This window comes from Schistocerca piceifrons, chromosome 6, assembly GCF_021461385.2.
Source record: "Schistocerca piceifrons isolate TAMUIC-IGC-003096 chromosome 6, iqSchPice1.1, whole genome shotgun sequence".
Lineage (NCBI taxonomy): Eukaryota > Metazoa > Arthropoda > Insecta > Orthoptera > Acrididae > Schistocerca > Schistocerca piceifrons.
In genome coordinates, this window is record NC_060143.1 from 395976264 (window position 1) to 396048352 (window position 72089).

Consider the following 72089-nt stretch of genomic DNA (forward strand, 5'->3'; position numbering starts at 1 on the left):
GAGGTGACACGTACGTAAGTATCCTGTCTGAGTACCTGCATCCATTCATGTCCCTTATGCATTCCGACGGATTTGGGCAATTCTAGCAGGACAATGCGAACCCCACACGTCCAGAATTGCTACAGAGTGACTCTATGAACAGTCTTCTGAGTTCAAACACTTCCGCTGGCCACCAAACTCCCCAGATTATTGAGCATAGCTGAGATGCCTTGCAGCGTGGTGTTTAGTAGAGATCTCTCCACCCCCTCGAACTTTTACGGAATTATGGACAGTCCTGTAGACTTCATGGTGTCATTTCCCTCCAGCGCTATTGCAGACGTTAGTCGAGTCCATGCTACGTCGTGTTGATGCACTTAACGAGGGCTCGCAGGGGCCCTAGACGATATTAGGCAGGTGTACCAGTATCTTTGGCTGTTTAGCGTATCTCCTAACTGGGTGTTGTACACTGATATGCTTCTGCAGGTACATCCAGTGGTACATGGTGATAGTGTCTGAAAAATGTATTCTAAATATAGAATTACTAGTTCGGAAGTAATAAATTAAAACGTCGTGCCCGCTACCGCGCGACCGCTACGGTCGCAGGTTCGAATACTGCCTCGGGCATGGATGTGTGTGATGTCCTTAGGTTAGTTAGGTTTAAGCAGTTCTAAGTTCTAGGGCACTGATGACCTCAGATGTTGAGTCCCATAGTGCTCAGAGCCATTTGAACCATTTTGAACCCGATGCTGAAATTTTACTACTTGAACGGGGAAAATGTGGTAAGAGATAAACTTCTTACCCTTCTTAATTTTGTGGGGCTAGCAGCAAGAAAAAGTTTGCTAATGGTTTGAAATTATGTGTAAAATTTTGTTGAAACTCACTGAATGCTTTCATTCCAAAATACTGGATTAGTATTGTCTGGGTAATTTGCGCGCCATGCGTAACGCTACCTCAAAACATAAACGCAGTTTTATCTTGGGGGCAGCGGCAGCGGCAGCGGCAACAAGTTACCATGTGCTAATGTGCTACATCATACTGCAAATACCACACTAAAAGTGTGCCATTTCTCTTCCAATGGAAGCTGAAAATTAACCTTAACTAATTACGTATAGAAACGCAACGTCACGATGTCTGCAGATACTTCTAAATTCCTCTAATTTTTGACTTTCTTCGGTACAATTTAGTCAAACTAATCTTTTTCTTGTTCAGAACTCTACGGAAAGTTTTTAAGACAAAAATTTTAAAAAATCGGTTTTTTGCACTTAGTCACATACTAGTCCCCTCAAGATAATGTATGATCTGTACGAAACTAGATGCCAATCTCACATTCAACCTTAACTAATTACATACAGAAACGCAATATCACCCAAACAACGAAGGATTCAATTAAAATTATATATTTCCTTGTTAAGATTTTAGTGTGTTAGAAGTGTGATGATCCCCTTTGATGTCAGTGATAGAGGAATGAGCACATAAAAACTTCAGCAAAGGGGATGTCATCGACATATTATTTCCTCAGAGTACTGTAATCGTCATACAACTAATTCCTCACGATTGCATGTTATTTTATGTACACTGAGTACGTAGTTATGGAATGGGTCTGGGGGATCAGTTATTCAAGATATGGACAAAAAAAAATCCAGGTTGTGTAAAAGAGCCATTGGGATGATAACTATAAACAATAATTAGACTAGTTGAGAATTATACAGTATATGGCTAGACTGCACGAATACTAGCTGAATCAGTTAAGTACATTCAGAAAAATATTCGTAACATCAGCACCAATAATTCTATCCATCATAATGGAGCAAGAGCTGTGTTTACATTTTTCAACAAAAATAAAGAAAATACGTAAAACGTTAATGAGTACAGTAATTCCCTAAGTACATTAAAGAGAGATTCGAAATCAAAACAATTCACACCAATTAATTAATACATACTATACAGCTGACGACTGTTTAAATAAGGAAAAGCAGGAGTTTGTAAAGCTGCAACATAAATTATTAATAGAAAGCTTTTTGTCAATGTATAATTTAACTTTATAATTGGACTCCCAAGGCCTTTGTTAAGTAATACTAACTTCATTTCACTTTCCTAGCGTTAACGTTTCCTTCGTTATGGAAGGACAATGATTCAGATTTTTGAAAAAATAGATGAACAAAGAGGATGTACTGGAAAGTCTAGGATATCAACGTGCTCATGATGCTATCTATGCTTGTGTACGTGCTGCTGTATCGAGTGTGTGTAGTGTGTACAGTGTGGAACGACTGTTAACGAGAGTCATTAGAATGGTGTAGTATTTGTTTTAGCGTTACAGTCTGTTTGTATGAATACGTAAAAAACTATTGCAAACAATACGCATGGTCTCTCATAATTAAAAGTGAAAAGCAACAAGAGTGTAAGTATACTATAATTTCAACACCACATATTATCCTTCTGTCTCCTTTTTCCTGGCCTTATTCCAGATAATCACGGGAGCGGCAAGTTATTCTCGATTTGGCAATGTTAATTGCAGATCGCAGCTAGAGGCCCATCCTGTCGCCACCCCATTGCACAGTGATGTGAAGATGAACAAACTTCTAACACACTAAACTTTTATCAAGAAAATATATAGTGTTAACTGAATCCTTCGTTGTTTGAGTGATATTGCGTTTCTGTATGTAATTAATTAAGGTTTAATGTGAGATTGCCACCTAGTTTCGTACAGATCATACAGTATCTTGAGGGGACTAGTATGTGACTAAGCGCCAAAACCGATTTTTTTAAATTTTTGTCTTAAAAACTTTCCTTAGAGTCCTGAACAAGGAAAAGATTAGTTTGACTAAATTGTACCGAAGAATGTCCAAAAATTAGAGGAATTGAGAAGTATCTGCAGACATCGTGACGTCCACATGTTACGAAGACAGCTCTGTTAAAAACAGAATTTTGTTCTCACTTTTATAACTTTTTAGTTTCTGAAGTCTCAATAACGCAAGATTATTAGAGAAGTAATTACGTGGCAGCACTTAAAACCCAAATTAGGGTTTTAACGACTGTATAGTGGAATGGATACCAAAATTTGTTCTATATATTTTCAACGCAGATGTGCGGGATGCTTCGCAATGTTTCATTGATAGTACAAGGTCAAGGTTTAAGGTTATGGAATTGCTGAGAGTCCCTGGGGACTATATGACCAAATATGCAAAGAACTATTGCCACTAACCACAGCAGATTCTTCGATGCATTGATATCAGTGTTGGAAGCTACCAAAGAAGCAAAAATGAGGAGAATGACAACAGGACCAATATGAATATGGATCTGGGATGTATTAGTTTTACTTAGGGTAGGTAATGAAACAAGCTTTAACTTTAACTAGAATTTCCTGGAAGTTTACTTTCTTGGTGTTATGGTACACGCAGGTTGAAAACTACTGAATGTAGAAGACTGAAAGTTTTTGTACTGTCTTAAAACATTCTTAACTAAAGGAGGAATATTCTTACGACTTAGACACTTTTTTAAAGAAAAACTATGAGTTAATTACTGAGACTTTCGTACACGTATTTTAAAAAAAATTTCAGCCATAATATATGACAGCAGAATCTCTTTAAAAGTCTATTTTAAATGCAATACTGTAAAGAACTTCCAGAAAAATAATCAAGCTTCTATTCTGTTTTTATTTCGAGAAATGTACATAAATAGTTAACTTGCTTTATTTCACTTACAATACAGCATACAATACAGAAAAAAGTGTAAGATCAAAAGCTGTGGTTCTTACAGCAAATTGTTCTCAAAAGATATTTTAAATTATGATAAGAATTGCATGGGCTAGCAACTCATATTCTTTGATCTCCACTACTCAGGACACTGACAAATGTTTCAAGGTTTTCATTTGTTTCATGAATCTGTCCTTTTCAAGATTTACCCTTATGTTTATGAATCATGTCCCTTAAGTAGACAAACTTGCCAAATACACACACCGCTATTATTCAGCGTGATCTAGGGAAATAAAAGAAAGGTCAAGATTAGATATCTGCTTGATTGTAATATGAGGACTATGTTTTAGTGTGACCACGTAATAGGTAACATCATTATCATAATAGGACAACTAAATACATTTACAAATAAAACTTTTATTCGAAAAGAAATACAGAGTGTCATCGAATAAGAATATTTATATATAAAATGCAATTGTGTATATTAAAAAACTTACAGAAAAAGTTATTCAGTTTCCTAGTGATTAAACACACAACATAATGTACAGCATGTTTTTGATCAACCCTTCAGCGTTTGCTATGATAATATTTTCAAACACTTATTTAGACCATGGAAACAACCGCAGACCCGTTGGACACCTGGAACACTACCAGCTGAGCGTTCCAGGCAGGTACTTGTCTACGAGGCTCTGATAGTACGGCTTGAGCGCGTCTATGTCTGGCGTCTCGTCGCTCTTCGTGTACAGATCGTACTTGCTGCAACAGACGACAAAGAAAAGTTGCTTAGTGAACACGGAGCATTGCCTACCACATAGTATCAGTCATTCATTCAAGCATGGCAAGAATTATTATGCTTAAATTCAAGTATTACTTTCTTGGATGGAACGCTGAAGAGGTTTTTTTCTCATTAAATGTCTGGATATCTGCTTGAATTTCGAAATGAAATGTCAGTACAAAGAGGACAATCCGTCCTACGTTAAACATCACATTTTTAACAATAATTGAGGTGGACAGGGCTCATTCGAGAAAATTTTTCACACAAGTAACACGTCATTTAACGTCACATCCCCCCAGCCCTCTCCTCCCCCTGCCAGTGTCATCTGAAGAAATCTAAATGAAATGATGGTGGAAATGGGTTGTTTTTTCCTTTGAACTAAGTATTACATTTACAATCCTGTATAATGCAAGTACATTTCTTAATATTTTTCCAGTGCTAAATACTATACTAGGAAACAATACATTTTCATTTAAGGTAATTCCTTTGAATGCTTCTAGTGAAAGCGGAATGAACTGTAGCAGTGATGTAGCTGTGTTATATGTTTCACTGAGTGTGAAGAATGAATAAATGAAATTCCTTTTCCTAGTTTAATAGTGGGCCCTGTCCACCTCAATTATTGTTAATAAATGTGATGTTTAAAGTAGGACGGATTGTCCTCTTCGTTAGACGAAGTGCTTGACGAATAGCACACTGAGGACACCTTATTGGGAGAAGGGAGATGTTATTGTGAAATTCATTAATGTATCTATAGAATAACTTACTCAAGATAATGCTACTTCAGTGCACAGAACACAGTATGGCGAATGAATTACGTGCAGGTCAGGAAGCGAAGTAATATAAAATTTAGTACGTGACATCACATTAATCAGTCGAAAACTGTTATCTCAAGCAATAATTTGCAGTTGTGAAAGGATTCTTATCAGAGCAAGAGCAGACACATGTTACTTACTTGAACACCTTAACCCACTTGAGGGTTTCCATATCCTCCTCGTTGCAGAGGTGCATGTATTCCCCGTTGGTGTACCACGGGTAGAAGGAGTGGAAGCGTATGATTCTGTGCGCTATTTCTGGCAGCTTGGAGCCGTTATGCCTGAGAGCATGGTAAAGGTACTCGTCATGGCCCCACGACATCAGCACGTTGTTCAGTCCACAGTGTGGTTTGTACATGCCGTACTTGGTGCTGTAAAAGACAACAAATGATAAGCAGATCAGATTGTGCTCAAAAGACAAGTTCACTGAAGATTTTAAGGTTTTCGTTGGTTTCTCTGGAAACAAAAAAAAAAAAACACATTTCTTAAATTACTCGGTAACTATGAACGTAAAATGACTCAACATTGAGGTTACGCAGTTTTACACTGCAGTGAACGATGAAACACCTGAATGTTTTCGCTATTCATGAGACCTTGTTATTCAGATCATGTACCTATCAGATAAATAATTCTAGAAAATTTAGCACATCTTTTTTCAATGACATATGCTTGAGGAGCACATGTCAGTCCGACATGTAGCATAGACCTTCATCAAAACGAATTCTGGAAATTGTGCATAAGAAACGTCTGCTATGAATAGGTCACATTTCATTGATGCACGGTACCCACTCGAGTAGAAGCTTCACCAATATGCGCCACTCAGGTCTGAGTATACAATACTCTATCTGATTGTGCTTTATATTCCAGCAACAGTCTAGTTTGCGAGCTAATCTACTTCAACAGATGGTCAGACAAATTAAATATGTTTTTCACTTGCTTTCGAAGAGAATCCTTTCATTGAAACGAACTTATTATTTTGTAATCCGGATGATTCCATATCTAATTTCTGTTCTTACACAGATATGAGACGTGCACTTGTGTTGTAATATTAGTAATGTGATCACACATTAACAGGATGATTAAATGGTTGAAATGGCTGTGAGCACTATGGGCTTAACATCTGAGGTCATCAGTCCCCTAGAACGTAGAACTACTTAAACCTAACTAACCTAAGGACATCACACACATCCATGCCCGAGGCACGATTCGAACCTGCGACCGAAGCGGTCGCGGGGTTTCAGACTGAAGCGCCTAGAACCGCTCGGCCACACCAGCCGGCCAACAGGATAATTCAGCTGCCCCAAACTACAATAAATTTCCTACAGAAACGTCCTGTTCAGTTTTCCCATTAGGTTAATAGTTTGTGTGTAACGAGCGAGAGAATATGAAAACCTTGTGCGTGGTTTTTTAAGGCGTTGCTGGTTGCATAAAACCCATAGTTAGGGCCAGCTGACTCTTACTTTATATAGTCAAGGGTGTGTCCTACTTGCGATAGTCATGACACTCATTTCAGTGTTCACACAAACATTTTTTCGTTATTTGTGATGTACACGTTAGTACACACACATACAGAAGTGTTTAACCCACGTATTTACACAGATGTGTACATTGGTAGTGCCGGCCGGAGTGGCCGTGCGGTTCTAGGCGCTACGGTCTGGAACCGAGCGACCGCTACGGTCGCAGGTTCGAATCCTGCCTCGGGCATAGACGTGTGTGATGTCCTTAGGTTAGTTAGATTTAATTAGTTCTAAGTTCTAGGCGACTGATGACCTCAGAAGTTAAGTCGCATAGTGCTCAGAGCCATTTGAACCATTTTTTAACATTGCTGGTGACAGCCTTGATGCTCATTTTGTGGGAATATTTCCCGTAAGTTCCAATGCCTCTTTACAAAAGGAGGCTGTGAAGACGGGAAAATCGCACGTCTCGTGAAATAATAACACCCCAAGCAAATCCATGAACACTGTTGGAGCGGTAGGTGTAATGCATATTTGTTTATCGAGGAGGCCATTAACCTTAACAGCTCTATGGCTCATAAAATTTTATGAGCGTGTAGGTTCTGAAAGCCATCAGAAATATAAATGTTATTCTCGAATGCTTATAGCAGGAAGAATTTTGGCATTCCCTCGTTTTTGGCGTTATTCAAGACCGACGAAAATTGCAGACTATTAGATTAATTGGCTAAAAACTTCAAGCCATGTAATCAAAAGAAAGTGTGTTCCTATAGTGAAATTGTGCAGGCCGCCAGCGGAGAGAAGACATGTCGATCCACTTCTGCTGTATGGCATCGTTGTTACGAAACCTGGTATGCGAAACTCCAAGTTCTGCTGTAAACCTACACATAGGTTGCATGTGCCATTTTCAGATGCTGTAATCTTAAATACCCAGCATGAGTGCCACACTTCGCCAACCTGTCAACGCGACATTCACCTAGTAATGGTATGCACTAAATCATAGCAGGAAGAGTCCATCCACTAGGAATTTGACGGAAGATAATTATTAATAGAAATGCAATATTAGAGTTCGTGAATATTTTGTAATGGAGAGGTGTTGTATTATTTTAAATACTTCCGCCCCATGAACGAAAAGTTTACTTTGGTGCGGAGAACTGTGCGTTTCAATGATCCAGTGTGCGGAGCTATGGTCCTGGTAGGGTAAACCAGATCAGACAAAGAAGACGCTTCCTTTTTGGGAGTCAATGGGCGGCAACCAGATGGGCCTTTAGCTAAGTCTGACATTGCTTCCACTTACTTGAGTCAAATTTACTCTGTTTTTTTTCTTTCGGACTCTCTGCGCCACTTCATGTTTCCTTTCGGTATAAGGTTCCGAGGGCAACCCAATAACGGTTATTCTACGAATTAACGTATCCACTTACCTGGGACCTTGATACGTCCGAAAAGAAATTCGTCCGTAAAGATCCTATTAAAAATACATTCACAAAATCACAGTCTTTTTACAGGATCAAAAAGTTTAAATTCTTGCACTGCGGTTGTTTTACATGGGTGTAGCCATCTGAACTGATTTCCTAGGAGACCTTTCCAGAGCATGCGAAATGTTACCCGGAGTTTGTTTTGTTTGCACTGTACGTCATTGTACATGCTTTCCGTCAAGAAAACTTCACGTTTCACGAAATTTTTTCATCGTTCGATGAATCATACTCCGATTAGGAACTTGAACATCAGGAAATTCCTTTTGAAATAATCTCCTTAATTCAGCGCGCTGATTCTATACGCGCGTGTGTGTGTGTGTGTGTGTGTGTATGTGTGTGTATCATACACCATTACTCTCTAGCGAATAGAATACTTGTATTTCATCATTCCACTTGAAACAGTTTCACACAATACATCGTATTGTCCTCTAACAAATACGTACTACCCGCGGAAGATTTCTGTACAAAGAAATGCCTCGCAGCGGAGGGGGAATATACTTCCCCCCCCCCCCCCCCCCAGCACTGCCGCCGGCTATCCTGTAGCAGTCATTACAGAAAGCATAAAGAATTTGAAAGGTACGAAAAGTCTAAAAAGATTGCCTGATGTTATACAGTAGAGCGGCATCTGAGCATGTAGTGAAGCGGCTGTTTTGATAGACAAAAAATGGGAAGATAAATGTGCTATTTGCGCTAGTAAACGAAAGGATCATCACAGTGAGACTGAAATTTGATATAGAACATCTAAGAGTTATACGATCCTACGCTCCAGAAGAAGTATAGAAGGAAGAAACAGATCTGTACTATGGAGACTTGCAGTAACATATGGGTAAAATAAACGATTGTCATGTCATCTTGGTGGGAGCTCTGAATGTGAAATAGGTAAAGAACCCAAACACCAGTTGATCGGCAGCAATGGAAAAGATACCATTAACAACAATGGAATAAAACTGAGAGAATTTGTTGCCTTTAATGTACCGAAAGTAACCAATATACTTTTTTTAAAAGAAACATGTATAAATACAAACGGTCTACACGAACACAAAATCCAGCTACAAGGGTGATGGAGACACAAGTAGTCAGGGGGATAATCGTGAGAGTTGACCAGTATCTTGTTAAATCAAAGAACCTGGTATGAGGAAGATGAAATATACAGAACAAGAGGAAAAATGAAAGGGACCCAAACTTTTTAAGTACATCTACACCAAATAAAGAGTTTAAGGAAATGTGTATATATATCATTGCAGGCTAAACAACTCTCCAAAAATTTTTTTCAAGTGATTAAAAATACCATAATACGGATCGCTAAACAAGAAATCTGGTGAAAAACCGAAAACGAATCGAAAAACGGGACTTAAGATTTGGAACGAAGAATTAGAACAAGTCATTTAAAGCATGCAGCCAGTTCTTACAGAAACAGACTGAGAAAGCTAAGAAAAATATAATGAAATCAGAAATGACGTCTAAAATGTAGTAGATCGTCATGGGATACGTTTGTTGCAACACTGATACTTGCAACTTATCACCAAAAACAATTTTTGTAGAGTTTATTACGTGCTGAAATAAATGGGACTGTTAGCTGTTATTTATTTATTCCAAGGAAATTCGATTTCCTTGCAGCTGTATTTTTTATTTTATTTTGATGTACAGTCGATCTCAAGACAACTTTGTTTCATCTGCAGGTACCTAGTCAACGTGATCCACATATGTGACATCTACGTTTCATTCAATTTATACCTAGAGATATTAGTTGGGTATTCATCAATTAACATGCATACATTCATGTAAAACGCCACATAGTAGTCAAATACAATAATTAGAAAAAATAACACAAGGTATATTTATGCAAAATATTGCAGGTTGTATAAAATACTGCTAACGGGATATCCAAGTGTCAACCTGTCTCCATTAATGTGAACGACATACTTGTAACGTGGGTCCTTGCCGTCCGGGTTGTCGACGAAGCTGGTGTCCCTGTAGACGATGGAGTCGGCCCAGGCGCAGCCCACTGGGAAAGTATCGCCTACGACTGCCCACTGAGGCTCATCATAGAACGCCATGAACTGAAACAAAAGAAACACTTTAGTTTTCCAGAAGACGAACCGGAAATCCTAGTTACCGAGGTCCTGCTCAAGCGAGGATCAATGTAGTGTTAACCAGTCCTGCTCCAAAGCTCCCAGACCTCCGTGTTCACCAATCCTGCTCTAAAGCCCTCAGACCACAGTACAAAAAAATTTTAAATCGTATCTCACAATTTTTAATCCTACATCTTTTTAGAAGAATATATTGATTGCTCTCCGTCAGTTGCAAGATTAAAAAATTACCTCCAGTCTGGTCATGAAGCAAATGCAATAACGATAATTTTGGGCAGGCGAGATGGAACACTTGTATCAGCCTTTTCACAAGTGCCACTGCGGAGATCATAATCATCAAAGTATAAAAACTCTAAATAACAAAGAAGATTCTGTATAACAAATTGTACAATCTTGATCTTAGTCTGAACACACCATTCAGATTTGTTGATCCACATAGTATTATGCAAGTTGTTAATGCACTATTAACAAGAATTTTTTTCCTTTGCAGTTTTTACGAAACTGTTTTCCTCAGAATTCTCAGTACAGACTGACCTGCAGTAGTTTACGAGTCCCATTTTCTTCAAGAACTTTCTTTTTTCCAGTTTCTCTCCTGTTTTCTCCCATATCTCTTCTTCTTTGTTCTCCCTTATCCCTCCCCCTACACAATTAACTAATGCCTAGATCATGTATCACCTGTAGCACTCAGTAACTTAATGAAAAGCCGTTCCACAGGTCGGTTCGTGAATGGAAGTCCCCCATGTTTAATGAAAGATATCTTTCTTTATACACTAAGTCGATTTACTATGGAGGATTCGTTGTTGTTGTTGTTACGACAGTGGTCGTCTTCAGCCCTAGGACTGTTTCGATTCAGCCTTCCTTGCTAGTCTACTCTGTACAAGACTCCTCATCTCTGCATAGTGATACAAACCGACATTCATTTCAATCTGCTTACTACAGTGAAGCCTTGGTCTCAGTATACAGTCTTTACAGACCTCAGATGCTTCCATCATCAAACTGAGTACTTTGTGATATCGCTGGATGTGTGTCATCTACCAGTCCTTCTTTTAGTCAAGTTGTGGCATAAATTTCATTTCTCTCCGATTCGATCCAGCATCACTGGAGGATGACATCTTTCTAAACTGCGTTCCCTCCTCTAAGAATGGCATTGTATGTTATTTATATAAGGCTAAAAAGAGAAGGCTTTCGCTAATCTTTAATGGAATAATAAAATGTTAGCTGTTCTAAGACACAGTGGTATCAATTGCAAGGGTTGAAAGGAAATCCATTGTATCTATGGGAAGCAGGCTGGAATAATTAATACTGATAGACCGGTGCAAGAGTTTAAAATCAGGAAATGTGTTGCTCATTGCCACCATTCATATTAGTTTGTATACTGAAGATCCAATATAAGACGTGAAAGATTATATTCATATGTGAAGTTTTTTTTCCCCAGGAAATCAGAGTGATACCGTTCGATGACTCCATAGACGTGGTTGGTGAAAGTGAATAGGAACGTGAGCTGGCTGTTGGCTACAAACGCACATAAAGAAAACGTAAATTAAAATATTGGTGTGTCTGTGCAGGAGACAGACATGATGGATGGTTAAATGTTAATATTGGACTAGACACTAAAGATAAGACGTTTTAGCATTGAAAGTTGCCTCTCACAATGCTAACTTTCAGAAACGGATATTTCTATATCGCAGATATACTGAAAAATTTCTGTGGCAAGAAATCAGTGATCTCTGTACTATCAGGATATCGAACTCCAGCTGTCTGAAGGTTCCGACCGAAGAAGCATGTATTTCGTTCCTTACTTAATTATAACATGACCGCCACGAAATGTCACTAGAACGTAAAATGAGAACACTTTGCGATTCTGCTCCCACATCAGCCTATTCATAGCATACTGACGTAAAAGTCTGCGGCAGAAATAAGTAAAGAACCCTGGTCATGTGTATGATTTTATCCAAAAAAATCCATTGAAAGGAGAGCGGGCCCCTTATATCACTGGGAACTGGCCTTATGAAACGGCATGGGAGAAGTTTAATCTGCTTACGTCTTCGTGTGGGTGCGTTTCGGGTCAGAAGCGCTGCTATGGTTGAGTAATGTGTTAAGTCGCTTTGAAGACAGTGTCTGCTGATTATTCACAGATTTCGTGTTATAAATGTTTGTTGAGATTCTGACTCGCATCGCGCAGCATGGCATAATATAAACTGCAGCATTTACAGATTTTTAACGTTCATTGCCCTATATTCAAAATAGGCGTTTGTTGTTAGGTGAGACGATCAGTTTTCGAGGGATGGTACAAAACCGGGTTTACGTTAATTCACCCAAATAATAGCACTTTGAATTCATCACATCCACGTCTAATAAAATGTTTTCATTACTTTCTAATGAATGTGCTGGAGAGTTTCTTTGAAGTTGGGAAAATAGAAGACGAGGTACTGGCAGAAATAAAACTGAGAGGATGGGTCGTGAGTCGTGCTTAGGTAGCTGAGTCAGGAGAGCACTTCCTGGCGAAAGGCAGAAGCCCCGAGTTCAAGTCTCCGTCCGAAACTCAGTTTTAACCTTCGAGAAAGTTTAATATGGAATTTCTGTCGTTCATTTCTTTCCCCTGTGTTGATCTCTTATATCGCATTCTTCACGCACTCACGGTTGTGTGCTTTGTTGTAGCTCTGACTCTGCTTTAGACGAAATAATAAATACTTGAATCCAAATGTATGAGATTTATTCCTAATTCCGAGTCACTGTTTAAACATTCGATCATTTTCACGATAGTCTGTGCACTTTGCAGCCTGCATCCAGTTACCACATGCAACTTTACAGACTTTCTGCCTTCGGTAGCTATTCCCGTTTTAGAGAGCCGCTATTATAATCAGTACACACGTTTCTCAAAATCAAAATACGCTGTACGCTTCGGTCATTTCTTCACATGCTTTTCAGGTTAGAAAGTAAGTCTCTATCTGGAGAGTCAGAGAGAGCTGGTGTACTTCACTTCATGTACATCGTGACTGCTGTGTGTACTTACAATTCAGATTTGAAAATTCAGAAGGTTATATTAACAGAATGAGCCATGCATAATCACTGAACTTAACTTTCCTACAAAGTCGGCTGCTTACACGCTCGAGAAACTGGATAATGAACTTATCACAAGTTAGTGGCTTCATAGAATTTATTCAAATGTTCATTGATACCCACTACTCTTTCGTTGCACAAAGTAAGTTATGCATATCCTACAGTATGTTCTAGTCGTCTTATAATATCAATTCGTGGGTCTCAACTTTATAAAGAAGAAAGCGTTTATTGAGGACCTATCTGAGGATACGTATTTGTACGTACTGCGAATAGGTAACAAAAAGTAGGCAGATGAAAATATCGAAAAAAATGTAGATCTTAAGGCAAAAGAAATAGTACTCATGAATAGCCATGGGTGCAGAATGTTGACAGTGGTTAAGACTGAAATGAAGTGATCAAAAGTTTTTGAAATTTGTGTTATAGGAGACTGATGGATCGAATGAGTAAGGATTCAACAATTCAACAGGAAAAAGTACGTACGAGGGCGTGCTCAAAAGTAATCCCTCCTGACTTTTTAAACAAAACAAACGTTATTAACATTCTGCACCTTTGTTCTTCATGTCTACATATTAGCAGCCCTCTGCTGCTAGAACTCTCAAAACTGAAGCGTGTAACACGGCGATGTGTAACGTAACTATGTCGGCACGTGAGAAATAGCGTGCGAGTATGGAGTTGAGGAGTGGAAGAGTTCGCCCACACGTGGGGGATTCTCTCGTTCAGCATGACAATGCTGGGTCCACAAGAGTGCCGCAGCATCTGCAAGAATTCCACGCTTTGGGTTCAATGTCGCCGACTATCCTCCATACAGTCCCTATTTGGCCACATCCGATTTTCATCTGTTCCCGAAACCTGAAGAATACCTTCAAGAGCTACACATTGATAGTGATGAACCCGGCGCAATCAGAGACCAGGTTGTGCCTCCATCAACAAAGTCAGACATTCACAGTAACGGTATTCACAAAAGGATCTATCGTTGGGAGAAATGTGTTCATTGCCAGGGTGACTATGTAGAGAAATGAAGAATAAAGAAGTAGAATGTTAATGACGTTTGTTTTTTTAAAGCTTTAAGAGTATTCACATAAAAAAATTCGGAGACACTACTTTGCAGTACGTCCTCATAAGAAAGAAGACATTGCGTCTCAGAGCTAGGTAGCTTGGTTGCTTATTTGACACGAACAAAAATGGTTCAAATGGCTCTAAGCACTATGGGACTTAACATCTGAAGTCATCAGTCCCCTGGACTTAGAACTATTTAAACCTAATGCAACCTAAGGACATCACACACATTCATGCCCGAGGCAGGATTCGAACCTGCGACCGTAGCAGCAGCGCGGTTCCGGACTGAAGTGCCTAGAACCGCTCGGCCACAGCGGCCGGCGACGCGAACAATAGTTGGGATTCTCGAAGAAATTGATCTGAGGGATAGCCCTAGTTATGAGTATGCGACGTTATGTAATACTGAATGTGACTGAATACTGTAACTAAAACGAAGGTCGACAGCCGAAAAAATGTTGGCACCTGAAGCAAAAGGCAGTTTTTGTGACACATAGCGCTTGGTGCCTTGTAGGGTCGCAGTTTAAACATGTGAAGTGCAGCCGACATTACAGAGTCTCATGTGATTTAGTACAAAACACAAGTAAGCGAGGTAGACACACCTTGCCCAGGTCGTGTATGAGTCCGGTGAGCTGCAGCCACTCGCAGTCCGGGAAGTCCTCGCGGATGCGTTCGGCCGTCTGGTAGGCGTGCACGATGTTGGGCACGTCGACGTCCGGGTCACTCTCGTCCACCAGCTTGTTCAGCGTGTCGAGGGCTTCCAGCACGGGAGCACGGAACTTGTCGAACTTGCGCCACTTCTCGTGCCGACCTGAGAATAAAAAGGGGCTAAGTTCGGCTGTCCCCTTTACCTCGTGCAGTTTTTACCCTCAGATGGAGATCTGTAGCTCTGATAAAGTCTCTCTTCTAATGCAACTTAAAATAAGTGAGCAAGGATACACAATAACGAAGAAATAAGTACAATTACCTTATTACCTTACCATGAGATTTGCCAACACGGGGTGTCCCTAGTGCTAATACGTTACGTCAAAAATTCGCTGGAACTTACAAGTGAATGAAGTTATCGAGGCTATAAGAGGTAGATATAACGTGCCATTGTCCCCTAGCAAAGCATAGTAACCGCTTTAGTACGACGAAGCACAGGGTGACGCAAAATAGGTGTGGAAGAGCAATTTCATACTGTGGTTTAAGTATATGCCGAAACGGTTCCATTGTGGTACTATTGTGTTGTACTCTGGGAGCTGTATAGCTATCTCAACGACGTCTCGTTTCACGTATCAGAAGAGAGGCACTGACATTGCAACATCATTTGTTGATCGTACAAAATTCTGGACATACCGTTGCCGGTGAGACACGCATTGAACACCACACTCGTCCAAGAACAGTACCATCGCGGAATGATTACTTCTCGGTGAAATTACAGTACAGAACTGAAGTTAAAATTTAAGCATCCTCTCGTACAGAGCCTGTGTGATGTTCTGAATGTTTTTAACGCGTTTCTGAGGTGTTTCGAAAAGACCAGATCCGAATATGAAGGGACAGTCAGCAGGGCGACCAGCCTCAGTTGTAACACTGGAGAATATGGAACGGTGGGAACCTTGTACAACGAGGCGACCACTACGCGACAAGACACTCTGCACAGCGATTCAGGATGTCACGACGGTCTCTCCAGAGAATAATGAAAGAGAAACTTAACCATTTCCCCCTCACAAAATTCAGTGATGCCAAACTTTGGAGGTTACGTATGTGGAGCGTCGATATTCTTTTGTAAACGGGATGACTGAGGCCTTTGAAAATAGAACATTCGATACGGATCAGATGTGATAGGTGATGAGGCACACTTCCATCTCCATAGGAACGGCAACAAACAGAACTGGCTCCACGAGGCTACTGTATCTCTAACGCTCAAGCTGCTGCTCCATCTCAACAACAAAAAGTAAATGTGTGGAGCGCAATCAGTGCGCAAGCTATTACGTGCCAATTTTTATGGAGAGAGCTCTCCACGCGGACAAATACAAAAGGTACTGATACGCGGATTTGTACCGGCTGCGAGACGCGGCCGAATGGCCCGAAACATCTGGTTCATGCTGGATGGAACATGTCCACACCGTGCAAAGCCTTCGATTTCTTTCAGGAGACCTTCAGAGATCCGATCGTCGTCCTGACCACTTTACCATTCACTAAAAATCGTGTGGAACGGTCTCCTTATGGTCCCGATCTCAACCCGTGGGATTATTTCAAAGATACAACATTCCATTGCGTTGGTATTACAATTTCCAGAGAGGTCTGTGCAGTCTAAAATAACGCTTTTCAAAATGTCGGAATTCAGTTCAGGGCTTTATATAATGAATACTGCAGAAGGAAAGCACTTTGAAACCTTCTGTATTAAATTTCAGTTTGTCTTCCATAGCATAATATTCTGTCACCCCATAATGTTTTGTAGTCGTCAAAAATTTTACAAAATCTCCTGGCAGATTAAAACCGTGTGCCGGACCGAGAATCGAACTCGGGACCTTTGCCTTTCGCGGGCAAGTGCTCTGCGAAGTTTGGAAGGTAGGAGACGAAGTACTGACGGAATTAAAGCTGTGAGGAGTGGGCGTGAGTCGTGCTTGGGTAGCTCAGTTGGTAGAGCACTTGCCCGTGAAAGGCAAAGGTCCCGAGTTCGAGTCTCGGTCCGGCACATAGTTTTAATCTGCCAGGAAGTTTCATATCAGCGCACACTCCGCTGTAGAGTGAAAATTTCATTCTAAAAATGTTATAGCCCCTATTTTCTGCCACCCGTTTTTAGGTACTTGTGTTGTGAGAGACGCTCGAATACTTACTCTTGACGAAGTCCACGGTCTGGTGCGTGTGCATGGCGAGGTAGAGCTTGCGCACTCGCTCCTTGACTGGGTCATTCTCGTCGATGGTGTAGTCGCGGAACTGCGAGACCGGCTTCCCTGCGTATAGGGGCTCCGGCCTGAGCAATTCCGAAGGGTCGAGCAGAGGCTGCGGCTGTGGGCATACGAAAACCAGGGTTACCGTAGCCGCAACAATCCAACACATACATCACCTGGCGATTACTTCTTGGGGAGCAAATGGTTCAAATGGCTCTGAGCAATATGGGACTTAACAGCTGAGGTCATCAGTCCCCTATAACTTATAACTACTTAAACCGAACTAACCTAAGGACATCACAAACATCCACGCCCGGGGCAGGATTAGAATTTCCGACCGTAGCGGTCGCGCCGTTCCAGACTGTTGCGCCTAGAACTACTGGGCCACATCGGCCAGCTCTTGGGGAGCAATTGATCCTCTTATGCACTGAGTGCAAGATACGACGCACGTACAGCAAATACATAACATTAAATTAAAACAATAATTTAATAAACATGATTTTTTAATTTACCATGTCTTTAAATCGGAGGAAAAAGTGTAAAATAATTTCTTCAAGCCCCATATACAGGGTGGTCCATTGACAGTGACTGGGCCAAATATCTCACGAAATAAGCATCAAACGAAAAAACTACAAAGAACGAAACTTGACTAGCTTGAAGGGGGAAACCAGATGGCGCTATGGTTGGCTCGCTAGATGGATCTGCCATAGGTCAAACGGATATCAGCTACGTTCTTTTTAAATAGGAACCCCCCCCCCCCTTTTTATTACATATTCGTGTAGTACGTAAAGAAGTATGAATGTTTTAGTTGGATCACTTTTTTCGTTTTTGATAGATGGCGCTGTAATAGTCACAAACGTATAAGTACGTGGTATCACGTAACATTCCGCCAGTGCGGACGGTATTTGCTTCGTGATACATTACCCATGTTGAAATGGATCGTTTACCAATTGCGGAAAAGGTCGATATCGTGTTGATGTATGGCTATTGTGATCAAAATGCCCAACGGGCGTATGCTGTGTATGCTGCTCGATATCCTGGACGACATCGTCCAAGTGTCCGGACCGTTCGCCATATAGTTGCGTTGTTTAAGGAAACAGGAAGCGTTCAGCCACATGTGATACGTCAACCACGACCTGCAACAAGTGATGATGCCCAAGTAGGTATTTTAGCTGCTCTCGGGGCTAATCCGCACATCAGTAGCAGACAAATTGCGCGACAATCGGGAATCTCAAAAAAGTCGGTGTTGAGAATGCTACATCAACATCGATTGCACTGTACCATATTTTTATGCACCAGGAATTGCATGGCAACTACTTTGAACGTCGTGTACAGTTCTTCCACTGGGACAAGAGAAATTACGGGACGATGAAAGATTTTTTGCATGCGTTCTATTTAGCGACGAAGCGTCATTCACCAACAGTGGTAACGTAAACTGGCATAATATGCACTATTGGGCAACAAAAATCCACGATGGCTGCGACAAGTGGAACATCAGCGACCTTGGCGTGTTAATGTATGGTGCGGCATTATGGGAGGAAGGATAATTGGCCCCCATCTTAACGGTGGCACTCTAAATGGTGCAATGTATGCCGATTTCCTAAGTAATGTTCCATCGACTTTACTACAAGATGTTTCACTGCATGACAGAATGGCGATGTACTTCCAACATGATGGATGTCCGGCACATAGCTTGCGTGCGGTTGAAGCGGTATTGAACAGCATATTTCATGACAGGTGGATTGGTCGTCGAAGCACCATACCATGGCCCGCACGTTCACCGGATCTGACGTCCCCGGATTTCTTTCTGTGGGGAAAGTTGAAGGATGTTTGCATCGTGATCCACCGACAACGCCTGAAAACATGCGTCATCGCATTGTCAATGCATATGCGAACATTACGGAAGGCGAACTACTCGCTGTTGAGAGGAATGTCGTTACAGGTATTGCCAAATGCATTGAGGTTGACGGACATCATTTTGAGCATTTATTGCATTAATGTGGTATTTACAGGTAATCACGCCGTAACAGTATGCGTTCTCAGAAATGAAAAGTTCACAAAGGTACATGTATCACATTGGAAGAACCGAAATAAAATGTTCAAACGTACCTACGTTCTGTACTTTAATTTAAAAAACCTATCTGTTACCAACTGTTCGTCTCAAATTGTGAACCATACGTTTGTGACTTACAGCGCCATTTATCCCAAAGCGAAAAAAGTGGTCCAGCTAAAATATTCATATTTCTTTACGTACTACACGAATATGTAATAAAAAGTGGGAGTTCCTCTTTAAAGAAACGCAGTTCGTATCCGTTTGACCTATGGCAGCGCCATCTAGAGGGCCAACCATAGCGCCATCTGGTTTCCCCCTTCAAGCTAGACAAGTTTCGTTCTTTGTAGTTTTTTCGTTTGACGCTTATTTCGTGAGATATTTGGCCCGGTCACCATCAATGGACCACACTGTAGATTCCTATCCCCACACAGATGGCCCGAAAAATTTTTTATTGTCAATTTTTAATAGCAATGAAAATACTCCCCATGAAGAAAAGCGGAAACGCCGCACCAAGAACCGAATGGGAATGAAATCTGTAGATCTGATGTACACATGCAGATCCACAAATCACTACAGTTTCAGAAAAAATGGATTATTTATTCAAGGGAAAGATTTATCTGGAGACGCCGCGGATAGCGGTGAGATAGCAACCTGACTGTTACCCACCATACAACGTGACAGCTACGAGTGATGGTCTGGGATGCCATTTCTTTTCATAGCAGGACCCCTTTGGTTGTCGTCCGTGTCACTCTTGTAGTACAGCGGTACGTCGACGATATCGTACGTCCCGTTTTGTTGCTCTTCATGGTAAGCCTTTCTGGTCTTACATTTCAGCAAAATAGTGCCCACACACGCTGCGAGAGTTTCTACTGCTTCTCTTTGTGCTTGCCAAACCCTACCTTGGCCAGAAAAGTCGCTCGATCACTTCCCAATCGAGGAAGTTTGGAGCATTACGGACGAAGCGCTCTAACCAGCTTGGGATTTTGAAGTGGCAATTGGTCAGAATTTGGCACGATAACGGTCTGAGGACATCCAACAATTCTATCAATAATGCCAAGCCGAACAACTGCTTGCATAATAGCCAGAGGTAGAGCAACGTTTCAATGACTTCCTGAATTTGTGAAACTTTTCCTCTTCAATAAATCATTCAATTTTTCTGAAATTGTAATCATTTCTTCGTCTGTACATGTACATGACATCTACGGATATCCTTCCCATTCAGATAATTCGTTCGTATTGCGTCTTTTTATTATCTTCGAGCGTACTTACAAGATTTTAAAGAAAAACGCGGGGTGCATACAATACACAACAATAATGAGGTGGACTATTCATGCATCAGTTACGTACTGGATGCGCCACACGCTTTTTCTTTTCGTTTTTATAGCTATTACAAATGAAATGTCGTGTGATTAGGGCCTCCCGTCAGGTACACCGCTCGCCAGGTGCAAGTCTTTCGATTTGACGCCACTTCGGCGACTTGCGCTTCGATGGGGATGAAATGATGATGATAAGGACAACACAACACCCAGTACGTGAGGGGAGAAAATCCCCGACCAGGCGGGAATCGAATACGGGTCCTTAGGATTGACATTCTGTCGCAATGACCATTCACCTACCGGGGGCGGACGCTATTACAAATGCATTCAAGTTTTCCGGATTCCTTTGTGTGAGGTTAGAAATCTGTATGGGGCTGGGAGAAACATTTTGTTCTTGTAGTCCGATTTCAAAACGCAGTATATTAAAAATTCATTTTAGCTAAATCATTATTTTCTGCTTTTTAGTCTTGTTTATCTGAAAATTTTGAATCGATATCTAAAATTTTGATTAGAGTACAACAGAGACATTTGATACATTTCAGATTTATTTCATTTCTCTTCACCATACCCTACGTATATCTGGTGAGAAGACCCTGAAGTAAAAAACTGGATTAGAGCTCACACAGAGGTTTACCGCAAACGTTCTTCTCACAAATCATTTGCGATTGGAACAGACAACAGTCAAAAAGCAAGTTAATATTGCATTCTCATTCAGATCTGAGTTTTGTTTAAAATTTCAAGCGACTGTCTCTTGGTGAAAGTAGTTTAAAACCAGCTGCAAAATTTTTACCCAATAGGCACACAGAGAAATAAACAATATCTCTTCTTGTCCCCTCCCTTCTTTCAGGTGAGCCGTGTCTGTACACTAGCATACCGCCTCAAAAGCTTTCCGATTCTTCTAATGCGGATTAGTAGGAAAAACAGTACTGTAATGTACGAGTACAGCATTAGTAGTGTGCTACTAGATACACATCGGTTAAATATCTCGACATAATGCAAAGCGATATGAAACGGAAGGACGGTAGTAGGGAAGACGAATCGTTGTCCAGTTTCCTGAGAGATTTTTTGGAAAGTGCGGCTCACCTATAAACGAGACCTCGTATAGAACACTAGTTCGACACACTGCGTACTGCTCGAGCATTCGGGATTCCAACGAGGTCTGACTGAAGAGAGATACAGCTGCATTAAGAGGTGTGCTGCTAGATTTATTTCTGGTATGTTCATCAACATAGCAGTACCGTATTAAGCAGATGATTTGTGAACTCAAATGGATATGACTGGGAGATTTACGCGAAACGCTATTAAGAAAATTTTGAGAACCGACATTTGAACTAACTTCAGGAAAATTCTACTCCCGCCAATGTGCATTTCGCGTTAGGACCATGAAAATAAGAGAAATTAGGGCTTGTACGGAGGCCTGAAGTTTTTGCCTCTCGCCATTTGCCACTGGAGCACAAAAGGAAAAGTTAGGTAGCGAGCCGGCCGCTGTGGCCGAGCGGTTCTAGGCGCTTCAGTCCAAAACCACGCTGCTGCTACAGTCGCAGGTTCGAATCCTGGCTTGGGCATGGATGTGTGTGATGTCCTTAGGTTAGTTAGGTTTAAGTAGTTCTATGTCTAGGGGACTGATGTCCTCAGATGTTAAGTCCCATAGTGCTTCGAGCTATTTGAACCACTTCTTTGGTAGCGGTACAAGGTAACCTCCGACATGCACCAGACGATGGCTTTCGGAGTACGTACGTAGATGTAGATGTAAACGTATCCGCACAACACGAATGTCAGCTGAGATGTCAGGTGTCAGCAACCTTTTCCACAGCTACTCCTGACTCTACCCATAGACGGACAAGAATGCGAGTAGGAATTGCATTCAGTTCTTAGCATAAAATTTAAAGGCATTCTCTAAGAAGACAGATTAAGATCAGCTGCAAAATTTTTACCGAACAGACAGACAAGAAAGCGACGTAACAAAAACGTGGCAGAAAAAGACATTCATTCATGCAAGGCGTTATCTGCAGTAAGTTTGGATAACTTACTGACGAAAATTTTTTTGCTAACTGTTAAGTCAATAATCAGTGTAAAAGTTTTCTGTTTTTTATTTCAGGAACGATCTACGGCAACCACCGATGGCTTGTACAGATGTGTCCATAGTTCAAATAGAAAGAAGTATAACAGGTAAGCAAGCCTGAAAAAAGTACAAGATTCCAACATTACTAACTTGTCTACATCTAAATCTACATGATTACTCTCCAAGTCACATTTCAGTGCATGGCAGAGGAGTCATAGAAGCATTTTCAGACTGTTTGTCGACCGTTCCACTTTCGAGTAGCGCTTCAGAAAAATGAAGTAATTGACGTGAGATTTCCCTTATTTTATTACAGTGGTCATTTCTGCCTATGTTGGCAAGGGTCAACAAAATATTTTCACATCTAGAGGAGAATCTTGTTGACTGAAATTGTGTGAAAAGAGCTCGCCCCAACGAAAAATGCCTTTGCTCTAATGACTGCCACCCCCAACTAGCGTATCACATCCATGACACTATCTCCCCTAGTTCGTGGTGATACAAAACGAACTACCTTTCTATGAACTTTTTGGGTGTCCTCCGTCAACCTTCTCTGTTAACGATACCGTTCCGCCCAACAGGACTCCAGAAGAGGACTGACAACTGTACTGTCGCCTGTCTCTTCAGTAAATTTGTTGCGTCTTCCAAGAGTTTTGCGAACAAAACGTTATTTTTGGGTCTTCTTTCCCACTATGTTTTCTATGTGATGCTTCCAGGTTCATTTGTTCGTAATTGTAAACACCACGTATGTAGCTGAAAACAATTAAATTTTTGTCATTTATTATGTAACTGAAATTTAACTGTCACGTGAATCGTTTGTAGATCAGGAACAGCAAAGGACCTGTGCTGCTTTATAGGGGAACCCCAGATATAACTTCTGTTTACTGGATGACTTCCCGTTATCTACTTCGAACTGTGAGCTTTCTGACAGGATATCAGGAATCCAGTCGCACAACTGAAGCGACAGTCTACAGACATGGAATTCGATTACAACTCTCTTATGAGGAACGTACCAAAAGCCTTCTGAAAATCTGCAAAGATGGAATCAGCCTGAGACTGTCCGTCGAGCATTTACTACTTATTCACTATCACTAACTTCCCTACCGGAACTTTCCACGTACTTTGGGACCAATGTATTTTGTTTGGAGTAGGTAGTTAAGAGAAATCTTTATAATGTGATCATTTTATGTATGCTCTATTATTCTGACTCGATGTTTGACAGCTACAGAGAATTAACGATAGCTCCGTATCCATCGGTTGCGTGAAAAATGGTACATAACCTGTGAGTCCTTTCAGGACTATCCGCACATCGTTTTATTTTCCGTTAACTGTATCAGCATATTCATTAAGTCCTCATATGGCTGCGAACTAATCTCGTGCTCTCAGTCAAAATTATGATCCGCAGATTTTCGATTGTGCTGGTGCTAGAATTACTTATTAAAGCGTACGTTAAATTTGTTTTTATGGGTGTTCGTGCTACGTACTGAAATACTTACATGCATCCGTTTTTTTCTGCATGGAATGTCAAGATGTATCTGCTTTGGATGAATAACTATGGCAATTACTTTTGAAGAGCAGTGTTCACCTGAATTTGTGTTATAACGAACATTCGAACATTACTATACATATTATGGGTGAGAAGATGTAGTACCTGGCCCTAAATGAAACCTGCTGCTGTGAAACAGTACAAAGGGAGCTACGAAGAAGGGTGGACTGACTACACGCAGCATACAGGTAATGTCTACAGGCAGGAAAGATACTAACATGGTGTGACGCTAGGTTGTGTAGTCTTCAGGAACTAGCTGATCGTCTACGCTGATTCCAAGGTCATATTACTGTTAGAAGTGTATAAAATACTTAGTTGTAAACATGCTGAGACAAGAAATAACGAATTAAAAACACTGCATACAATGCGAAACGAACCCCGACGCTTATGCATTTTGCGACTTCAGTGGAGGTACGAACAGTCAGTAGATAACGAGAAAATAAATAGGGTGAGAATGAAAATATGTGAAAACTGATTGTACAGGCAGAAAGAGGAATTTACTTATCAAGGTGAAGGAAGTGTGTTACTATCATAACTGCGAACGGCACACACCTGTCAGATGGTTCAAATGGCTCTGAGCACTATGGGACTTAACATCTGAGGTCATCAGTCCCCTAGAACTTAGAACTAGTTAAACCTAACCGACCTAAGGACATCACACACATCCATGCCCGAGGCAGGATTCGAACCTGCGACCGTAGCGGTCGCGCGGTTTCGGACTGAAGCGCCTAGAACCGCTCGGCCGCTCCGGCCGGCACGCAGCTGTCGAGGTGGAGCAAACAGAAGATGATTCTACAAGAAATTACATCTGTCCATCTTTGCCGTAGATGATAATATGCTGATATATAGCGTAAACCAGTCAAATACGACAGGATAAGTCCTACAGAGAAATGAAGTTTATTACATCAAATTCAGCAGAGATCTGCTTTCGAAATGATCACCATTATTAGGAAAATTGGAAATTTATTTACTGTAGTTATTGGTTATCGATACGACCTGTCCCATCTAACTACCAAAAAATCTATTTTTATGTTACAAGAAACTAATTATCACATTACTTAATTAGTTTGATTGGCAAACATGAATAATCTGGAACCATTCACTTTACGTTATCAACATAATTCATCTTTATACTTGAATGTAATGTGGCTATACAACATTTTCAGTTTGCTATCGAAGTTAATATACACTAGGTATCAATAATATTTGTCACAATAAAAAATAATCCTTATTGTTGGTTCAGTGAACTTTACAAAAAGTGGTGAATTTAATTGATTTCGTCTTGTATCGCAGCTATCATTTTTTTTCAACGGTGACAAATAAATTCGTCGAAGAATTTACATATCATGTATCTTCAATTAAGCATTCCTGTCTCTAGAGAAATTTATGTATGAGTACCACGTTGTCTCAGACGAGCATGATTGAGAATCACGTATTATTTTGATGAAATTCATCTCTCCAAAGTCAGCTATTTATTATTTATCTCCATATATCATCCAAATGACGTTAAATAAATAAAAAATTGTTTCTTCCTACTCAGTTTTCATCTACATTTAACCTCATAAGAGTTAAAGATGATCGCCACTTTCTAATTCCTAAATGTTTGGTGTATTTAAGAATGGTGTTTGAGTCGTAAACCTGCAGAATTAAAGACAAATGTCGTCTCTAGCTACTTGACACATTAGTATCTGTCAACCCAATTTGACTGCGCAGGCAGATAGTCTAATCCCTGATTTAACTAAAGCGAATCATGTGTGTCCCGTAACATATTTTTTTGGAGGAACGGGTAGGGGAAAAAGTTTAGTTACACTATTCAAAAATTTATTTTATAAGTTGTTAGTAAGTATTTCTTCACCATAAATAGAGATGCTAACATCAATGCCTCAGTTTTCTTCCTGCTTACGTAACTGAAGTTTAGGGTACAGGTTTTAATACGTATCTTATCATTTTATATTTTCAGTGTTCCACAATAACTGCAGTTTTTTATAGACAGCCTACACGAAAAGGTGCAGTCTATATTTAGCTAGCAGTTTTTACAATTTTTATGTGTTCTTAGGCATTGAGTCTTACACAAGATCAAGCGTTGATAGAGGAAGTTATTGAGTAGGTGAGTCACTTTGGATTCTGGTTTTCCTCGAATACAGAACGAGAGGCATTTTGGGTAACTTCGTCCATAGAGTTTAATTATCTTCTTATGTCACTATTAGTTATTTGCGGAACTCATTTCGCATAATTTTTTTGCTTGACAATACTGTTATTCTATTACCGAGCACTATTACTGAGCCCTTTAGTATCCGACAGTACTAACATTAAAGTGCATCCTCATCAAAATGTTTTCTACCGTCGTTACCACTGGTGCAAACATCAAGATTCTATTGTTAGATTCATAGCTTCCGAATATACTACGTTTACACAGCATTAAGCTTCGAAAGGCCTACAACAATATCTTCCCTAAAGTAACTCCACTCAAGAGGTAAAATTTACGGAATCTTGAAAATTTCCGCTTCAGAATTGTAACAATATGTCGTTACAAATTATTGAGGAGAATTCTTTCTCCTCCAGCTCTTTTGTGTGTTGAACTAGATACTGCAAAATAGTTTAGCAGACAGCTATATATTTATAAATAACATTGTTAAGACAGTAAATTAACGCAATATACGGAAAATACGGAATCATTTATAAGACGTAAATGTCGTACTGAGCCGATTTAATAAATTTCTGAAAAGGAAGGAAACAAGATGCGTGATTGCATGTTTTGTCGATGGCAAAGTCATTAGCTGCGAAGCACAAGCAAGCACTGGCCATTGCTGGGACAACAATAGCGTTCGGTCTTTTTGAAGGGACCGTCCGAGAATGGACCTGAGTTGTCGAGTTGAAACCCACGCGAATACCCAGCGGACAGTGTACTGTATCACACATCTGCCCGTGAGAGTTCCGGTGCTCAGTAAATGCGCTGTGTACTCACCAGGGGCACTGCGGTGGCCATGTTGCTGAAGAGCGAGACTGCAGACAGCCGTTGACGATCAGTAGCTGCGTCTGTGGCGCTAGGACGAGTCGCAGGGGCTCCACTATTTATTCGGTGTAATTATCGTTTAGTTTCGCCAAGGTCACGACACCCGACAATAGCGAATGTCATGTGAGATTGCGTCAGAAACGTTTTTCGCCGTCTCTTGACCCCACAGTGTGCAAAAGTGCTGTCTATACTTACTGATAAGGCTACGAAGCCTATTAAAGTAGTTAGCAGTACTGCCGGCTAATGAAGAAAATAAAAGCGAACGCAGTATCGAAACAGCTGTGTGATTACATTGAAGAGTTTCTAAAAACAGAACAAGTATCAACGGAGAGAAATCTACGGACGTAATAGTAACTTGGGGTACCTCAGGGTGGTATTATAGGACCATTACATTTCACATTACATATAAATAACCTGGTGGATTACGATGAAAATCCCAGGAGGCATTTCGCAAGTGATGCTTTGGATACAACTGCGTCGCAACGCTGGAACATAGTAACGAAATGCAGGAAGATCTCCAGAGCATCGACAAATTGACAATTGACGCTCGAAGTTAACGAATGTAACGTATTACACATAAATAAGCAGAAAGACCCATTATTGTATGATTACACGATTTCAGAGTAATCACCAAAAGCAGACATATCCACAAAATAAACAGGAATAAGCGTATGGAGCGATCTAAAGTGGAACGATCATATCAATATTATATTAGGTAACGCAGATTGTAGATTGAGATTCATGGCGAGAATCCTCAGGAAGTGTAGTCCACCCAAAAAGGAAATATCGCACAAAACGCTCCTTAGACTAATACTGAAAACTGCTAATCATTTCTGGAAACCGCACACGACAAGATCGATAGAGGAAAATGTGAAAATTCAAACAAGAGTAGCACATTTCATTACAGTTGCATTTAGTAAATGAAACTGCATCGGAGTGTAAAATTAAGTTATTGAACCTTTGTATGCAGTACTTTGGAAGCTTTTTGTTGTGAACTTCAAACAAAAATCATTCTTGGCAGTCTGTCAGTGCGTGCTTCTCTTCTTCCACCGTCCGCCTCACAACTGCCTTTATGGGCTACTAAAACTTGTCGATGTCACTGCGAGGATGAACTATATATGTCTCAGATTGTGTCAGCTGTTGCGGGCGATCTGAATTGTTATCTTATTCTTAAAAACCAGGTTTGCCACGATCGCTTGTAAATTATTTTACCGATTTCAGCATATATGTCCTGTATCTTGTAACTTCCGGTAATATGTTACAAGATTCGATGATGACAGCACATATCTCTCGAAACCGGTAATCAGTAAAAACCTGGTTTTTGGGAGTAGTATGTTGAGTTGTCACAAGAGTTTTCGTGTTTCCCAGTCCACATTATTCAGCTTTACTTGTGTCCATTTCACTGTGCCTATATGTATCTGAGTATGGATACAGAAAGTAACAACACATTTTTTCATAAGGTTTCAATATTAATTTCGATCGCTTGATTAATTGTTAAATCATTATGTGGGAGCTATATATATAATTTCACCTTCTGAGCTTCATTCCAAAGGATTGACTAATATTACGTCAATTTATTAATAGGAATATGTATCGCTGATTCATTTAGTTGCAGTTGGGACGTTTCATTTACAAACAATAGAATAACAAAAAAACACAAAATATATTGTATTTTACAATGGAAACCTGTAACAACTCTGTTTATCACACTGTCAACTTTTTGTACTATTGTTTATCATAATGGCATACAATTACTTTGTAATTACTGAAATTCACAATACAAAAGTAACTGAAAATGTAAACGAAGTGTTTTCATAGACTACTCGATTACATACTGAAATTCTGTCTTGACCATTACTAATATTTGAAGTAGGAAAGGTTGTAGGAATACTTGAGATAATGTAATCAGCATTATACCAGAGGTTGAAAATATCGCTACAGTCGTAAAGTTCTTTTATTATCACACGACCGGTTTCGAGCTCTTATAAGCCCATCTTCAGGTGTCGTAACTTGGTGCTGTGACCCCCGAGCGCCGCGGTGGACGGGTACAATGTGCGGTGTGAAGATTTAGTGAAGAACAGGGAGGTACATGTTTGTCTGCTTATATCATTTAATATCATTGAAATAGTGGCCACTTGTCCGATGCTAGTAAGCAATGCGATGGTGATTAGTGATGAGATTTTGAACGTTACTTGTGGTTATTTTGATAATTCTCGTAATGGTAGTGAAATACATGATGCTTTGAAGCGATTATTTCAGGATATGTGGAGGTGAATTTTGAGCTTCATGAAGAGCCAGTAGACTACAGTGTAATTCTGGGAAGCTTACAGCCTGTGGAAAGTGGAGAAACTTCAGAGATGGAGAAAGGTATGGTTTCAGAGAGATAGAAGAGGATTTGTTGCGTGAAGCTGAAAACTATGAGACCAAGACACTGCTGTGTTCGATTATATCGTTTATTACAAAAGGCCTATTTCGGCGCTTTCCATTGAAATTTTCACGTTGTCTTTAGAAAGTACATTGTCTGATAGAATATTTCGAATTCTGAATTTGATAATTTAATGTTTTATAGAATTATGATATGCTATGTACATTAGATGGTCTTGACACCCATAACATCGATGTCTCAATTGCTGTCACATTGTCATGTAAGTCTGTTTCTTCGATGCTGGTGGAGCTACTGTAGGTATTAAACTTTTGCTGGAGCAGATATTTCTGAAATTATCGAATTATGAAAGTTTATTTCATAACAATTTTACTTGATGGATGTATTGACAGTTGAGTCGGCGACGTTGTATGGTACAAGCTGTTTGCTTCTATGGTTTTCTGTAAGTTATATCTTTGTTCTTACCAGCTATATTATATATTTTATAAGATTCGTGTTTATGTGGTTCTGTGCTCATGTGTAATTTAATCTTTCTTTTTTTTTTGGTCTGCTTATGCCAGATATCGATACAGTGCGCAAGGTTTACGATAATTTTCCGATGTTGTTTTATACTTAAACTATGCTTTCCAATGTTTATTGCTAACTTCATAACATGATCTCTGATATGTTTTTGCAGTCTATTCTATCTCGTCCGCTGTGTGTCTCTCTGTCTTAAAGATACGATCTTCAGAACACCATAGAAGCAAACAGCCTGTAACCCCTTTAACATCGCTGACACAGTTGTCAATACAACTGTCGATTAATTTCGTTATGAAATAAATTCTCACAATTCGACCGTTTCACAAATAAATGTTCCAGCAAACGTTTAACACATACTATAGCTCCTTCAGCATCAAAGGAGCAAACTTACACAGCAGTGTGACAGCAACTGAGACATCGATGTCATCTGGTAGCAAGCCCACCTGATGTACATAATAGATCATCATAAGTCTGTAATACATTAAATTATCCAACTATGCACTTTCCAAAGGTGATGTGAAAATGGCAATCCTTCCGAAATAGTCTTATTGTAATAAGTTATATAAACGAACACAGAAACATCTTGGTCTCATAGCATAATACACAGCGCTCTTAGATGGCATATACGACACAGTGGACCCAGATGAGTAAAATAAAAAGATGAAAACACTGATAATTGTGATACACAGAAGAGTTGACAATTCAAGCGGTAATTGCCTGGTCGATTCTAGAAGTCCTACTTGTGGAACACTAAAAGAGCTTACAGGCAGAATAAAGGATAGGGAGAATTTTATTCACATTAATGCAGCTGGACTCAAGATTAAACGTGCCTCCCGAAAAGTAGTAAAGGGAATACCAGGAATGTTCTGTTGTTTTTCAAGATAAATAATGTTTGTTCTGTGCAGAGATGTTCAGTGACTGAAGATTAGAATGGAAGTTTAATAATGTTTTTAACTGGAATGAGATGAAAGTATCCTTTGCTGATTCTAAGAGGGGAATTTCTGGGGAGACAGACTTTATGACGGTAAATAACAGCAATAGCAATCAAATCTGGGGTATAGGAATTTTATGATACAGGATGTTATGAGGACAAAGAAGGATTTTGGAATGGGGAAATAATTAATGTTTATTAGAGTGAACTTAAGCGAAAACGGTAGGGGAATCTGAAGCTTTGAATACAAAAGATAAAGAGGAAGTAGAAAATATTATGGAAATATTATGATATTTTTAACAAGACACCAAACAGAGCGAAGTTTTATCAATGTAAATTAAAGATGAAACCTCTTACAAAGTTTTCATGAAGCCTTATGGTGGACCAATCTGCAAGAGAAAAGCAGTTATAGAAAATGCTAAGGTGGAGAATGATGGAAAGATGTTGCAGCCAATATAAAAATCCTTTGGTGGTCGTTTCTTGAAGAAGGAGTGGGATTGGGCTAGTTCTGGACTGTAGACATTTGAACAAGTATTTCGTGAGAGAGAGACTGATCACCCAGAAAACACAGACCAGTTGCAAAAGAAATCAGAGTATATTAAATACATGACTAGCCATGACTTAACTTCTGCATTTCATCAATATGAATTACAATATTAATCTAGAAAGTATTCTGCACTTTTATATAATGGTTAGTATTTTCAGTAGTATGTGGTTCCAAATGGGTTGAATGTTTCTGTAGCTGAATTTATTAGGGTGTTGGAGTTTTTAATGGAAGGAACTTTTAGCCAGATCAACTATTTAGGTAGATGACATTCTATTATCCAGTAAGACAAGGATAGACCATATGCGTACTTTGAGGAAAATTAGGGAAAACTGAGACAGAACGGCGGGACTTTGAAATTAGGGAAATGAAAATTTTCTTTGAAACAGTTTTCTTGGCCACAAAATAATAGAGGTCGATATTTTGCCTGACAATGAGAAAATCCAAGCTACTGCAACACTTCGCAAGCCTAAGTCTAAAAAGGAGCTAAAATCGTTCTCCAGTCTTGTAGGTTTCTGTTGTATGTCAGAAAACAAGCTTTAAATGTACCTTGCTTAAGCAATACGTTGAAAAAGAATAATATATGGGAGTGGAGTGAGGAGTGTCAAATTACCTTTGATGAGATGAAAGAACAAATTAATAAAAGTGAAATTGTACACAGGTCAGACCCTTATTTGCCATTCTGTTTAATGACTCACCGCAATAGTACAGGCTTTGGTGTTCACTTGTTTCAGAAAAAGGTAGTAGATGGAGGTACTTCACATCATTCAGTTGCATTCGCAAGCACAACTTCGCAGAAAATGGGAAGAATTACAGCATCACAGAAAATGAGCTTTTAACAATAGTTTCAAGAAAATCAGGAATTATTTTCTTGCTCATTAAGTTAAAGTTTACTCAGATCATAAAGCGCTATATTATTTTAATGAATGCAGATTGAATCATGGAACGATCATCAGATGATCTATTTACTTACAACAATTTGATTACACAGCGGAGTACATTAAAGAAAAGGAGAATGTTATTACTGATATTTTCTCTTAGTTGTCAGTTGAAGGTGATGTTGAATATGGAAATATAAACCAAGAGAGAAATTTCACAAATTATGTACATGAACGGTGTAAAAGATGAGAAAGATATGAGGAGAATTTGAAATCATTTCAGGAGAAACTAAAATCCTAATGATCACTGGAAATTAGTTGAAAGTTACTTGGGGAAGACAGATTATGAGAAAGTATAATTATATTACCTGGTTCATAGATACAGCCTAGACAGTGACAGATGGAAAGTTTGTCGGCCTGAGCAGTACACTGACATACTCACTGTGTGCAGACATGAAAGCTTTGGTTTCTGTGGCTCACTGAAATGCATACAGAAAATTCAAGAAAATATTAACTTCCGTAATATTGCTTGGAGAGTCAGGAAATGCCTTGACACATGTGACAATGTCAGAGAGTCAAAGTTAATGACCAAAAAAGTAGAGGTTATTTGAAAATCATAATTCCTAAAAGATGGATCCAGTTGGTATTGATCTATTTAACAAATTGCCTAAAGCAAACGGAGGATACTATTATATGTTTTTATAGTAGACTTATTTTCTAAAGTCGTTAAACTTTATCTTTTGAAGATAGCTGCTAGTGGTTATATTATAATCAAAATCACACAAGATTATTTTCGCACTGGGAGTATCCCCAATGCTATTTTTTCTGACAATGGGTGTCAATTTACATCAAAAGCACGGAAGGATTTAACTGATGATTGTAATACAAAAACATGTATTTATTTCTGTTTACTCATAATCTTATAATCCTACTGAGAGACATATGAAGAAGACAGGTAGTCTGTGTCAAAACTTACTATAGCAAAGATCACTCTAACTGGTAACATTGTATTGGTTGACTTGAAAACGAACTAAGCACACCACAACTGTTTTTTCTCTATATTAAATTTTATATTATAAGAAACCTACCTACCTTATCAATGAATTAATTGACTTTCCAACATGTAAGAATATTTCTGCAGCTGAGAGACAAGACATAGGAAGACCATGAAACAACTCTATAGTAAAATAAAACAGACATGACAGCAGAGTGAAACCTACAGAATTCAAAGGTGGAGACCCTTTGTTACACTACTGGCCATTAAAATTGCTACACCAAGAAGAAATGCAGATGATAAACGGGTATTCATTGGACAAATATATTATACTAGAATTGACATGTGATTACATTTTCACACAATTTGGGTGCATAGATCCTGAGAAATCAGTACCCAGAACAACCACCTCAGGCCGTAATAACGGCCGTAATACGCCTGGGCAATGAGTCAAACAGAGCTTGGATGGCGTGTACAGGTACAGCTGCCCATGCAGCTTCAACACGATACCACAGTTCATCAAGAGACTGGCGTATTGTGACGAGCCAGTTGCTCGGTCACCATTGACCAGACGTTTTCAATTGGTGAGAGATCTGGAGAATGTGCTGGCCAGGGCAGCAGTCGAACATTTTCTATATCCAGAAAGGCCCGTACAGCACTTGAAACATGCGGTCGTGCGTTATCCTGCTGAAATGTAGGGTTTCGCAGGGATCGAATGAAGGGTAGAACCATCTGAAACGTAACGTCCACTGTTCAAAGAGCCGCAAATGCGAACAAGAGGTGACCGAGACGTGTAACCAACGGCACCCCATACCATCACGCCGCGTGATACGCCACACTTCCAATGTGCGTTCACCGCGATGTAGCCAAATACGGATGCGACCATCAAGGTGCTGTAGACAGAACCTGGATTCATTTGTGCACCCAGGTTCGTCGTTGAGTACACCACCGCAGGCGCTCCTGTCTGTGATGCAGCGTGAAGGGTAACCGCAGCCATGGTTTCCGAGCTGATAGTCCATGCTTCTGCAAACGTCGTCGAACTGTTCGTGCAGATGGTTGTTGTCTTGCAAACGTCTCCATCTGTTGACTGAGGGATCGAGACGTGGCTGCACGATCCGTTACAGCGATGCGGATAAGATGCCTGTCATCTCGACTGCTAGTGATACGAGGCCGTTGGGATTCAGCATGGCGTTCCGCATTACCCTCCTGAACCCACCGATTCCATATTCTGCTAACAGTCATTGAATCTCTACCAACGTGAGCAGCAATGTCGCGATACGATAAACCGCAATCGCGATAGGCTACAATCCAACCTTTATCAAAGTCGGAAACGTGATGGTACGCATTTCTCCTCCTTACACGAGGCATCACAACAACGTTTAACCAGGCAACGCCGGTCAACTGCTGTTTGTGTAAGAGAAATCGGTTGGAAACTTTCCTCATGTCAGCACGTTCTAGATGTCGCTACCGGCGCCAACCTTGTGTGAATGCTCTGAAAAGCTAATCATTTGAATATCACAGCATCTTTTTCGTGTCGGTTAACTTTCGCGTCTTTAGCACGTTATCTTCGTGTGTAGCAATTTTAATGGCCAGTAGTGTAATTAAGAGCTATGCCAAGCCAAAATTTATAAACAGTGAGACTAAGAAGTTTTTTTGACATACATTGGATCTTTCAAAATTTTAGAAAAATCCACATCCAATAAGGGCTACATACAGACTTATGTCTCCGAAGTCTTAGAAACGTGTGGGCTTAGGAGCGCAGCACAGCTGAAATTGTACGAAAAAACTGAGTTCACAGCTCATTGTCTAGTGACTTGTGTTGCTGCCTCTGGATCACAGGGTCCCTGGCCTGGTCAGGCATTTTCTCCGCCCTGGGACTGGGTTTTTGTGTTGTCCTCAACATTTCATCGTCATCCGTGAAAGATCAGTGAAAGTGGCGAGACTGAACAGTGTAAAAAATGGGAATTTTTACAGGCACTGATAACCAAATAGTTGAGTTCCCACAAACCAAATACCATCATTATCAGACAAAGAAACTGACTTGATGAAATATATACTATACATGGTACATCTGAAATGAATGTAGAAAACGAGAGGGCTGGTAGAGTGGGTCATAACAAACATGTTTCTATAGCAACCCATGTCCGCATTCCTTAGCGCATGGAGCAAGGCGTCGTTGAACAGTGTCGTGGGCTGCCAGGAGGATCGGCACACAACATGCCATCCGAGCCGTACCGGTAGCAGTCTGCAGGGGGATTTCAATGTATTTGTGACATCAAGAAAAAAGAGGTGTCGGTTGAATCTTATGATCTTTTTTTGCAAACTGTATTGATGTGGCTTACCAACACAAGTATAAGGATAGCGTACCCATAGGGACAAGAAAGGAGGCATGAAGGGCGCCAAAAACAGAAATAACAATCATCCATTTATTGCGCCATTACACACGCACATCATCATACCGGGTGAGTCACCTAACATTACCGCTGGATATATTTCGTAAACCACATCAAATACTGACGAATCGAATCCACAGACCGAACGTGAGGAGAGGGGCTAGTGTAATTGGTTAATGCAAACCATAAAAAAATGCACGGAAGTATGTTTTTTAACACAAACCTACGTTTTTTTAAATGGAACCCCGTTACTTTTGTTAGCACATCTCAACATATAAACAAATACGTAATCAGTGCCGTTTGTTGTACTGTAAAATGTTAATTACATCCGGAGATATTGTAACCTAAAGTTGATGCTTGAGTACCACTCCTCCGCTGTTCGATCGTGTGTATCGGAGAGCACCGAATTACGTAGGGATCCAAAGGGAACGGTGATGGACCTTAGGTACAGAAGAGACTGGAACAGCACATTACGTCCACATGCTAACACCTTTTTATTGGTCTTTTTCACTGACGCACATGTACATTACCATGAGGGGTGAGGTACACGTACACACGTGGTTTCCGTTTTCAATTACGGAGTGGAATAGAGTGTGTCCCGACATTTCAGGCCAATAGATGTTCAATGTGGTGGCCATCATTCGCTGCACACAATTGCAATCTCTGGCGTAATGAATGTCGTACACGCCGCAGTACATCTGGTGTAATGTCGCCGCAGGCTGCCACAATAAATTGTTTCATATCCTCTGGGGTTGTAGGCACATCACGGTACACATTCTCCTTTAACGTACCCCACAGAAAGAAGTCCAGAGGTGTAAGATCAGGAGCACGGACTGGCCAATTTATGCGTCCTCCACGTCCTATGAAGCGCCCGTCGAACATCCTGTCAAGGGTCAGCCTAGTATTAATTGCGGAATGTGCAGGTGCACCATCATGCTGATACCACATACGTCGACGCGTTTCCAGTGGGACGTTTTCGAGCAACGTTGGCAGATCATTCTGTAGAAACGCGATGTTTGTTACAACACGCAACTGAATGTCGGATGTTTCAAGCGTCAACTTTAGGTTACAATATCTCCGGATGTAATTAACATTTTACAATGCAACAAACGGCAATGATTACGTATTTGTTTATATGTTCAGATGTGCTAACAAAACTAACGTGGTTCCATTTAAAAAAACGTAGGTTTGTGTTAAAAAACGTACTTCCGTGCATTTTTGTATGGTTTGTATTAAACAATTACACTAGCCCCTCTCCTCACGTTGCCGGCCGAAGTGGCCGTGCGGTTAAAGGCGCTGCATTCTGGAACCGCAAGACCGCTGCGGTCGCAGGTTCGAATCCTGCCTCGGGCATGGATGTTTGTGATGTCCTTAGGTTAGCTAGGTTTAACTAGTTCTAAGTTCTAGGGGACTAATGACCTCAGCAGTTGAGTCCCATAGTGCTCAGAGCCATTTGAACCATTTCTCCTCACGTTCGGTCTGTGGAATCGGTTCGTTAGTATTTGATGTGGTTTACGAAATATATCCAGCGGTAACGTTAGGTGACTCACCCTGTATATGAGACATTATAATTGCCATACTCAAATCTATTATGACAAACAATATGTATCACGAAGGGCACACAAATGGAGTTTAAGAAAGTACAATGGCACATCAAACCCGCTATGACAAACAGTGTGCATAATGAAGGCCGCACAATTTTATCAATGTAAGGAATTAAAATAATACTAGCATAAAATTAACTAAAATGCCTTGTAGGAAATGTTTATGACAAGACACGACGGGGCCGCAAAGGCTGAGGGGACACAATACTTAACTCTGGTGCACCAAAACAAACAACGGACACCAGGACGCGCCAACAACGGACACGTAAGGCACGAAGCTACTCTCTCCGTTGCGGTTCCGCGCGTTCCAAACAAGTAATAGCTACCTGAAACATTTTAATACTTGGAACAGTACACCAGTGATCATCAAAATTAAAAAAAAAACAATAAAATGACATAAAAATACAATAACTTCAGAAAATCACATCATATGACTATGGGCTTAAGGTCTTTCGGTAATTAACAGATTACGAAACAGGTAAAGGGGCATGTGCCACTATTAAATCTTCCGTAATTACACTACTAAATTTCTCAGTACCCAAGTTGCAATTAACGCAACAAGAATTAAATCATTTAAGTGATAATGTTACTTTAAAATAATAATAAAATCGTTTCATACAGCAGAGGACCAAGAATGGCCCGATCAGTACTCCCCAGTGAAGCAGTTCACACAAATGGTACTCCGCGGCTCCGAGCACACAGTCCCATACAAAATGCAACACAACCACAACAACCCGGCGTACCACCAGAACCACCAGGCAGTAAACCAAAATCGTACTAAACCAAAACAAGGACCGACTTTTAAAATAACGAGACCTAGCCCGGGCCGGACAACAGACCAAATGCCGGGAAATCCATAAGAAACCTCAGCCAACTTAATACCAAAACAAAAATTTATGAACAATATGCAAAACACAAGATCTCTCAGTCCAAAGGCTTCCGTTTAGTCTCGAAGGTGGCTCCGACCCGCCTGCTGAGGTGCCAAGCGTCGTACGGAGTGCCGAATCAAGCTTAACCTCCGTTAGCGGAAAGCGGAAGCACCACAAGACAAAATAAACTCCAATCTAACTGCGAAGGCAAACTCTCAGGAGTGCCACTCGAAGACTATGGACATGAAGATCAAACATAAAGCGCCCAGACTAACGTACCGCTGAACGACACACTTCCATCACCAGCGTCTAATAGAGTACGGAGAGCAGCGTACCCCGTCGATATACATCCGTGGGACGGCAAACTATGATAGCCATCCCAGCGACGGAGAGACAGGAGGACGGAATGACATCCCGCCGCACATAGAACGTATTTCAAACTCAGGCTCGACAAACTACGAGTTTTTGCTCGCCTTGCGAATCAAGTTAAACGGCACACCACGCCGCTGTCTACACTATTAACCGTAAATCACGGTCCGGTCTTCCCATCGGACCCCACTCGGCGTCCAGACGCAAACAACCCCAGGCGAGCCGAACTGTCTCCACGCCAAGGCAGCCACCTCTCCTCACTCGCCTCCAGCTAAGCTGCGGCCAGTGATCACACACGGTAACAACCGCCTAACGCCAGAGCGCCGTCTGAGTGAAAACTCAGCACTAAGATCGATGCGGACTTGAAAGTAAGCGAGCACCGTAACATGTGTAATCGACGTAATTGCGAGTATTCCAGTTGGGGCAACACTATTGGTTTTCCACCTCTTAACAGGACCTGAACGCGTTACTTCTGGCTGTGCAAATTCCTGTTTGATAGGTGTTGTATAGAGGGCAGTGTCTGATTCGCCCTGCGTCAGTTCGTCGTTGAATGGGGACACTGTTGTGTTTGTTAGTGTGTGGCGCGGACAAAAAATGGAGCGCTATTCTTGGGAGGAAAGAGCAGACATGCATTGTGCTTAAGGAGCGGTGGATGTAAATGCTCACGCTACCCAACGTTTGTACGTTTGGTGGTTTCCGAATCATCGAGTGTCAGACCCACCCACATTTACTGCCATCCACAGGTCCCTACGAAGAGAGGTTCACTTGAGGTGCGTTTTCCAGTGGCACGTTCTCGTAATGGGATCTCTGCGTTTAAGACCTACTTCGAAACCTGTTGTATTCATTGGTGTGATGGCCTGATGGATGCGGTCTTCAACGACAATGCATACACCAGGGCTTGAAGGTAAGACGTTAGCACTGCAGTAAACACACCCTTCGCAAGTTCGCGTCTTGTTGAACGGAAATAGGCGTAAGCCATTCCACAATTTGGTTTGTGTGGTATGAAGATACTTTACACCCCTACCGCCTTCAGAAGGTTCACGCTCTTAACCCAGACGATTTTCCACGACACATTGAGTTCTGCCAGTGGTTTTTGTAAAGGTGTGCCATTCAACCGGACTTTACAAACCTTGTACTTTTGACAGATGAGGCATCCTTTACACTAGAGTATATTCAGCAGCCTTAATCAACACGTGTGGGCATGGGAAAATTCGCACGCCGTCTTTATTCGCGGTCGGAAAGATTGCTTCGTTGTAAACATTTGGGCCAGATTGATAGGACATAATCTAGTTGGTGCATACATGTTCCCCCGGCGACTGAACGCAGACAGATACTTAACCTTTTTACGAGAAACTCTGCCAGAGTTCTTGTAACATGTTCCACTCAACGTATGACAGCGACTGTGGTACCAACACAATAGTGCACCTGCGCACTTCTCACATTAAGTGCGAATGTATTTGGATGAAACGTTTGGTGAGAACTGGATAGGCCGCGGCGTTCCCCCTACTTGACACCCATTGATTTTTTTCTTGTGAGGCCACCTCAAATTTGCTGTAATTTCCATAACTTCTTGTAACTATTTTCAAATACAGGTTATTAAAATTTAACATTCTCATTTACCTTGATGCCAAAAATGCATTGAATACGTTGACCTGCGGACCTGCTACCATGACAGCTCGGATGACATGTTGTGTGCCTACCATCTTTATTGTGCGTGATGCTATTCAACGATTCGTAGAGCCGTACGCTAAGGGATGTGGACGTGGGTTGCTATTTCTAATATGCTTGTTATGACCCATTACACCAGCCCTCTCATTTTCTACACTCATTTCAGGCACGTCCTGTATACAGAAATATGATACTTGAAATGTGTTCTGAGGAATGGACGCAAAGATAAGTTTACTTCCAGTTCTCAGTTTGAAGTCTGAGCTTTTACTTGTTATCTAACCATGGAACAACATAACTATATTTCGTATGTCCTTCAATATTTTGCATCTACATCTTTTAGTAATGTTATCTACCATTGAATGTGGTGAGGTTGACTACATTTAAACTCAGCCTCATCACATTTACTAGTAGATAACATTAGCAAACGATTTAGATGCAAAGTATTGCAGGACATATGAAGTATACAGCATCATTACTGTGTCAACACAATGGAGTTTTACTTAGATCTAAGTATGGTTTACTTAGATTTAAGTATGATTTACTTTTTTGAACAGTCTGCGTTGCAACCGTCCAACTTCAACATTAACATTCATAAAGACTTTTACTTTAATTTACTTTCATTTGACTATCATATCTCCATAAAGCCGCTTACACCGCAATGTGGCACAGATATTCATGACCTTCATCCTATTGCCAACACTGAGTTTGCTTTTCAAAAATTTTATTACCCTGTGGCTGTACTCTCTTATGAGAGCACTCTCTTTGCATGCTCATGCTTGATATAGTCAGTAGTGGATCACTGCCTGTTCTGGCAGAAAATGCGCTGATGTAAACAACAGTACTTTCTTATTATCAAGTCCATTCCCAGATTTCTGTCATCATTGCATCCCGCCACATGCACCAAGGCTGTCATGGGAATCCTGACATAACAATGTGCAGTTTCTTTATCAACGAGGCCACTCCTGACACCCTCGCCCCCCACACCCACGTCCACACAACCGCATAACCATCCCCTGCGTCCCGAAGACCTCCCCCCGTCCAACCCCTGTCATTGTCCCCGCCTCCCTCATTCCTGCTCAGCCAGTGGCGTACAAATTGAGCTCATCACGCTCTGTACATCGTTTTTTATAATAATTTGATTGTATGTGGCCCATTATTTGCTGCCCAGCCTGAAGTGCTACCAGCAACAGTGGCATCAACGATCATCTGGGAAGAAGGTCTTTGGTATGTATTTTTCAGTCCATCCCTAATTATGATGATGATGATTATTATTATTATTATTATTCTGTGTGTGTTTATCTTTACACTTACGGCTTTGTCATTGTTGCAGAGGAGGACACACAGATGTTGTTTATCTCACAGCTGCAACCATTGGTCAACTATGCAGTAGCACAGCTTCTGCAGCTGCAACAACGAGTGTCTGATTCAGTGCCGGATGAGGATGCTCAGATGTTCCCATCTGAACCACAGTAGCAGTAGCTCTCACTCTCCACAGGATGTCCTCCCAACATTTTGGATCTGGTGTCATTCAATTACGCCGTAGCAGAACAACAGCAACAGCTAAGTCCCAGAAGCGTACTGTTACCAATACGTACAATGCGACTGCCAGTGGCTTTAAATGGTTCAAATGGCTCTGAGCACTATGGGACTTAACTTCTCAGGTCATCAGTCCCCTAGAACTTAGAGGTACTTAAACCTAGCTAACTTAAGGACATAACATACACATCCATGCCCGAGGCAGCATTCGAACCTGCGATCGTAGGGGTCGCGTGGTTCCAGACTGTAGCGCCTAGAACCGCTCGGCCACTCCGGCCGGCAGTGGCTTTAAAACGTGAATGTAGGTCTGATGTCTGACAATGGCTCTGAAGCAGCTATAGAAGTAGAAAAATCACAATATGTTGGTGCTATATAGTGGTATGCGTGGCATGAATGGGACTATCTGTGCAGTATGATGGAAAATACAGAGAGGAAGGTGAGTGAGAAGAATGAACCATGTCATATTCCTACTGCCATTCACATGTTTACTCATAAAGTGTTCATGGTATATATGCTTGTTGAGGAAATGCTAGAATTAACTGTAACAATTCAAATACATATCTAAAACATTCATTTATAGCTAAACTGAAAGACCTGTATTGTGCATTATCAACAGCACAGGTAGATTGTGCCACTGTCATCCATAAGTAACGGCAGTGTACTATGAAATTGTTCGGTGTTAGCACAATAACACTGTAACCTCCGAACACATGGAGCAATACATTAGCGTCTATTTTCGTTGTACTAAAGCGTGTTAGTGTTGGGCACGTAACTATAAAATCTGTGGAAGTTAAATGTAATGAAAGGATATCGATGTACACAATGCGACCTATAGGCCCGACTATGATTCAAGCTGAATTCAAACGCTATAGGGAACAGTTATTTTAACAGTATTGTAATTCCAGAGGCTTATATATATATATATATATATATATATATATATATATATATATATACCGGACAAGGTGATGACGATAACACAGACTTCCATAGCCCCGTCAATGATAGGTCCACCCTGCTACTGTTAGACCATGGGCAGTATTCATATGGATCCAGATGAGGTGATAATGATGACATAGATGTTGATGGCCGCATCAGTAATGGGTCCAGGGGCAGTGTTCTTGCTCGTGATTCCCTGGTGCACGGAAGTTGAGGTACAGGAGGAAGACCACTTCTGGACACAGTTCACAAAGGTGGCAATACCAAGTCATCAAGTCATTTTAATTAATTTTTATTTATTCATTTATTTAAGATGATCTGACTACGGCAATCAAACACTCTCTTACATCGGATCAAGGTTTCACAAATACAGTACCTTTTTTTACATCACAGTTACACAAGAAATAACAGTTTTAATGCGAAAAATAGACTTTAGAGACAACCTGAGTAAATAATACTGAGTATAAACTAATAAAATTAATGCTGGCAGTACTCGTACCACTATTGCTGCTGCAGCTGCCACTATTGATTATAATAATAATAATACTGTTTTTGTTGTTGTTGTGGTCTTCAGTCCTGAGACTGGTTTGATGCAGCTCTCCATGCTACTCTATCCTGTGCCATCTTCTTCATCTCCCAGCACCTACTGCAACTTACATCCTTCAGAATCTGCTTAGCGTATTCATCTCTTGGTCTCCCTCTACGATTTTTACCATCCACGCTGCCCTCCAATGCTAAATTGGTGATCCCTTGATGCCTCAGAATATGTCCTACCAACCGATCCCTTCTTCTGGTCAAGTTGTGCCACAAACATCTCTTCTTCCCAATCCTATTCAATACTTCCTCATTAGTTATGTGATCTACCCATCTAATCTTCAGCATTCTTCTGTAGCATCACATTTCGAAAGCTTCTATTCTCTTCTTGTCCAAACTATTTATCGTCCATGTTTCACTTCCATACATGGCTACACTCCATACAATTACTTTCAGAAATGACTTCCTGACACTTAAATCTATACTCGATGTTAACAAATTTCTCTTCTTCAGAAACGCTTTCCTTGCCATTGCCAGTCTACATTTTATATCCTCTATACTTCGACCATCATCAGATATTTTGCTCCCCAAATAGCAAAACTCCTTTACTACTTTAAGTGTCTCATTTCTCAATCTAATTCCCTCAGCATCACCCGACTTAATCCGACTACATTCCATTATCCTCGTTTTGCTTTTGTTGATGTTCATCTTATATCCTCCTTTCAACACCCTATCCATTCCTTTCAACTGCTCTTCCAAGTCCTTTGCTGTCTCTGACAGAATTACAATGTCATCGGCGAACCTCGAAGTTTTTATTTCTTCTCCATGGATTTTAATACCTACTCCGAATTTTTCTTTTCTTTCCTTTACTGCTTGCTCAATATACAGATTGAATAACATCGGGGAGAGGCTACAACCCTGTCTCACTCCCTTCCCAACAACTGCTTCCCCTTCATGTCCCTCGACTCTTATAACTGCCATCTGGTTTCTGTACAAATTGTAAATAGCCTTTCGCTCCCTGTATTTTACCCATGCCACCTTCTGAATTTGAAAGAGAGAATTCCAGTCAACATTGTCAAAAGCTTTCTCTAAGTCTACAAATGCTAGAAACGTAGGTTTGCTTTTCCTTACTGTCTTCTAAGATAAGTCGTAGGGTCAGTATTGCCTCATATGTTCCAGTATTTCTACGGAATCCAAACTGATCTTCCACGAGGTCGGCTTCTACTAGTTTTTCCATTCGTCTGTAAAGAATTCGTGTTAGTATTTTGCAGCTGTGGCTTATTAAACTGATTGTTCGGTAATTTTCACATCTGTCAACACCTGCTTTCTTTGGGATTGGAGTTATTATATTCTTCTTGAAGTCTGAGGGTATTTCGCCTGTTTCATACATCTTCCTCACCAGATGGTAGAGTTTTCTCATGACTGGCTCTCCCAAGGCGACCAGTAGTTCTAATGGAATGTTGTCTACTCCCGGGGCTTGTTTCGACTCAGGTCTTTCAGTGCTCTGTCAAACTCTTCACGCAGTATCGTATCTCCCATTTCATCTTCATCTACACCCTCTTCCATTTCCACGATATTGTCCTCAAGTACATCGCCCTTGTATAGACCCTCTATATACTCCTTCCACCTTTCTGCTTTCCCTTCTTTGCTCACAACTGGGTTTCCATCTGAGCTCTTGATGTTCTTACAAGTGGTTCTCTTATCTCCAAAGGTCTCTTTAATTTTCCTGTAGGCAGTATCTATCTTACCCCTAGTGAGATAAGTCTCTACATCCTTATAGGTGTCCTGTAGCCATCCCTGCTTAGCCATTTTGCACTTCCTGTCGATCTCATTTTTGAGACGTTTTTATTCCTTTTTGCCTGCTTCATTTACTGCATTTTTATATTTTCTCCTTTCATGAATTAAATTCAATATTTCTTATGTTACCCAAGGATTTCTACTAGCCCTCGTCTTTTTACCTACTTGATCCTCTGCTGCCTTCACTACTTCATCCCTCAAAGCTACTTCTTCTACTGTATTTCTTTCCCCCATTCCTGTCAATTGTTCCCTTATGCTCTCCCTGAAACTCTGTACAACCTCTGGTTTAGTCAGTTTATCCAGGTCCCATCTCCTTAAGTTCCCACCTTTTTGCAGTTTCTTCAGTTTTAATCTACAGGCCATAACCAATAGATTGTGGTCAGAGTCCACATCTGCCCCTGGAAATGTCTTACAATTTAAAACCTGGTTCCTAAATCTCTGTCTTACCATTATATAATCTATCTGATACCTTTTAGTATCTCCAGGGTTCTTCCATGTATACAACAATAATACTAATAATAATAATAATAATAATAATCGTGGCAGAGATAAAATGAATTTATAGGCGTACAAAAAGATGTTTTCTGTTATAGAGGCTTCAGGGGGACAGCGCCAGCTAAGATACTGGGAAATGAGGAGGAGTAGTTAGAAATAAGGACGTGCAGGGGTAACGAGTGTATACAGGGACAGTGGTAGTCATTACTGTTGCTTCAGTCGAAATATCATTAATTGTCATCTGAAGCTGGAGATGTTATTCATCTAATTAGTGCAACCAGCTTAGCTATGTCAGCTGCGGTTTGCGCCAGTCATTACTGCTAAACAGCTGTAGCGATAAACATTGCCTGAAGCGATGAACAGCGATACACTATGCTCATTTCAGATCGACATCCAGGAACCAATCATCCTTACATATGTGCGACTGACCTTCCACTTAACATTCAGCTAGCAGAATTGATACATTCTGCTGTCGATACTAGTGTCATGATGAATCTCATTAGAGAGAAAACAAGAGAAGAGATTCTAATGATGTTTTTCAAAAAATTATTAAGGGCTTCTCTGAAAATCGAGACTCCCTTAATTTTGAGAAACACTCTGTATTCATTTCCTTACAACAAATAGTGCCATACCAACAACTGATGTAACACATGAAGAGGAGTCAGTAAATCAGACATAAAGTTTCAGGTTTTTGGGTGTATCTATTGATGAAAACCAGAAAAAGAAGAAACGTATTACTAAGCTCCTCAAACAATTAAGTTCGACTACTTTTTCTCTTCGCATAACTTTTAGTTCTGGAAAAAACGGACCAACCTTCGGACATATTTTACATATTGCGACTTAATAATATCTTATGGAATAACTTCCTTGGGTAATTCATCACATATAAAGAAGCTTTTCATTACTCGCATGCGAATAATCTGTGGTGTTCATTCGCAGTCGTCATGTAGGTAGCCCTTTATGGAGATCACGGTACAGATTCACTACTGGCCAAAAGTTTACGATCACCTATGATAAAAACTGTATAATGTACTTCAATGCACAAACGCACTTTAAAAACTAAACAGACCAACTAAACATACATTTTATCTCTGTCTCTCATTATGTATGATAAAATATGGTTTAGATTTTAACCCCTTCAAAGTACAAACCCTTTGCCTTCAGAACAGCTGCACAAATTCTTGGCATTCTGGAGATAAGATTTTGTAGAGCTTTTGCAGATATTACAGTCCAATACGTCTGAAAATTATCCCATAGATCTTCAGAATTAGATAACCTCGATTTCTAATCTCCCTGTCATGTTCATCCCATGAGTTCAATGGGATTTATGTCAAGCAACTGACGTGGCCAAATCAGATTCTTTAGTTTCCACATGTCTCTTTTCTATTGACATAATTCAGAAGTATGTTTGGAATCACCGTTCTGCTGCATACCAAACCCACGACCAATAAGTCCCTTCCATAGGGAATGGCAATGTTGATTATTATCGAGTGATATCATTCCTTCTATAATGTTCCATCAACTGTGAAAGATTCTCATATCACGACCGACCCTTCATCAGGCCTGACAATTGCTGTCACACACTGACTCTTCATATGTTTTCCACGAACCCGGTGAACAAACATTCGACGATGGCTTCGAAGCACATACATCTTGGACTATTGTTGCACGCTCTAGTTTTTAGGACACCGGTGTCCTGTCCAATCTTTTCACCTTATTGTGATTGTGTAGTAAAGGGTTTTTGGCCGTTTGATACCTCCACTGGCAAGTCGAAGAAGGTCTCCACACATGTTATGTCTGGCAAAGATATGAGGATCTTGCTGGTCATAGGAGTATCTCAACAGCTCGCAGTTACAGACACACAAGCCCTGTGCGGATAAGAGCATTGACCTGTTTTAAAAATGACACCACGATACTCCCACATTAGAGGTAACAGAAAAAACGACGTAGAATGTCCGTGACGTACCACTGATCCATCGGAGTCCCATCAATTACAATCAGCCACGACCTGAAATCATATCAGATGGCTTCCCACACCATAACGCCAGGAGCAACGTCATTGAGCTGCTACAAAATGTATTGAAGAATGGGAGCTCTCCTCAGGTCGCCCTGTACTGGCTTACGATGGTCATCCGGGGCAGTGCAGAACCGCGATTCTTCGCCCAACACAGTGCGACGGCATTCATGAGCAGTCCATGCTTCCCGTTGGCAGCACCACTCCAAACGCAGCCATTTGTGCTGTGGCGGTAATGGCAGACTACGAATGGGACTGCAATTCCCTAGTCTCGCTGCTGCTATCTCCGAACATTGGTGCGACTTGACAGAAAGTTTTGCATTTGTGTGGAGCCACAGTATCTACAAATTTCATGAAGAAGATTGTGATCTGTAGTAAGCTGTATTACTTTTATTTCTCATTAGCTGCGAGATCGGCAGATTTCGACACTTATATCATCTCAAGCACCTAAAATGAAACATACCAACATGGAGCACACTGTAACATCAGTACATGCTTTCCAGAAACCTGCAAGACGTAATAACAATCTTGTTACAGGCACAACATAAACATGTGACTCTACTGACACGGGGGAGAGCATCACATAAGATGTGGCACGTAATTAAAATTTCTATTCGACATTTGAGGCCTCATTGTACGTAGTCCATTTCCAGTAGTAAATATGAATTAAAGAGTGTAATTACGTCCACAAGAAAACATGACAGTACGTGTAAGCCGAAGCCACTGACTATGTAAACTGACAGCTACAGTCCGCTGTTACTCATTCTTGTCAAAGACCTCTTTCTTCCATAATGTTGATAGCTATCGATTACGACTTGATAAGTATCTTCCAAACATATACGTAAATGGATCAGTGAAGATATGTAAACGAGAGTTAGCCATTGCATGAAGTGCATTACACGAGGACAATTATAAATTTACATAATATGTATAAGCCTTCAAGGTCTTTGATGTATATACATAATACATAGTCTACTGTCGTTAGACACTGGTTGCATAATACATATGCATGTATCATTATTTCATGAATGTGCTAACGTGGGCTTGTACAGCATGTACAGATACGCCTTTCCACAGTTTGTATTTAATTCATTTTATCGTGATTCGGATTGGTGCAACCTGGACATTCATAGTAAATTTAAAATTACCAAAGAATTGAAGATTCGTAGTTTTGTATGCTACATACAGTATGTAAAAACACTACAGCCTACCAAGGGCCACGTTTTCTTTCATAGCATGGAAGACGATGTTGCAGGGAGTCCATTACTTGTTCTTGGATGGTGGGCGCAGGTGTAAATGGTTTACGATATGCTTTCTGCACAATGTGGCGATCGTCCCTTGTGGCGGTCAGATCGAGTAGAGCTGTCATATGTGTATTTCCCACAAATCTGGATACTGCACGATTCGACCAACCGTACAAATAATGCCCCTTTCAATCTCTGTTAGATGCTGATAACGCTGTCTCACAGACGTACGCGGCATCCATGTCTTTCACGCTGATCGTTTAATATATGACACTGTTCAGTCCCTTTGTATACCATACCAGGGTATACAATACGAATAAGACTAATGCACTCTTGTGGCCGTTCTACTGGTCACGGAAAATTACAGTCTAAACGTTTACCTATCTGACGATTGTGTGTTATACGTACGAAGTTACACTGACATCCGATCATGTCCTCTGGGTGCTTCACAACATTCGTCAGGTGGTGTAGTTGTGTGGAAGTGGACTATTAGTGTGGACTATTTCTGACATAACTGTGAGCTACAGGTTCTTCGAAGAGGCGGTTGCCTCACTAGAGCATCGACACATTGACTAACATTCACGTTGCCGGTTGCAACGTCGCGACGCCATGTCAACAGCGTAGATATGTACTAGCTGTGCAGTAGATTTTGTTCATGACACACTTTGCAGCATCTGCTTCTAATGACATTTGAGCTCTCAGTAGCAGTAATTCGCAAGTTTTATAGCGTTTGTGGCTACATGGGGAAGAGAGTCCAGTGACTCCGACGCCAATGGGTTCTGTTTTCTAAGTTATACTTGATTGTGTACTACAAAGAATTTAGGATTTACGTTGCTGGCCATTAAATGAGCAAAACCGTTATTGCTACATACAACGATCTTCGAATTGGCATTAACAAGCGTGCTACTTGCTTGGATGCTCTAATCATTAACGTCTCAGCTCAACCGCACGATATAGGTATGAGTAATGCCATCTACGTTATGTATACAGGGTGACTCAGAAATCCTATTACACAGTTGTATGTTCTGTAGAGGGGGGACAGTTATATTCGGTAATAAGCCCATGTCTGGAAATGCACCGTTTGGAAGATAGACTCTGTACAATGGAAGGTAATAAACGTTCATAGAGGTCGTTGTATCGCGTCACATGATGCCTTGCGTGACGTCATATGATGTGTCATCAGAGAACAATCCAATAAATTGAGGCGCATGTAGGTCAGTTGCCACTGAATGTAGAACTGCAAGGACTATCACGTCCCGGGTCCCTACTCCGTGCAGTTGCGCAAACCCGGAAAGTGAGCAGCATACCGAAGTTCGAATACCTGTCTTGGTACAAATTTCATTCGTCTACGTATATACCATCATATGTGTCTGAGACTTGAGAAGGTGTCTGGAACCATGTTGTTGCATTTAATTAAGCACCTATGCCTGGGTTTCAATCAGGAGCCGTTTCGTTCGATGCTTAGGTACTGTTCCAATACAGTTGGAGAGCATCTGTAATGCTGTTCGAGTTTAAGGGGGTAGGGGGGGGGGGTGCCCCGAGATAGTCGATGCAGTTGTAAATGTACAAGTGTGGCGTCGAGGTTAGCTCACCTGCCCAGTGAGCAGGAGATCTGGGTTCGAATACAAGCCTTGATAAAAAAATTTCACTCCTCGCTTAAATCTCAATATACACGTAATTTCTGCTTGTTTTTAGCAGTTTTGAACTAGAATTTGTATAGAATACGCTGCAGTACTCTAATATACCCTACTGATAAATTCAGTGTTTACTTCCTTCAAAAAATAAGGCCATACATATTTCTTTCGAGGTAGCACTGAGTGTAAATTAGTGACGACCTATATTTTCACAATCACAAGAGAGAATTCAAAAGGAAGTAAAGAAGAATAGAAGGAGTCATGAGAAAGATCAGGCTGTTCCAACGAAGGAGCGCCTTACAATAGCAAAGCATGTGCCATTACCAACAGCAAAGATGTCGCATACCATGGATCTACATGGGATGGTGAATGAAATCCAGAAAAGTTGTTCCAGATGCGAGTTTCATTGATGTAAGATTTTCACATTGGTGCACTACACAAGACGAAAAATAGATCTCTGTTTAATAGCAAAATGAACTGAAACTTGCTGGCAGATTAAAACTGTGAGACTCGAACTCGGGACCTTTACCTTTCGCGGGCAAGTGCTCTACCATCTGAGCTACCCAAGCACGACTCACGTCCCGTCTTCACAGCTTTACTTCCGCCAGTACCTCGTCTCCGACTTTCCAAACTTCACAGAAGCTCTCCTGCGAACCTTGCAGAACTAGCACTCCTGGAAGAAAGGATATTGCGGAGACATGGCTTAGCCACAGCCTAGGGGGTGTTTCCAGAATGAGATTTTCACTCTGCAGCGGAGTGTGCGCTGATATGAAACTTCCTCGCACACAGTTTTAATCTGCCAGGAAGTTTCATATCAGCGCACACTCCGCAGCAGAGTGAAAACCTCATTCAGCAAAAGGAACTGTCTTCTTTTTCAATTCTATGACAACAGTGGAATTACGAAATTTTTCTGATCGTATTTTCAGATGTAAAAAGAAAATAACATGTTGCGATACTTACATAGATATACACCGACAGAAAGAATACGTAACAACAGAAAAATGAGTAATGTAGAGCAATGAATTTTCGAGAATACGTTTGTCTAGGTAACATATGTAATTGATTAATACTGCGAGGTCAAATGTTAATGGAAGCGCGAGAAAGACCATTGCAAACGTGAAATGCTGGTACATTAATATCAGGTGATACCGCCGTAATGTTGAATCAAAACATGCAAATGTGCATGCATTGTGTTGAGCAGGTGCCGGATGTCAGTTTGTTGGACGAAATTCCATGTCCGTTGTCCTTGGCCAAACAACACACAGGCGGTTAATGCTAGTTGTGGATGATGCTGGAGTTGTCGTCCGATGATGTCACATATGATTTCGATTGGAGACAGATCTGGTGGTCGAGTAGGTCAAGGCAACGTGTCGACACTCTGTGGAGCATGTTAGGACCGAAGTATCTGGGCGGGCGTTATCCTATTGTAAAACACCACCTGGAGTGATGTTCATGAAAGGCGGCACGAAAGTTCGAATCACCAGATTGACGTACAGATTTGCAGTCAGGATGCGTGGGATAACCACGAGTGTGCTCCCAGACCATAACAGGAGAAGTTGGTCCAGTGTATCTAGCACACAGACGGGTTATTTGCAGGCCTTTACGTGGTCTCTTCATAAGCAACACACGGCCATCACTGGTGCGGAGCAGAACCAGCTTTCATCAGGAAACAACCTCCACCCTGTCCTCCAATGAGCTCTCGGTTGACACCACTGAAATCGAAAGTGGCAGTGCTTAGGGGTCAGTGGAATGCACGCAACAGTGCGTCTGGCTCGAAACTGTCCTTCAAATGGCTCTAAGCACTATGGGACTTGACATCTGAGGTCATCAGTCCCCTAGACTTAAAACTACTTATACCTAACTAACCTGAGGACATCACACACATCAGCGCCCGAGACAGGATTCGAACCTGTGACCGTAACAGTAGCACGGTTCCGGACTGAAGCGCCTAGAACCACTCTGCCACAGCGGCCGGCCGAGCTGTCCTTGAAGTAACCTATTTGTAACAGTTCCTTGTGTCGCTGTGGTGCCAACTGCTGCTCAGGTTGCTGCCGCGGATTTACTACAATGCGCCAGAACCATGCTCGAAAACGGTAGTCTTCCCTCTCGGTAGTGCCACGTGGGCGTCCGGAGACCGGTCTTCAAGCGACCATACATTCTTGTGACCACAGTTGCCAGCAATCATGTGCAGTGCTATACTCCTGCCAAGGCTACCTGCGGTACCGCAGAAGCAATATTCAACTTCTCTAGCCCTATTACACGACCTCGTTCGAATTCAGTGAGGTCTTGATAATGACGTCTTTGTCACCTTAAACGCATTCTTGACTAACATCAACTTATCAACTCCAGTCTCGCTCAAAGGTAACTAACACTCACGACCGTTACAACACGTATTTAAAGCAAACCTGATTTGCACCCTCATAGTGATGCTGTTAGTGGCACTATTATGCCACCGGCGGGAGATTTGAATAGTCATTATCTTTCAGATGTAGAAACGCGCGTAAGATGTTTCAGTTGTTAGTTTATGAATGAAATCCATCAAAACGACGCAGTATATGCTACTAGTAAGACAACAAATGATTTGAGTCCTAATATTTTGGTGAACCGTAACAATAACTGGCAACCAATGCTGTACAATCGCAATAAAGTCATCAAATGTTCAATTGACTCTTTTGTTAGAACATGTTACGCGTTTCGGGATTACACCCATCTTCAGACATCTGTAACGGTCGGCTGCCTAGATATTTAATCGACGTGACTGTCAGCCTTGTTTTACCTACCCATCTGCATTAACTTCCATTTATCTACTTTTAGAGCAAGCTGCCGTTCATCAAATAAGTTAGAAATTTTGTCTAAGCAATCCCGTATACTTTACACCTTCCTGTACACCACAACGTCAACAAACACCCGTAGCAAACAATGTATCAGACTAATATCTGAATTTATTACACCAGTAATACGCCGAAGATAGCACTCGTCAGCATATTACTTGGGGAAGTGTTACTAAGCTTCATTTGTGATTGGCTGCGGAAAAGTATCGTCATCCGATTTCTTCTAGTGCCAATCATCGTCAGCCCAAACGCATCATATAGTGGTGCCTTATAACCCCATAATGTATGTCTGGCGATCTTTCGTCTGAACACACTGTCTACCTACTACTAGTTTCATATTGGGTTCAGTGTCGACGCTTTCCAACACGAAATTTTTATTGTGTAAGTAAACAGCACGCCACACGTCTCAACCTTACAGAAAATGAGATCTGGTCACATGAGTTACATACCACAAACTCATATGACCATATCTCATTTTCTGCAACGTTCAGACGTGTTGCGTGCTGTTTACTTATGTTTTGTACTTTTTTGTAACAGATGTCTGAAGATGGGTGTAATCCCGAAACGCGTAACATGTTCTAATAAAAGAGACCATTGAACATCTCATGACTTTATTGCGATTGTACAGCATTGGTTGACAATTATTAACATAAAAATGATCCCAGGCCTCAGACGGGATTTTTTGTCCCGTATATCAAACCATACTAATTTTTAAATTAGTATTTTACACTGCCTTTGTCCGAGAATAACTCATTGACCTGCAATATAAATTTTCACTGACAAAACATAAGCTGAGGGCTTAGCGTGCTGCACATACTAAGTAAAATTTTATTTGCTACGCTTACTGGCGAAGTAATTTCAATCTTCAAGAGTGTATTTCATAAAAGTAACAGCGTGATTGACAATTACTGATTTATCTTCATAATGTTCTCGTAAAGGTACTGAAATTAAGAAAAGTTGTAGAATGGGATTAGGATGGACATCATTGGCCCAAAACTAAATATGTATGATATAAGGTTGAGTAGTCTGGAGCGTTGTCCTTTCGCCCTGTGCAGCAGGCGTAAAGTATGGGGGGAGGGGGGAGGAGTTAAATGAAAACCGAACACCCGTCACATGGTGATCATAGAACGGTTCCTTTCAAAAGTAATCATCACATTTATCCCACTGGGAGACGATGAGATTAATTTCTGACGGATCCACAACCGCACTCATTCTTGCACTTGTTCATCCGACTGAGACCGACGTACATGCATGTCTTTTTTCATGTAGCGAAATATGTGAAAATCCTCCATCGGCTGCAGGGGCCCCTACTTGTCGAGCTACTCGAGCATGGTTCCACAATAAATGCGCATCGTTACGAAGGCACTCTGCATAAACTGCGACGGCCATAAAGTCAAATCGGCCAGTAATGGTGTCGGACGGAATCATCCTGTTGCATTATAACGCTCGTGTCTGCACTGCCAATCGGACGAAGGTTACACTTCAGCGATGTAGTTGGGAAACATTGCAGCATCCTCCATATAGCCAGGATATTTCGCCCTGTGATTTTCCCATCTTTGGTGACCTGAAGTAAGACATGTTTGGACGTCGGTTTCGGTCGGACGAGGAAGTGCAAGAGAGGATGCGGTTATACACTCCTGGAAATGGAAAAAAGAACACATTGACACCGGTGTGTCAGACCCACCATACTTGCTCCGGACACTGCGAGAGGGCTGTACAAGCAATGATCACACGCACGGCACAGCGGACACACCAGGAACCGCGGTGTTGGCCGTCGAATGGCGCTAGCTGCGCAGCATTTGTGCACCGCCGCCGTCAGTGTCAGCCAGTTTGCCGTGGCATACGGAGCTCCATCGCAGTCTTTAACACTGGTAGCATGCCGCGACAGCGTGGACGTGAACCGTATGTGCAGTTGACGGTGAGCGAGGGCGTATAGTGGGCATGCGGGAGGTTGGGTGGACGTACCGCCGAATTGCTCAACACGTGGGGCGTGAGGTCTCCACAGTACATCGATGTTGTCGCCAGTGGTCGGCGGAAGGTGCACGTGCCCGTCGACCTGGGACCGGACCGCAGCGACGCACGGATGCACGCCAAGACCGTAGGATCCTACGCAGTCCCGTAGGGGACCGCACCGCCACTTCCCAGCAAATTAGGGACACTGTTGCTCCTGGGGTATCGGCGAGGACCATTCGCAACCGTCTCCATGAAGCTGGGCTACGGTCCCGCACACCGTTAGGCCGTCTTCCGCTCACGCCCCAACATCGTGCAGCCCGCCTCCAGTGGTGTCGCGACAGGCGTGAATGGAGGGACGAATGGAGATGTGTCGTCTTCAGCGATGAGAGTCGCTTCTGCCTTGGTGCCAATGATGGTCGTATGCGTGTTTGGCGCCGTGCAGGTGAGCGCCACAATCAGGACTGCATATGACCGAGGCACACAGGGCCAACACCCGGCATCATGGTGTGGGGAGCGATCTCCTACACTGGCCGTACACCACTGGTGATCGTCGAGGGGACACTGAATAGTGCACAGTACATCCAAACCGTCATCGAACCCATCGTTCTACCATTCCTAGAACGGCAAGGGAACTTGCTGTTCCAACAGGACAATGCACGTCCGCATGTATCCCATGCCACCCAACGTGCTCTAGAAGGTGTAAGTCAACTACCCTGGCCAGCAAGATCTCCGGATCTGACCCCCATTGAGCATGTTTGGGACTGGATGAAGCGTCGTCTCACGCGGTCTGCACGTCCAGCACGAACGCTGGTCCAACTGAGGCGCCAGGTGGAAATGGCATGGCAAGCCGTTGAACGTGCCCCATTCACTTTTATGCGCATTAATTCCAGGCAAATGGGTAAGACACAAGCTGTTGTTTGTTTACAAAGGACCTCTGCTTATTTTTTAAATTAAGAATTGTATTGGAATACGTAGTTTCAAATTATCTTCAATAAGATGCTCCACATGAAACCATGGTATAATGTACTATCTACAAAGCTACGCAGCACTTGCATTTATTTTCCGTATGAATTTCACAGCACCACAAGTACGACCACGCAAATGTAGCTCTTCAAGACGGCGGAGATGGCGCCATCACAACTTATTACTTCCACCACAATACCTCATAAATTTTCAAGTTGTTAAACACTATAGGTGACAAATGAAAAAAAAAGATATTTGTCCTGCTCAAGCTAAACCTATTAGGCTAAGCTAGTTACACTAGAAGTAGTACAGTTCGATATTCTAATACAAATTTCATCTGTGTTGTTTCCGAGTAACCCCCCACCTGTTATCGTTGCGTTTTGCGAAACTTTTGCAATCTCCGGAACTTCACCATATAGTCAGATTGTGTTGTTAGTGGATCAATAAGAGTATATGGCGGGACATTTTAGGGCAGGAGCCAGGTTCATAATCATACATGAACAAACAGGTTCAGTTCAAAAAAATGGTTCAAATGGCTCTGAGCACTATGGGACTTAACTTTTAAGGTCATCAGCCCCTTAGAACTTAGAACTACTTAAATCTAACTAACCTAAGGACATCACACACATCCATGCCCGAGGCAGGATTGGAACCTGCGACCGTAGCGGTCAGTTCCAAAAGAAGTGGCGGGCTTTCCAGGTCAGAATGCATGGATAAAGTGCGGTCTGTTGATTTTTTACAAGGACCTCTGCATACTTTTTAAATTAAAAATTGTATTGTTACGTGTAGTTTCAAATTATCTTAAATTAGATGCTCCACATGAAACCATGGTATAATATACAATCTACAAAGCTGAGCTTATTCTGTCAGTTTACGTGGTATGGATGTTTTATGTTCTCTTTTAAGGTGAAGCTATTGCTGGATGTATGCTCAGTATTTCCTAAAGCCAAAATAAATAAATGAAAAAAAAGTTTATGAAACCCCAAAGGCATTATTTGTATTCCATAGTTGTTTGACTGTGAGCGAAAGCAAACAACAATGGCTTCGAAAGTGGTTCTGCCTGTCAGTTGCGAATTGTTTGTTGCAATTCGGCCTTTAAAGGGTCCCAAACACGAGTAACCTAGGGCAGTGATCACTGTCGCTTGAAATATCGCTGCAGTCGTTCGCTCACCTCAATCCCACCACACACTGCCGATTTGTCAAGTAATCTCAACCAGCATTACCAACGCCACTGAGTCGAAAAGTTCTACCACAGGAAAAGAGCTGCTACGTTTAGCAGCAGGGGCTGCTGATCTTCATATTCCCGCAAAACACTTGCAAAAATAAACTAAAAAACAGGAATTCCGATTTATTAATATTGTTATGAAACGCATTTATTCGGAAGTGAAGATCACTTTACGGAATATTTGAGAAAAAAATTCTGTCGATAGTTGCAAATTTAATTTTATTTTCTTCACCGATTGCAACAGATTAGTTTGTCATCTTCAGAAGGCTACAGAAATAGGGATATTATAAAACTTTAGATTTCGGCTATACATTTATGAATATACAAACATTCACCCAAACTTAAAATGTCTGTTGAATGAGCAGTTTGCGTTTAAAAATAGTCACTATTTTGAATGCATAGCACGTCTTATAAAATGTAAAAATTCGTCGATTTCTTTTACATATTAGAACCATACGGAATTTTTTTTCAAATGTATTATATACGACTTGTTTATATACCTCTACATACTTTTTACAACCTTTTATGTATTTCCTTGCTGCTAGCACGTCAGCTTGATGTGTACATAGATGTGATTCAGTTACCATACATAATCAATGTGAGTTTACAGTAATCACAAACGTGTACATTTTTGTACATATAGTAGCATTATGCTTCAATTAAGGAGATATTAACGTCTGTTAATGCAATACTACGTAATTTTCTGCAACATACTTCCTATACATTACGTAAATGTACAGTTAAGATCTAAAGATTGGTAATATCTCTAATTTTGTAGCCTTCTTAAGATGACAGGCTAAAGCAAAATAAAGTTATATTTGCAGCTGATGACTGAATTTTGTTCTGAAATATATCCTACAGCTCCTAAAAATTACAGCCGAGAACAAAATAACAAATTTATAGGACACATTACGTGTTTTACTGGCGCCAGGTGGGTTGTACATTATTTTCTTTTTCTTCAATCTTGGCGGGACTATAGAAATATTGTCAATAGCAGGATTGCTATAAATTGTATGAGAGATATAAATTACGTGAAGTGACAACAGACTCGAATACAGCTGTGTAATATATTTGCCCTGAAGATCTGAATGAAAATGCTCACTTAATTTTATGGTGCTTCATGGTGTTTAGAAGTTAAAACTTAAATGATACGTATACTAGTTTCATAAATAACACAAAATCGTCGGATGGAGCCAAGTGTACCGTGGCTATTACTACGAACTTCCTATCAATTCTACTTCTACAGCACACACTTCAAAATGTTAATCACTGCAGAATAGGAGTGTGTATTTTCCATTACGTCTACATCCATACTCCGGAAGTCCCGTACGACTACTAGTCATTTCCTTTCCTGTTCGACTCGCAAACAGTGTGAGAAAGAATCGACTCTCTAAACGCTTTCGTACGATCACTAATATCTGTTATCTTCCTGGGCCTTCCGTGAAAGGTACGTTGGCGGCAGTGGGAACGCTCTACAGCCAACTTCAAATGCCTGATGTCTAAATTACCTCAACAGTGTTTCGTGAAGAGAACATCACCTTTCCTCCAGGGACTGCCGTTTGAGTTCACAAAGCAGCTTCGTAATACCCATTTGTTGTTCGAATTTCCCGCCAACAAATCCAGCAACCCGCCTCGGAATTTTTCGATATCTTCCTTTAATCCGACCTGGTGAGGATCACAAACATTGGCGCAGTACTCAAGAATGGGTTGCACTAGTGTTCTATACGCAGTCGCCTTCACAGATGAACCACATTTCCCCAATTTTTCCCAATAGACCGAAACAATCATTGAAATGATAATTAAATAAATACCTTAAGCTGTCGACAGCCGTTGATATACATAAACCGGGACAGTTGAGAATGTATGTCCCGACCGGGACTCGGACCCGGGATATCCTGCATACATGGCAGACGCTCTATCCATCTGAGCCATCGAGAGCACAGAACATAGCGCGACGGCAGGGATTTATCGCGTGCACGCTCCCTGTGAGATCCACATTCCCAACTTAATGTCCACACACTACATTCGTCGTGCCCCTGCCCACTACACTCATTATTCGCGTAGAAATCTTACCGAGTCCCGTAAGAGTTCGCATAATGCGTGTGCATCCGCACAGAAGAAGAAGGTCAATGACCGATTAGACTTAACTATATGGAGATGGTATTTGTCCTTTACTGCTACCGCCTAAGGTGCTCGTTCCGTTTCATAGCGCTTTGCAACTTTTCGCCTAGATATTTAATCGACGTGACTGTCAGCCTTGTTTTCCCTACTCTTCTGCACTAACTTCCAGTTATCTACTGTTAGAGCAAGCTGCCGTTCATCAAATGAGCTAGAAATTTTGTCTAAATAATCCTGTATACTTTACACCTTCCTGTACACCACAACGTCATCAACAAACAGCTATAGCAAACAATGTACCAGTCTAATATCTGAATTTATTACATCAGTAATACGCCTAAATTAGCACTCGTCGGTATATTACGTGGGGAAGTGTTCAAATGGTTCATATGGCTCTGAGAACTATGAGACTTAACATCTGAGGTCATCAGTCCCCTAGAACTTAGAACTACTTAAACCTAACTAACCTAAGGACATCACACACATCCATGCCCGAGGCAGGATTCGAACCTGTGACCTTAGCGGTCGCGCGGTTCCAGATCGTAACGCCTAGAACCGCTCGGCCACCCCGGTCTGCGGGGAAGTGTTACTACGCTTCATTTGTGATTGGCTGCGACAAGTATCGTCATCCGATTTCTTCTAGTGCCAATCTTCTTCAGCTCAAACGCATCATGTAGTGGTGCCTTATAATTCCATAATGAATTTCTGGCGCTCTTTCCTCTGACCACACTGTATACCTACTACTACTTTCATCGCATTCGGGAGGACGACGGTTCAATCCCGTCTCCGGCCATCCTGATTTAGGTTTTCCGTGATTTCCCTAAATCGTTTCAGGCAAATGCCGGGATGGTTCCTTTGAAAGGGCACGGCCGATTTCCTTCCCAATCCTTCCATAACCCGAGCTTGCGCTCCGTCTCTAATGACCTCGTTGTCGACGGGACGTTAAACACTAACCACCACCACCACTACTTTCATCTTCGGTTCAGCGTTGACGCTTTGCATCACGAAAATTTAGTTGTATAATCAAAAACGCACGCCATCTGATGGTTAGCTTTGTCATTCTAAAGCATTTACGGCATTAATAAAACTTAATTCAACCAATTTTTTTGCTGTACTTACTCGTCAACCGTTTTAGGTCGGGAAGGTCTGAAGCGACAGTTTTCGGGGTTAAGCACGGATCTCACACGACTGTTTACATGTGACCAACACTGAGCAACGTACATCCGCAAGATGGCGATATCCGAAGTGCTCACGACGTCAAAAACTGTTCACTAACGTCTGTCAACATAATAGCCTCCGCCGGCCGGAGTGGCCGAGCGGTTCTAGGCGCTTCAGTCTGGAACCGCGCGACCGCTAGGGTCGCAGGTTCGAATCCTGCCTCGAGCATGGATGTGTGTGATGTCCTTAGGTTAGTTAGGTTTAAGTAGTTCTAAGTTCTAGGGGACTGATGACTCAGAAGTTAAGTCCCATAGTACTCAGAGCCATTTAATAGCCTCTGCTCAGTATCCTTGAGGTTGTGGAGTTCGTAAGTAGGCTGTTTAGATATTTATGTTGGTAACGCCACGTAGTGCTGTGTACGAAAATCGCTGACTGCGCTGGGTGCAGTCTGTGTCTGGTTGGCATTGTTGGAATATTCACTAGCGTAGTGTTGGCCGTTGGGCAGTTGGATGTGAATATATGTTGTTGTTGTGGTCTTCAGTCCTGAGACTGGTTTGATGCAGCTCTCCATGCTACTCTATCCCGCGCAAACTTTTTCATCTCCCAGTACCTACTGCATCCTACATCCTTCTGAATCTGCTTAGTGTATTCATCTCTTGGTCTCCCTCTACGATTTTTACCCTCCACGCTGCCCTACAATACTAAATTGGTGATCCCTTGATGCCTCAGAACATGTCCTACCAACCGATCCCTTCTTCTGGTCAAGTTGTGCCACAAACTTCTCTTCTCCCCAATCCTATTCAATACCTCCTCATTAGTTATGTGATCTACCCATCTAATCTTCAGCATTCTTCTGTAGCACCACATTTCGAAAGCTTCTATTCTCTTCTTGTCCAAACTATTTATCGTCCATGTTTCACTTCCATACATGCCTACACTCCATACAAATACTTTCAGAAATGACTTCCTGACACTTTAATCTATACTCGATGTTAACAAATTTCTCTTCTTCAGAAATGCTTTCCTTGCCAATGCCAGTCTACGTTTTATATCCTCTCTACTTCGACCATCATCAGTTATTTTGCTTCCCAAATAGCAAAACTCCTTTAGTGCTTTAAGTGTCTCATTTCCTGATCTAATTCCCTCAGCATCACCCGACTTAATTAGACTACATTCCATTATCCTTGTTTTGCTTTTGTTGATGTTCATCTTATATCCTCCTTTCAAGACACTGTCCATTCCATTCAACTGCCCTTCCAAGTCCTTTGCTGTCTCTGACAGAATTACAATGTCATCGGCGAACCTCAAAGTTTTTATTTCTTCTCCATGAATTCTAATACCTACTCCGAATTTTTCTTTTGTTTTCTTTACTGCTTGCTCAATATACAGATTGAACAACATCGGGGAGAGGCTACAACCCTGTCTTACTCCCTTCCCAACCACTGCTTCCCTTTCATGTCCCTCGACTCTTATAACTGCCATCTGGTTTCTGTACAAATTGTAAATAGCCTTTCGCTCCCTGTATTTTACCCCTGGAACTTTTAGAATTTGAAAGAGATTATTCCAGTCAACATTGTCAAAAGCTTTCTCTAAGTCTACAAATGCTAGAAACGTAGGTTTGCCTTTCCTTAATCTTTCTTCTAAGATAAGTCGTAAGGTCAGTATTGCCTCACGTGTTCCAGTATTTCTACGGAATCCAAACTGATCTTCCCCGACGTTGGCTTCTACTAGTTTTTCCATTCGTCTGTAAAGAATTCGTGTTAGTATTTTGCAGCTGTGACCTATTAAACTGATAGTTCGGTAATTTTCACATCTGTCAACACCTGCTTTCTTCGGGATTGGAATTATTATATTCTTCTTGAAGTCTGAGGGTATTTCGCCTGTTTCATACATCTTGCTCACCAGATGGTAGAGTTTTGTCACGACTGGCTCTCACAAGGCCGTCAGTAGTTCCAATGGAATGTTGTCTACTCCGGGGGCCTTGTTTCGACTCAGGTCTTTCAGTGCTCTGTCAAACTCTTCACGAAGTATCATATCTCCCATTTCATCTTCATCTACATCCTCTTCCATTTCCATAATATTGTCCTCAAGTACATCGCCCTTGCATAGACCCCCTATATACTCCTTCCACCTTTCTGCTTTCCATTCTTTGCTTAGAACTGGGTTTCCATCTGAGCTCTTGATATTCATACAAGTCGTTCTCTTATCTCCAAAGGTCTCTTTAATTCTCCTGTAGGCAGTATCTATCTTACCCCTAGTGAGATAGGCCTCTACATCCTTACATTTGTCCTCTAGCCATCCCTGCTTAGCCATTTTGCACTTCCTGTCGATCTCATTTTTGAGACGTTTGTATTCCTTTTTGCCTGCTTCATTTACTGCATTTTTATATTTTCTCCTTTCATCAATTAAATTCAATATTTCTTCTGTTACCCAAGGATTTCTACTAGCCCTCGTCTTTTTACCTACTTGATCCTCTGCTGCCTTCGCTACTTCATCCCTCAAAGCTACCCATTCTTCTTCTACTGTATTTTTTCCCCCCATTCCTGTCAACTGTTCCCTTATGCTCCCCCTGAAACTCTGTACAACCTCTGGTTCTTTCAGTTTATCCAGGTCCCATCTCCTTAAATTCCCACCTTTTTGCAGTTTCTTCAGTTTTAATCTACAGGTCATAACCAATAGATTGTGGTCAGAGTCCACATCTGCCCCTGGAAATGTCTTACAATTTAAAACCTGGTTCCTAAATCTCTGTCTTACCATTATATAATCTATCTGATACCTTTTCGTATCTCCAGGGTTCTTCCATGTATACAACCTTCTTTCATGATTCTTAAACTAAGTGTTATCTATGATTATGTTGTGCTCTGTGCAAAATTCTACCAGGCGGCTTCCTCTTTCATTTCTTAGCCCCAACCCATATTCACCTACTATGTTTCCTTCTCTCCCTTTTCCTACACTCGAATTCCAGTCACCCATGACTATTAAGTTTTCGTCTCCCTTCACAATCTGAATAATTTCTTTTATTTCATCATACATTTCTTCAATTTCTTCGTCATCTGCAGAGCTAGTTGGCATATAAAGTTGTACTACAGTAGTAGGTGTGGGCTTCGTATCTATCTTGGCCACAATAATGCGTTCACTATGCTGTTTGTAGTAGCTTACCCGCATTCCTATTTTCCTATTATTATTAAACCTACTCCTGCATTACCCCTATTTGATTTTGTGTTTATAACCCTGTAGTCACCTGACCAGAAGTCTTGATCCTCCTGCCACTGAACTTCACTAATTCCCACTATATCTAACTTCAACCTATCCATTTCCCTTTTTAAATTTTCTAACCTACCTGCCCGATTAAGGGATCTGACATTCCACGCTCCGATCCGTAGAACGCCAGTTTTCTTTCTCCTGATAACGACATCCTCTTGAGTAGTCCCCGCCCGGAGATCCGAATGGGGGACTATTTTACTTCCGGAATATTTTACCCAAGGGGCACGCCGTTATCATATATACTATATATACTATGACCTTTGTACTATTATTTGTTCTCTATCAAAATCTTTCATTTGCTAACTATGCCTATCAGTAGTTAGTGCCTTCAGTAGTTAGAATCTTTTATTTAGCTGGCAGTATTAGCGCTCGATGCAGTAGTTCGAGTAACGAAGATTTTTGTGAGGTAAGTGATTCATCAAAGATATAGGTTATTGTTAGCCAGAGCCATTCTTTTGTAGGCATTATTGAAAGGCAGATTCCGTTGCGCTAAAAAATATTGTGTGTCAGATTAGTGACGATCAGAATAACTAAAGAGAAAACTGAGTACGTTGACTTGTACTCAGCTGTTTGAAAAATAACGTAAGAGTTTTTCCAGCACTGCCATTCATAATTTTTCTAAGGAGACGTTTCAAGTTCAGTCTAACGAGCCATTACGGAGAAGTTGTGCATTTAAATATCAGCATCTATTTCTCATTCCATTACTTTTGAGATATGCATTTTATGAAATCGTCAACTGGTTAGTCTTGTTTGTTGCAACGGTTGGTTACTGCCCTCGTACAGACTTGTTGCCTTCGTTTCCATTTCACAAGCTCGCAAACAGTTGATAGTAGTTTATTTCTGAGCGTAAATTTTAAAATAATTTATCAGCAAAACATCGCGGCAAAACAGTAAGCAGTTTCGCCATGTCGAAGAGCATCGGCTACCAGCTGTTGCGAAACGAGAGCCGAGGCGTCCGCCGAGCGTCGCCACGTGACCAGCCGGCACGTTCGGGCGTCGCGACGCGAGAACCGCGAGGGTCAGCCGGCGTCAAGGGCTCTCGAACTGCGCTTGCGTCCGCCAAGAGGTAATCACGCGTCATATGTTGATTTGGTGGCGTAGCACGTGCATCACACTTTGCAGAGCACTCCAAAAACTCCGCGTACTCATGTAAAGACACATTTCTAGCAATAACAAACATGAGTCAAATTACAATAAAGAACAAATATATAGGATCTGAGGAACAAGTTGTAAACTTCAAGTGCGTATTAAAAATTAGGAAATCAGGAGCTTGAAATGTTGTTGTTGTTGTGGTCATCAGCCTAAAGACTGGTTTGATGCAGCTCTCCATTCTACTCTACCCTGCGCAAGACTCTTCATCTCCGTGTAACTGCTGCAACCTGTATTGCTCTGTATTCACCTCTAGGTCTCCCTCTACGATTTTTACCCTACCCGCTTCCCTCCAGTATTAAATTGGTGATCCCTTAAGGCCTCGGAATGTGTCCTATAAACCGATCCCTTCTTTTGGTCGTGTTGTACCACAAATTTCTCTTCTCCCCAGTTCTGTTCAGTACCTCCCCATTACTTACATGGTTTACCCTTCTAATCTTCAGCATTCTTCTACAGCACCACATTTCAAAAGCTATTCTCTTCTTGTCTAAACTGTTTATCGTCCATGTTTCGCTTCCATACATGGCTACACCCCATACAAATACTCTCAGAAAGGACTTCCTGACTGTTGTGTACATAGTTCCGCGTAGTCAGCACGTACACAACTTTCCCACTAGAGCGCGCCCCGCTAAGCACAACAGCGCAGGCGCAACGCTCGTCCGTCTCCGCACGACATGACACTGTCTTAGAGACGGACAAAATTCTGCTTCCGCCGATCCGCGTAGTAATGTGTAACGCAGCCAATGAGATGGCAGCTAACGTAGAACCTTTTATCCTTGTGGATCACACTCGCGCAGTGATACCTGAACGCTCAAGGTATTATAACGAGTGTACAGACCTCCGATTGGTCAATCTGCATTAGTCTGTAGTCAAGTTTCAGTCTGCGCCTCATAAGATTATCATATTCCTGTACATAGCCATGAAGATAAATGTATAGACAATTTTGTCAAGTATCAGAGATATGTGAGAATAAGATTAATGTACCAAGACCAAAGGAACTTCAGATTGTCAATTGTAAATAGCATCCAGAATCAAGTTAAGTAAGGTTTATGATTGTTATTATTTTAATAAATGTGTGTGAAAATAAATCAAGTTCTGTTTAAAGTTGGTCACCGTCAATCTGCTACTCTAAGCGTGCAAGTGGCATTTCTATCGTCTGACCTAACGGCAGAAGATAAACACGCCACGATAAGACCACGAGAGATATTGTTGACACTCACCTACTTCGTTAGAGCGACAAGTCAAATAATCTGATGGTGTGTGTACCGACGGTCTTACAGTACGCGCACCACACTGACACTTAATCTACACTCGATATCAACAAATTTCTCTTCTGCAGGAACGCTTTTCTTGCCATTGTCAGTCTATATTTTATATCCTCCCTACTTCGACCATCATCTATTATTTTGCTTCCCCAACAGCAAAACTCATTTACTATTTTAAATTTCTCATTTCTTAATCTAATTCCCTCAGCATCACCTGACTTAATTCGACATTCCATCATCCTCGTTTTGTTTTTGTTGATGTTCATCTTACATTCTCCTTTCAAGACATTGTCCATTCCGTTCAACTGCTCCTCCAAGTCATTTGCTGTTCCTGACAAAATTGCAATGTCATCGGCAAACCTCAAAGTTTTTATTTCGTTTCCCTGGATTTTGATTCCTACTCCAAATTTTTCTTTTGTTTCCTTTATTGCATGCTCAGTATAAAGACTGAATAAAATCGCCGTCAGCCTACTACCCTGTCTCACTCCCTTCCCACTCTTCCGACTCTGATAAACGCCATCTTGAAATATTTGTAGATTTTGGAAAGACGTTCAGTTCTATTGACAGAAATACATTGCCCAACATTTTAAGAATTTGAATAAGATAAAACAATTGGTCAGGTACGAGCAGGACTCGAGCTCTACGGATTCCATACAAACTTAAATATGTATATATACAGGTCTCACACCCCACGATTCGAGAATATCGACAATTTTTTCTTGTTATGAACTTCGATACTGGCAGGATATCGGTCCTGGGAATTCCAAGATTTTCGAGAATGTTTTAATTATAAGTTAGAAGTCCCATAACAAGTGACAAAAGAAATATATATTTTTCGTGTGATACAGACGGTAAAAACAGTATAGGAAGACAAAGGTAGGAATACATTCAGTAAATAATTGAGGACGTAGGTTGGAAGTACTACACTCCGATGAAAAAGTTGGCACAGGACAGCAATTCGTGGCGGGAGGAATCGGACCATTCAGACGACTGATGACGCAAACAAATCTCATTTTTTGCTTTACTTTTACTGTGAAACTATGCTTCTTCCAAATTTCATGGTTCTGAGTCAACGGAAAGTGACCTATACATTCTAATGACTGAGTTTGCGAGTATGAAAATGTATCATACAAATGGCTGGATCTTGTGATTCACTGTCCTCGAAGCTTAACTTTTTTACTCCATCAAAATAGACTTCAGTATTTGACACAAATTTCAGCTAGATACGTCTACTCGTTCCTAAGAAAAAAGTGTCTTACCGGGCGGATGGACAAAGAGACGGTTGGATGTCAAATGAAAAAAAAAGTGATATAACGATAAAGCAGCAATTTCAGATTTTTTGTCCGTTACTTTTACTGTTAGACGTTTCTTCTTGTCAAATTGCATGATTAACGGGAAGTAGCGTATAGGTTTTAATGAGTGAATTAAAGCGTATCAAACTATGTGGCATAAATGACAGTATCTTTTGATTGTTTTTACTTGGAAGCTTACTGTTTTACACAAGCTAGGTATCGTCGACCTTGTTATATCACATGTATTTCAACCTAATACACACGTTCCTGAGAAAAAGGGGACAGACGGATGGACGGACAATCGTAAAAAAGAAAGACAAAAAATTTTTCTCGTGTGATATAATTACAAATTAACAATTCCGGATTTTTTTTCCTCTACTTCTAGGCAAGGAAACCCTGGTTCCTGCAAAACTTCATAATTCTAGGTCAACGGCAAGGACCCTACCGGTTTTGATTAGTGAGTGAGTTAGTATCAAAATATGCGACAAATAGACGTATCCTTTGATTGCATGGACTTAGAAGTTTCAGTTTTCTGCAACAAAGAGACCGTAGACCTTAGTATGAGACATAAATCTCAACACGATGCGTCAAACAGTTCCCGAGAAAAATAATTTTTAACAATCGGCAGAGAGAGAGACACAGAGACAGACGGACAGTCAGATGGTTTCGTTTTTGACGATCGAGATACGGAACCATAAAAACAACAAAAACAATTGAAGCAACTTTAACTGGGAGTAAGACAAGGAAACGGCATGTCACACCTACCTTTTTGCTGTGTACTGCGGAATTTGGTTAGTGAGTGGAGGGAATAAAGCCAAACGAGGTCACTGTACGTAGACTGTCTAGCATTTACAGATGGCATGGCACTTAACATAGCTCACTTGAAAGTGCACAGTAACAAATCACAGATTTTCAACCTCGAGTGGCAAAAACAGTATTGTAAATATCATTTAAAAAACCACATGCGTTAAAAAATATCAGTAATGCTCCTCAGAAGCTTTAATTCTATAACACTGTATATCAAGTAGGTTGTTTTAAATATCTGGGAGTATGGATATCAAACAACATGAAAGAAAAGACAACAACACAGATTGGTTCAAATGGCTCTGAGCACTATGGGACTTAACATCTGAGGTGATCAGTCCTCTAGAATTTAGAACTACTTAAACCTAACTAACCTAAGGACATCACACACATCCATGCCCGAGGCAGGATTCGAACCTGCGACCGTAGCGGTCGCCCGGTTCCAGACTGAAGCGCCTTTAACCGCTTGGCCACACCGGCTGGCAACAACACAGATTAGAATACATAAAACGGAGAGTGCCTTTCAAATAGGAAGAAACACACTAACTAAACAATCTGTCTCCTGGAATACAAGACTGAAACACTATGAAGCGGTGGTCTGACCAGAAATACTCCATTCAATGGAACCTCCCCAATAGGGACGGCTGAAAGAATTAGAAAAACTGAATCAAGAATTCTAAGAAAATTACTAGGACACAAAAGCAGAAGTGAATCGGAATACATATACAGTATATACATATTAAGATCTAATAATGAATGTTGTTGGCTTTTTATTACGATCTTTATTTGACAAGATCGCCGTGTAGAAAACAGTGATTACTAGTTTCCATGGCCGAAAGGTCATCTGTAAATCAGGATACAAGCATACAGTGTCTGTATCAAGGGAATAGGTAAGACACTTGGGCATTATAGAATTAACATGCTTACAGGAAATTCAAGGTACAGTCGTATTTATATCTTTTATTTAATTTATATTTAATCAATGTTTTCCACACTGCGATAATGGCAAATACAGACTTTAATAAGATATCGACAGAATCCAGTTTTATGGATCGCTCTCTATGTCTTGTAATTATAAGATCTCTTTATTACGGGATGTGGCCATTTACAGAACGCTTAGAAACTAAGGATTAAATACATAATTATAAGTGAAAGTTTAAAACTTAACAGATGTAATGAAAAAAGTAGCTTAAATTTATGTGGAGACATAAGCAGGAGAATACCTAAACATATCTGTGACTTACTAAACAATTACATATCGAAATCGCTTACTTGGGAGGAGCAGGCACAGATATCGAAAGTGTGGAAGCTGACGTGGACAGTAAGATACAGAACACTTTTCAAAAAGCTATACAAAAAGCAGGCTTCCAGACGGCAATAAAATTCAGAAATGGAAGACAGTAGACGCGAGAACGGAAGGAACAACAACTTCGAAGAATTAAAGAGGTATGAGCCCAAAGGAAGGTACAGTTGAAAACAATGAATCAAAAAAGAATTTTGATTTACCGTATCCTCTAAAAGGGTTATTCGATAATTTAAAAAAAAAATTCAACAGAATTGGCCTCCTTCGGTCATATGTATTAAGATAAATTAAGGTTTTCCGTGGGTTCCATAATTCAGTTGATACGAACGAAATTTTCCTCTGCGATTTCCTGCTCTATAGTTTTTCGTTTAGAGATTATACTTCGTCTTCAGTGACCTCATCATCGATGGGACAAAATGTGATTTCTTTCCCATGTTCGTCCCTCGAAGAAAACGGGACTCAGTGTACCCGGTTGCATACAAAAAGATGTTAAAGTTCAATTAAAGCGAACATTTTGTTGTATTGCACCTAAGTATTCGGGTAAAATAGATTTATCGAACGAAACGAGTGCCTCAGCAGGTGATACTACAGCGATACAGGAACAAGTTTCATGTGTACTCAGATGTTTCAACTAAAGTGATGTTCTCCTCCTTCATGTATATTCATGAAGAGATTGCAAAGGATTCAGTACGTCCATGAAGTTATGAAACTTACTACCAATTAAAAATGAAATTTAAACAATATGTGGAGTATGCATTAAGGGTCATATTGACAAGTTCTACAACGAAACACTAAATGGTTAGGCATGGAAAGTTCTTTTCTGTAAAGATAGTCTGAATACTTTCGCGATCAAACTGATCCCTAGCACAAGCGTTGCGTGTGATCAGAAGGCCGAGAATAGAATAAGGGTGAGTGGTCCAGCGTACGCCAGGAGGCGTCACTGATACAGCGATATCTATAATAACAAACGATCTAACTGCGTTTAGAACGGTGTAACTGCCATCAGAGCTGCAGTCGGCGTCAAGGCTCGAGTGCACGTGCTGCGAAGAAGTGAGGACTCCTCTTCAGCGACTCGTGACGTCACCACCACAGGTCAGTGCCATGGACGCGTGCTGTGCTGTGCAGGGCGAGGAAGGCGCTGCCCACCAAGACACTCTGCAATGACCCGGAACGGCTACCAGCTCAGCGCTATCGCAGCGGCCGGACGGAGTGGCCGAGCGGTTCTAGGCGCTTCAGTCTGCAACCGCGCGACCGCTACGGTCGCAGGTTCGAATCCGCCTCGGGCATGGATGTGTGTGATGTTCTTAGGTTGGTTAGGTTTAAGTAGTTCTAAGTTCTAGGGGACTGATGACCACAGATGTTAAGTCCCATAGTGCTTAGAGCCATTTGAACCATTTGAGCTATCGCAGCGAAGACAGTCTGTAATGCGCACACATAGACTGCCGACTATGATTCAGAATGCCAGTTGACATGAAGGCCCTGGTCACCCACCATGGATCGACCAAGACTGCTTTACACGCTCACGGCTTGACCAGGAGCCCGTGCAGAGGCACCCCGTTTGCTCGGTGAGAAAATAGCAGCTTGCAGATCACCCGCAGTGACCTACTAATGGGGAGGGTGACCGTTCACCTGTCTGCTCATCCACGATGACTCAGTGGGCAACAGTGGCAGACCACGGCTTTGGTATGCATCAGGTCGGCTGCCTCTTGGTATTGCAGTCACCAAGCGAGTAGCAGACTGGTCGTCAGCATGTCGTTGTTTCACTGAAACTCAAATGTGATCTTTTTCTGGTTCTAGCGACACTATCAGAATGGCAACACGAGGGCGGAACGTGTTCTCAAGCTACGTAAGTCTCTCTGTTTAATGAGTCGAGTCCGTGCCGGAGTGGCCGTGCGGTTCTAGGCGCTACAGTCTGGAACCGAGCGACCGCTACGGTCGCAGGTTCGAATCCTGCCTCGAGCATGGATGTGTGTGATGTCCTTAGGTTAGTTAGGTTTAATTAGTTCTAAGTTCTGGGCGACTGATGACCTCAGAAGTTAAGTCGCGAAGTGCTCAGAGCCATTTGAACCATATTTTTCGAGTCCGTGCTTATGACGTAGTAGCTCTGGATGTATCACTCATTCATCAGACTCGTCAGCACTCGTTGCTTCGCCGTCGTAATTTCAATAATGG

The 72089-nt window shown here is 41.2% G+C and overlaps 1 protein-coding gene and 1 non-coding gene across 3 annotated transcripts; one reads left to right on the forward strand and one right to left on the reverse strand.

The window, feature by feature from the left end:
- Nucleotides 1–3612: 3612 nt before the first annotated feature.
- LOC124802422 (inositol oxygenase-like) lies at nt 3613–27356 on the reverse strand. 2 transcript variants are annotated; one of them, XR_007017118.1, is made up of 7 exons: nt 27200–27356; nt 17210–17381; nt 14990–15198; nt 10108–10244; nt 5399–5629; nt 4169–4427; nt 3613–3954 (listed from the first exon to the last, which is right to left on the reverse strand). XR_007017118.1 is itself a non-coding variant. In XM_047263190.1 (6 exons), exons 1-6 carry the CDS (start codon nt 27218–27220, stop codon nt 4319–4321), a joined length of 879 nt encoding a protein of 292 aa, XP_047119146.1. In that variant the 5' UTR covers nt 27221–27356; the 3' UTR covers nt 4069–4318. The 2 variants fall into 2 exon arrangements, 1 of the variants encoding a protein (XP_047119146.1); XM_047263190.1 differs by lacking the exon at nt 3613–3954 and having other exon boundaries at nt 4069–4427.
- Nucleotides 16994–17068, forward strand: Trnas-uga. Its single transcript has one exon. It is a non-coding gene; the product is annotated as a tRNA-Ser (tRNA).
- Nucleotides 27357–72089: the final 44733 nt, after the last annotated feature.

What these genes read in the sequence shown, in the direction of transcription:
- LOC124802422 (XM_047263190.1), bottom strand. Translation starts at nt 27,220, where the DNA reads ATGGCCACCGCAGTGCCCCTG. An exon ending in TCATACACGACCTGGGCAAG is followed by an intron (nt 10,245 to 14,989) that starts GTGTGTCTACCT and finishes CTTTTGTTTCAG; the next exon opens with TTCATGGCGTTCTATGATGA. An exon ending in GGCAAGGACCCACGTTACAA is followed by an intron (nt 5,630 to 10,107) that starts GTATGTCGTTCA and finishes TGTCTTTTACAG; the next exon opens with CACCAAGTACGGCATGTACA.